Source organism: Oryza glaberrima, chromosome 8 (genome assembly GCF_000147395.1).
Source record: "Oryza glaberrima chromosome 8, OglaRS2, whole genome shotgun sequence".
Lineage (NCBI taxonomy): Eukaryota > Viridiplantae > Streptophyta > Magnoliopsida > Poales > Poaceae > Oryza > Oryza glaberrima.
The window spans coordinates 13906286-13976842 of NC_068333.1; the positions used below are offsets into that span (position 1 = coordinate 13906286).

The 70557-nt window shown below is 40.1% G+C and overlaps 8 protein-coding genes across 14 annotated transcripts in view; 3 read left to right on the forward strand and 5 right to left on the reverse strand.

The window, feature by feature from the left end:
- Positions 1-11733: 11733 nt before the first annotated feature.
- LOC127783264 (uncharacterized) lies at positions 11734-14523 on the forward strand. Its single transcript, XM_052310501.1, has 3 exons — positions 11734-12193; positions 12271-12383; positions 14317-14523. Exons 1-3 carry the CDS (start codon positions 11895-11897, stop codon positions 14406-14408), a joined length of 504 nt encoding a protein of 167 aa, XP_052166461.1. The 5' UTR covers positions 11734-11894; the 3' UTR covers positions 14409-14523.
- A 9760-nt stretch (positions 14524-24283) lies between these two features.
- On the forward strand, positions 24284-25082 carry LOC127781192 (two-component response regulator ORR13). The gene is made up of 5 exons (XM_052308112.1): positions 24284-24371; positions 24496-24542; positions 24629-24706; positions 24821-24891; positions 25001-25082. The coding sequence occupies exons 1-5, from the start codon at positions 24284-24286 to the stop codon at positions 25080-25082; spliced, it is 366 nt and encodes a 121-aa protein (XP_052164072.1).
- An 8648-nt stretch (positions 25083-33730) lies between these two features.
- Positions 33731-37881, forward strand: LOC127781290 (uncharacterized). The gene is made up of 9 exons (XM_052308229.1): positions 33731-34134; positions 34259-34305; positions 34396-34498; positions 34835-34921; positions 35214-35297; positions 35462-35515; positions 36891-36971; positions 37372-37417; positions 37511-37881. The coding sequence occupies exons 1-9, from the start codon at positions 33874-33876 to the stop codon at positions 37561-37563; spliced, it is 816 nt and encodes a 271-aa protein (XP_052164189.1). The 5' UTR covers positions 33731-33873; the 3' UTR covers positions 37564-37881.
- A 3485-nt stretch (positions 37882-41366) lies between these two features.
- Positions 41367-45535, reverse strand: LOC127781760 (lipid phosphate phosphatase 2-like). Its single transcript, XM_052308782.1, has 9 exons — positions 45349-45535; positions 45105-45179; positions 43733-43954; positions 43539-43626; positions 43346-43455; positions 42960-43053; positions 42017-42205; positions 41867-41926; positions 41367-41780 (listed from the first exon to the last, which is right to left on the reverse strand). The coding sequence occupies exons 3-9, from the start codon at positions 43946-43948 to the stop codon at positions 41605-41607; spliced, it is 933 nt and encodes a 310-aa protein (XP_052164742.1). The 5' UTR covers positions 43949-43954; positions 45105-45179; positions 45349-45535; the 3' UTR covers positions 41367-41604.
- Positions 45536-47099: 1564 nt separating this feature from the next.
- Positions 47100-51527, reverse strand: LOC127781758 (lipid phosphate phosphatase 2-like). Of its 7 annotated transcripts, XM_052308777.1 has the most exons (10): positions 51353-51527; positions 51123-51195; positions 50769-50830; positions 49496-49717; positions 49327-49414; positions 49128-49237; positions 48942-49035; positions 47915-48103; positions 47757-47816; positions 47100-47672 (listed from the first exon to the last, which is right to left on the reverse strand). In XM_052308777.1, the coding sequence occupies exons 4-10, from the start codon at positions 49709-49711 to the stop codon at positions 47497-47499; spliced, it is 933 nt and encodes a 310-aa protein (XP_052164737.1). In that variant the 5' UTR covers positions 49712-49717; positions 50769-50830; positions 51123-51195; positions 51353-51527; the 3' UTR covers positions 47100-47496. The 7 variants fall into 7 exon arrangements, with proteins under 7 accessions (XP_052164737.1, XP_052164738.1, XP_052164741.1 ...); XM_052308778.1 differs by lacking the exon at positions 50769-50830 and having other exon boundaries at positions 51131-51195; XM_052308781.1 differs by lacking the exon at positions 50769-50830 and having other exon boundaries at positions 48942-49032.
- A 1497-nt stretch (positions 51528-53024) lies between these two features.
- On the reverse strand, positions 53025-58873 carry LOC127783388 (uncharacterized). Its single transcript, XM_052310655.1, has 9 exons — positions 58494-58873; positions 58331-58408; positions 55332-55865; positions 55057-55159; positions 54597-54697; positions 54308-54482; positions 53840-54010; positions 53651-53751; positions 53025-53536 (listed from the first exon to the last, which is right to left on the reverse strand). Exons 1-9 carry the CDS (start codon positions 58776-58778, stop codon positions 53480-53482), a joined length of 1605 nt encoding a protein of 534 aa, XP_052166615.1. The 5' UTR covers positions 58779-58873; the 3' UTR covers positions 53025-53479.
- A 3585-nt stretch (positions 58874-62458) lies between these two features.
- On the reverse strand, positions 62459-66691 carry LOC127782754 (uncharacterized protein Os08g0359500). Its single transcript, XM_052310020.1, has 6 exons — positions 66591-66691; positions 64761-64947; positions 64513-64663; positions 63998-64032; positions 63716-63893; positions 62459-62781 (listed from the first exon to the last, which is right to left on the reverse strand). Exons 1-6 carry the CDS (start codon positions 66593-66595, stop codon positions 62696-62698), a joined length of 642 nt encoding a protein of 213 aa, XP_052165980.1. The 5' UTR covers positions 66596-66691; the 3' UTR covers positions 62459-62695.
- Positions 66692-70332: 3641 nt separating this feature from the next.
- Positions 70333-70557, reverse strand: part of LOC127781156 (uncharacterized) — a 4208-nt gene continuing 3983 nt past the window's right edge. Inside the window, exon 2 of the mRNA XM_052308069.1 lies at positions 70333-70557. This exon is cut by the window's right edge and continues 214 nt beyond it. The gene's annotated coding sequence lies outside the window, so the exon portion shown is untranslated.

The window sequence follows — 70557 nt, forward strand, 5'->3', positions numbered from 1 at the left end:
ACTACTATTAATTATGGCATCGTGATGCATAAAGATTATGGTATAGCGGTATTTAGTGATTCAAAATATTACAAGCTTTCAATTACATAAATAAGCATTCATGGTGATCCAACCATACATATGCCACTTGCCACCTCCTCTTCCGTGTGCTCATCTAGTTGTAACCATCCTCATCAACGATGTTGTCAACCCCAGCATATCTTCTTTTTCCCTCCCTAATGATTTGCAATGTTTTGTTTACCGGGTCTTTAATTTAGAATATTTGCACAACTTGTTTTGCAAGAACAAATGGTTCATCCATGTATCTGACCTTGCTTAGATCATCATTTTTTAAACCTTTCTTATCAACCTTAACTCCGCATAGATTGACCCATCAGCAAAGAAACGACACTTTGCACTTAACATAGTTCAGCTCCTAGATCTGCTTTATGTGGCTGTAGTATGAGTTGATGCCAAGTTGGTCCTGAAATGCCTCTATATGGACCCGTTGTTCCGTACTATGCTCTTGCCATCTTGCTTGATGGTGTAAAATATGTATCCATTGATAGCATATCCATGTGAAGTGTCAATATCCCATAGCGGTCCTGCCACTAAGGCGCTAACCATGTAAGTGTTTGCAAGTGCTATTAGTCTATGTACTTATACGATGCTTAGACCATTCATTAAAACAACAGATATGCTCTTTGTTGATCTAGATATCCTGTTGACTCTTGTTTTCATGTCCAACCCTTGCTAAATTATCTTCAAAGTATGGCGCAACTTCTATCATATGATAGAGGATAGTAAAATGGGCCTGGCCATACTCGTCTTGATCTGATACAGTTCTTTTTCTGACTAATGTGGCAATACCGGATAGCCTACTACATGATGAGATCAACAAACTCTGATTGGATTGGTCTCAGACATGTAATCGATATAGATGTCAATAAACTCCTTAGTTGTGTGACCCGTGTGACCCTCAATAATGCTCCCTTCCCGTTTGGATCTATTCCAAACATAGGGGTTCAAAATTCCCATGTATCTTTCTAATGGGTACATCTCCCTAAGGAAAGCTAGCCCACATACTTTATTTTTCTCCACAAGATGGACATGAAAATAAACCATGATATCAAAGAACGGCGGGAAAAATGCATCTCAAGAAGATAGATAGTTTGATAATATTTGAGTGCAGGACATTAATTTTTCTATATTAACAACTTTTTTACCAATGGCATTGAAGAAGGCACAAGAACGCATAATCGTGTGATGGATCTTGATTGGCAAAATACTTCTAATAGCAATTGATAGGACCTATGTAATTAGTACATGGCAATCATGGAACTTCATTCCAACTAGTTTTAGATCATCAATGGAAATAAACATCCTTGATGAATAACTCGAAGCCATTTTAATATCTTTGAAGCAAGATTACATCCAAATCTTCTCATCCATTGACAAAGTGTGGCATGTTAGAGAGAGGTACACTCTGCCTGTGTTGGAATTAGTTATTGGCGGGAGTTTATTTCGAATATTCATGTCATGTTGTTGATGAGAAATCCGCGCTTGGCTGATAGTGCCAGAACTGTTTGCGTGAACTAAGTCGACGGACACAATGGCCTGGGAGATTGTTGGCGGTCGTTAGCGATCAGTTTCGACCATCAATATTACCAAAATAGAGGAGAACTAGTTATGCTTGCAATGCATATTCATGTTAGAATAATAATATTCCACTAGTATTAGGATTACTAACCTTTTGCAGACAATAACCATAAAGTGGAGAAGAATCGACATCAAATCAGACGATCGATCAATCGGACAATGTCGAGAATCAGACTTATCAATGAACGGGCCAAGAACTCAGAAAATGACACGACTAATTGGGCCAAAGTTCAGAAGTCTGCGGAGAGGAGAAGTCCAGAAGGCTACCAGCCAAATTATGGGCTAGTTGGGCCGGCCCACCTCTCCACCGTTGGATGTGGGGTTTGGCAGGGACGCTCCAGATCCTCTCCTGATGACGATTGCGGGGTACTTCAGACATTTCGCAGCAGTTACAACTGTCATACCTGCCTATTTAAGAGCTTCACTTCATTCATTCTCACACACACTCTAAGCAAAGCTCTCTCATATTCTCTCAAGTTTAATTTAGTAGTCTTAAGCTAGTGGAGTAGGAAAAGAATAGAAATCGGAGTCCGGAAGAGTTTGTGTATGGCTCTAGTAGCTCTCCTTTCCTCTTTTGTAAACTTTGTACTTTACTTAGAATACTCTTCTTTATACATTTCTGATATTGAAATACTTTCCGAGTATATGAATACCAACTTTACTTTATGTTCATGTTATACAGATTATACTGCTAGCTTATCTGGGAGATGCATAGGTACGGGTATAATGTTTACTTATGCAATTACTCTATGTCATGACGATGATATTAGAGTAGTATCTGGTAGTTTAGGCGTGGTGTCTAGATTACGGGATATCATTATTTGGAGTTATATGCTGCGGATGAGAGGTGGGCCACTGATGGTGACAGCTCAGTACGGGTATTCCTCTGCGCGTGTATATAGTCTTAAGTTAATTTCCTAGGGAGGGTACTCCGTATTAAGCCCCAGTTTTATGATTATGACGGCTGTCGTAAGGAACTCGGCAGTTAGGGGTGACTTCTCGAAGTACCATGAGGGCATCGGATAGAGGGTATTAGCTAGTTAATCATATAACTAAAATGTATGTATACTATGTATACTAGAAGTATAGGAACAGATTATTTTCTATTTTCTTTCCACTTAGCTTAGATAATTTAGTATGAGAATGAGTAGCTCCATGCTTATCTGTCACTCTACCCTTTGGATTATATTAACCCCTGCTTACACTATGATTATTACAAGTAACATATAAATTATTAGTACGGTTCTCTCTACTATGATCTTCCCATGGGATTAAATAAATACGATACCCTTGGAATACTCTCGGATGAAATGCTACAATGGTATATCCATGCGCTTGTGGATGAACTCTGTAACCATAATATACCAAGAGTATTTCTGCGCCATTGCTAGGAATTATATTTCTTGTAATGCCGTTAAGAAATACCAACAGAGATATGCTTAGCTCTAGTGCAGGTCCAAAGGTTGATGAGACGCGGGCGTGCCAGTCAGTTTGATCCTGCAACTGACAAGATATACAAATAGCAGATCAATGAGCCGATCGGCTGACAAGCCGATGGAGTAATTCCAGATGATGCAGATACCAGCCGATAACGATAGGATTTTGAGCTATCGGCTATATGGTTGATCTAGAATCTAACACTTGATGTAAATAAAGACAATCGGCTAATGATAATATAACAAAACAACAATAAAACTAGTAGAAACCAATCGACTAACAATATGATAGAATAAGCATTAATCCGAAGGTTAAAGCATCAGCTGATGGTCCGATGTCATTAAATCCATAAGATTAGATAAACAGTGAAACCTTTGTTGCGATTGGCTAAATCCAACTTGTATGTAATCCTTATAAGCCGATGCAACGTCTAAACTCATCGGCTGAAACCCCAATGAAACCCTTATTGGCAATCAAAAAGCAGGCTAGAGGTTATGGTTCTAAGCACGACTAGGGCTGATGCATCGCAAAATATGAAATGAAACATAATATCTAGATAATCAAGCCTTTGACTGATTTTCAGGGTGATAGATACCTAAGCTAATCTAATCTGGTAAAGCAATTTAGTCGATACCAGCATAAACCCTAAAATGGATCTTAGCCGATACAAGTAGATTGAATTACCAAACTAGATTAACTAAGATATATGATAGAGAAGTGCTTACATTGACAAGATCAGAGTGTCGAAACTCTAGCCCCGCCGATGCAAACAGCCATGACAAGTATAAACTCATCGAAAAAGTAGAAAAGTAAAAAGGGTGGCGATGCGCCGAATATGTATTGATCGTGAGATAGATTACAATGACCCTGGGTATACACATTTATACCCATGGGTAGATACTAGTCCTTGTTAGACAAGAAAGAAACTTTCCTAAGGATAAAAGGAAAACATAAAGTCCTGTTGATGTGAAAACACGACGGCCTGAGAGATCTGCTTAACTCTAGTGTAGGTCCAAGGCTAGCCTTGAGTGTGTCAAGCGAGTGCTAGCTGATTTGATCATGCAATCAGTAAGGTTTGAATAAAAGCAGAATCAGTTAACCGATAGCCAATCGGCCGATAGTATATCGTTGATGGTCACAGCCGATGGAGTTAGACCAAATCGGCTATGGATTGGATATATCAAAGAATAATAAACCCTAAATAGGCCCAATCGACTGTAATACTGTCTATGGAGTTTTAATAGATTGATTTAAGACAACATTATAAAAGTAGCCGATATGACCGTATTTAGAGTAAGGAAGAAAATGTACTAGCTAATACTCCAGTACAAACTTATATAAACAGATTAATCCATATAAACATATCAAACAGAAATCAAGTATGAAGGTATAGGGATCTAGTCGATACTGACTAAAGTTTGATATGCTTCTATAGAACGATCTATCTATATAAGTGGCGAATATACATGAAATGGGGGGTGAAACATGCATATTAGGTAAGATCGGCTGAAACCACGATACTATCCTTATTATGCCTAATTGCAGGCTAGTTTGCATGGTTCTAAGCATGACTAGGGATGATGCATCTCAAAGTATGAAAAGAAAAATAATATCTAGATAATCAAGCAATAAGACACTTTTTAGGATGGTAGATGCCTTAGCTAATCTAATCTAGCAAGACAATTTAACCGAAACCAGCATAAACCCTAAAGTGAGTAGCAGCCGATAAAGCTAAATTGAGAAGCTAAGAATAAATTAACTAAGACATATGATAGCAATGACTCGCGATATCGAGCCTAACACGTCTAAAGCAACATGTAAGCCCCAATAGCGCGGGCCATTGAGATGGGTTACCTCTTGCGAAGAACTCACCGGAAAACGAGAAAAGTAAAAGGGTAGCAATGTGCTAAAGTTGTGTTGGATTTGCTCTCGTATTACAATGCTATGGGGTTCATATTTATACCCCGAGTACAAACTTAGTCCATTATGGACACGACTCGAACCTTTCTAAAGTTAAGATACAAACAAGACCATATACGGCGGTCACTTGCCAAATCTCTAACAAACCGACTCAATATCCTAATTAATAGATACAATTGTCTTAATCGAGCTCTATCTCTAATTGGCAATGACGGTTATCCCAATCTAGGCCCACGCCGAGCCCAAATCATGTTATATCGGTTGTTTCGGCCATCAGCCTTATCAACCTTGATCAACTCATACTCTGTTTTCAGCCGATATGACATCCAGCCGATGCGCAGTCCGACTTGCAGATCAACTCGATTTCACACCAAATCTGCTTCAATCTTCTTCCTCCTTTTCCGAATATGATACCAAATTCCGATGTTAACAAATCCTTATCGGACACTAAACACACTTTCCTAAAGATAAAAGGGAACTAACAGACTATTCCTAATTAATAGATAAACTACCATGCCGCAACCTCCTTGAACTCGGTCACTTTTGGATAAACTTCCTTTAGTAGATTAATTTCTTTAACCGAATCTACTAGGAATCCGACAATTGGTGACTTGATAATTCCCATCGGCCGATTTTAGGACTCTGAAGCTGATACTGACTCTAGGTTGATGATAACTTTGGTGTTTAACAAATTTCACTGTTAACACATGTAAATCTTGATGTAAATTCAATCCATCCATTGTCTTCCTAGGAATATTTAGCAGTAATCTGGTCAAACTCCCACATATGTTCTGCTCTACATTCATCAGATGAATCATGATGGACCTCAAGATTCTACCAGTATAGTAGTCGCCAGAATATAGAATTTTTTTTCTTCGACATACTATTGTCCTTTATCTTAGTATGTTTTGTAGGATCGAACACAAGTAACCAAGCCTACTAGAGAGGGGGTGAATGGTACATTACATCAGCGGAAATCAAAAAATCGAACCTTCATAGATCAAAACGCACCCGAACCTCAAAAAAACAAATAGAACAGACGTCCGACGGTCTATCCGATCTACTAGGGTCGGTCTGACCGAAGCCTGGCCGGTCTGACTGTAGGTCACTCGGCAGTCTGACCATCAGCCCTAAAAACAGCTTGACAATGCTTCTATAAAAACACGATTTCTCTTAAACCAACTGTTGGATCGAGTTGCAAACTTGACAAAATAAACTAGACAAAAAAAACAGGAACAACTCCACCGGAGGGATTTGCAAAATAATAAACGGTTTAAAAGAAAACACCCTTGAAATTCAGCTGTCTCAGAATTTCAGCAAATCTGAACTAAACCTAAAACTTAAGCAAATTCGATCTATGAAGTATTAGAAAGGTTTTGGATGTATTAACTTGAACAAAATCATAGTAAAACGAACAATCATAAGTTAATGCTAAAACCAAACATAATCATAAAACTTATGAAACCGGAATAGATCGTCGATGCCTTGATGATTGAACGTGATCTTTATTGCTTAAGTATATCGTTCACAAGGTTCTTACGAAACCTTCTCTAATCTCTTAAATCTGGCTTACCCTCAAAGCATAGCCTCTCTCTCTATTTATACCGAAAATCTCCTACTCAAAGTAGGAGTATAACTCCTACTCTCCTAGTCACACTAGGATTCTATCCATAATTTTCAAATCAATTACAATTTTCAAAGCCAACTAAACCGGAATCCTAATCTCAGCAGACTCCATCCGACGCAAGCAAATCGTCTCCAGCTCCGACTGCCTCTCCCAGCCGACCTGACACCGAGCCGTTCTGCATCAATACCAAACAGGCCAACAGCCTTGCTGCTGCCCGAGTCCTGCACACATGCATACATGCATGCACCACACATGCATGCATGCCAGCCACCAGTGGCAGAGCCAGAAGTTACTAAAGAGTAGGGCTAAAGTAGGGTTTAACTAGTGAGTTATTTATTTTTTCCTAAATTTACATGGTGATTTAACATAATTTGGCCATGATTTTGGAGGCAGGCCTAGGGCCCAAGCCCTAGCTGCCCTAGGCCTGCCTCCGCCCCTGCCAGCCACGACATAGTTGACACACATATACCATATACCCTTCGTCAATTTCTCACCCCAATCTCTTTCGCGAACACCGGCACTTGCACACACACCTTGTGAAGCCCGTTACGAAGATCTCTCCCACACGGTGTCCATCCACCGTATGCCATCTCGTATCCAACTTCGTCACCCGGTATCCTTGATCGTCTGGACCTCAACCCCTCCCTGAGTCTAGTCCCGATCTCACCGTTGACCGAAGTTGACCTCCAAGAATCCTGACTCTAGTCACCTTCTCACATGGTATCCCGACCGCACTAGACCTCTGCTCCTCTCTGAGCATAGTTCCGGTCCTCACCAATGACCAAGGCTGACCTCAAGTCACATGCACACAATCAGACAAAACAATTCACACGCACTCACACCAACATCCACACATCTTTTCATTGATTAAATCATTTACAAAACCAATTGTTCATCACAAATCTTAATCATGACAATGATTTCACATGTTTTCTTTCCAAACTCATTGCATATGTCCTTCACCATGTCATTCACCCCCTCTCTAGTTAAATTTGCTGGAGCAGGGAGAAGATCTCTCTTACTATTGAAACTTTTCTTCAATATTCTATATAGGTCATCAAGGGGGAGCAATCTCCTATGACACATATAAACCATCTTTTGTGAGTTCTTTAGCCACTTATATGTATTTTCCTTACAGTCCGACCAAACCTTCTTTCCTTTTACAGTTTATCTCGAAAGGCTACCAAGTGTTAGGTGGTCGATAATGGTGCAGAAAATAATTGGGTATGTAGATTGATTCTCCTGGCCATATTCTTGTAGTCGGCGTATTTCTTGTAGTACAGTATGTAGTCATTTGGACATGCGTGAAAAGAACCTCCAACCCTAAAGGGCACAAAACCTGTTTTGCTTCACATTTCGTCTTGGGCAATATGTTCTCCTTTGAAAGCAAGTCCCAGCAGACCCAACAGTTTTGTGAAACTCTTATATGTCCATCCACTACTTGCCTATAGCTTCATAAGATCTAAGGTAACAGATAAGTTCTTGTGTTTTGCCTTGCATCTGACATACAAAGGAGTCTCCAAATCACTCACCAACCTGGTGAGCTTCACATAATCTCTCTCAATGTAAGCTTGCTCCTAAACATCATGCAGCATTGCTTTCAGAGTATCATTGCTTACATCAACCATTTCGCCGCCTAATGGAGAAGGAACAAAGATGTCATCTTCATATTGTTCCTCATTCGGTCCACCGCTCTCTTCATTTGCAATATTGAGCGGCTCTCACCATCTGGTCCAACATGTGTAACACTTCATGAATCCTCGACATATCAGATGAGAGTGTATTTGTACTCTTCCGGAAAACATTTTCTCATTTTTGCAATCAACACATGGACAAGTCATATAATCATTTGTTCCTTCTTTTCTTCTCCTCCACGGCGCTTATGAAATCTGCAACGCCACTTATATAATCATTAATACATCAGTCAACTCCATACATCCAACTTCTATCCATTTGCAAATGTGAATAAATATTAAATATAATATCTCATGCAATATGCATTAGGAAATTTGTAGCCATGCTTTATTTATTATTGCCCAGAGAGCTGTTTTTTAATTCTTTTTTCTTCAAAAAAGGAGAAAAGTTTCACCCCTTTATCCCTCTCACCCGAAATGTGAATAGTATACTAATTAAGTTGCGATAACTATTTCACCAAGTTTGGGGTTATATATAGGGACTCTAGATACATGTAGCAGGCTGTTAATTGGAGCCCACGAAAGATGATGGTAACCTCGGACCCATCACTAATGAGTGATGACCCCTCATCGTTGATGGGGTTTTCTTGTGGACGGTCATAAATGACATGTGTCAGGCCGAAAATGAAGCCCGTCGCCCGATGAGGGGTCATCGATGACAGGTGCGTCCATGAATCCCAGTCTTCAATAGGGATTTTTTTGTCGGCCTGATACAGATGACTACCTCTATGATGGGCTGCTGGCGTCTATCACAGATTGCCGTTCACGATGCCTGGTTTTGTATTAGTGTTTGTTATTGTACCTTAGATCAGATATGGGCCATTCATTGCTCTTGATCAAATGGATCGGATCCAACATTTCAATTCTAGATGGCGTGGGTAATTTCAAGATTAACCATGCATTTTTTCCATACCCACATAGGTACAATACATTCTTTTTGTAACATCCCGGCCTAGGGCTTAATAGAATTAATAGAATACGCATATCAACAAGTTGCAACTTCTTTTCCGGAAGCCGATTCCCGGGTGCACACGAGTGAGGACAGTGTGCAGAAAAGACATGCGTTGGTCTGTGAGGGCAGTCAATGACCTGTGAAAGCTGCCAGATGTAAGTAAGTGGGCCCGGCCTGGGAGAGGCGGGTCGTTACACTTTTAGAGCTAAACATAGTTACACTTTCGGAAAAAAGCCAAAATTTTGTTACAATCATGCTTTCAAACCATCAAAATTTCATGAATTTTGGGATTTTTGGAACTTCTTTGCATGAAATTATTTGAAACGCAAGTGGTTGTAAGATGGGTTGGAGGACCTGCCAAATACCCATGGGTTAGGGAGGGAAAATTTCATGCATTGAAAGCCACCAAACTACCTTAATTAACACAGGAATAAATTAATAAGTCCACAAGAGATAGACAAGTAGCTTTTTTTTCACCCTCTTACCACAATTCTAGTTAAATTTATGCTACCAAGTGAGAAATGAACTATGAAGCGGGCTTTTATGTAGGTAACATGATTCCCCACTTGCATCCCTAAACTTAATGCAACCACATGCATGTTCTTCTCACTACCAAAGAACAATCATCAATTGTGGTTTATTTAAAATTGTCACTAAAAATAATATCGCTGCCAGTTCACAGTAAAACCGGGAATGATAAAATCACAATCATTGCCAGTTTTATTTCTGAACCAACAGTTAAACTAGTGAAGCTACCCAACATGTTAAGTATTGAATCCTAACTTGCCAGCCTCCTCCATTCCATTATCTCCTGCTCTCACATGCATCTCTCTCCCTCCCTGTACGTCTACCGCTACCATCTACATCATCCTCCTCTCTCCCCCATCATCACTGCATGCTTCTCCATCTCTATCCCAAAAGCCACCACCAGCATGTCGCTCTAGATCTTCCTCTCATCCCTCCACACCATCGCACTCGAGGAGGCTGGGGTAGATCCCATAACCTCTCTCTCACACACTCTTTCTCACCGTGCACAACCGTCCTCTCCTTCTCTACCCTATCGCCACCATCTCTCTCTCTCTCTCTCTCTCTCGTCCCACCACCACCCTATCTCTCCTCAACCCTGCCCCCCTCCCCCCCCCCCCCCCCCCCCGCCACAACCACCACTAACAAGCGCAGACGATGGCAATGGAGGAAAGGCACAAGAGGGCCATATCCAGCCAGCATAGGATCGTGGCTACCCAATCTAGCCACTCCAAGCAGGGGCACAAGGTCAACAAGAAGAAGTGAGATTGATGTGAAAAATTAAGGTCATGGGATGATGTAACATACCCGAATTCTAGGATTAAGGAATTTCCATAAAAAATAGTTGAAAGGAAAAGTTCAATTTTGTGGACCAAAAATTTCCATTTTTTAAAACCTAGGTGAAGTTGATCCATCTCTTGCATGAATAAAATTTGATGGCAAATTAAAAATTTTTCATTTATAACCTAGGACAAAAATGCAAACACAAGTGTAGAAATGCATACACACATATGGCATGGTTCAACTTGAGTCTTCTTTGTGCATTTGGATATTTGGTTGGCATTGCATATTAGAACTCATGAGCATAAATAGAAGATAAAGTTTCACTAAGCAAACCCATAACCACACTTGAGCAATAATTGTAAAGACATGAGAATGAGGTTAAATAGTATCACTTTACGTCAAGAGTAGTCTAAATAAATTTCTTACAACTATTTAGATGCATCTAAGATTTGGATATGTCCATATAAAGAAAAGACCTTGCTAATTATCTAAAATAATTCGTGCAAGATAAAATTATGGAAAAATTCATGTAGGCTCTACTTAATACATGCAACTCACTGTAATTTTGGTATAGTTTAATAACTAGTTTGATACCTCAAATAAATCAGTCAAACCTGTCACATAGTATGTTAATTATAATCCTTAATCGGCTAAAACCTACCCTCACCAAATGTGCATTAAATTGCATGAAAGTGTATAGGGGAAATAATTTATTCAAATACTAGATTAATTATGATGAACAAATATAAGTTTTCCAGAATTTATCTTATCTGTTTAGGTCTCCTAAAAATTCAAACTATTTTCCAATGAGCCCATCTTCTTCTAATTTCTGTGAGCAATCTATCCATAATTTTTGAGTGGAACAAAAGAAAATGGAAACTAGATATATTCACCTACCTCCAGTAAAATCCACACGGATTTATCTACACCACAAATTAATCTATGAACTAACAAAGATGGGGAAGAGAAATAATCCTGGAAATAACTGAAAATCGATTTTCACTCAAGATCCTACCCATCCTTCATACCCACACCTAGTCCACACCGCCCTGGACGCACATGACAGTCTCACTGGCTTGTCCTCACTTGTTCACCTCCCTCAGCCGACAAGAAAACAGAGACGGTGAGAAAGCGAAGGGAAACAGAGCCGGCCGAGCTCTGGGCGTGCTCGACGCGTGGCCTCGACGCAACCGAGGAGGAGGCTCTCAACTTCTCCGTCGCCCTCATCTCCATCGCCGGCCACTGAGAAGACGAAGGTCGCCAACGCCATGGAGCCACGGTCGTTTCCTCTTCTTTTGCGTTCCTCAATTCACTCTTGATGCCGTTCCCGTTCCATCTAATTTCGTCCCATTCCATGCAGCGGTTAAACGGAAACGCGACCGCGCACTCCGACGCTCTGGAGCACGCACCGAGTGCCACCGCTGCATCATCATCGTCGCGCCGGCCTCCGTGGACCAAATCCGGCCAAGCCATCGCCCCAACATCATCACCACGACCTCCTCTTCAAAATCCCTCAAGAATCCCAGGCTCCCAGCCAATGCCGCAACGTGGAGGGAGATCGGCGTCGTCTACCTTAAGTCCGGCCGCCGGCCATCGTCGCCCATTCCTCACTCTCGGGTGAGCTTCGGCGCGATTCCTCACTGATAGAGCATCTCTAGGTTCCCTCTAAGCCGTTTCCCTCCTGTCCTTGGCAGCTCGAAGACCGAAGGAACGTCGACGCCGTCGCCATGCCGATTTCCGTCGCTGCCGGGTCGTCTTCTCCACTGTCACCGATGTTCAGACCAATCCAAGCTGCGGTCAAGCTTCAGTGAGTACCCAAGAACCCAGTAGACACGCATGCATGCACCCATTCGTATAGAAACGAGCCGGAGCTCGACATGCCTTAGCATGCCGAGAACCACCTCCGCTCGCACCAACGCCGTCATAGATTATGGCCACCGTAGCTAGCAAGATTACCACCATTGTCTTCGCAATGATCTGCTGCATGTTTTCGCTTTTGGTCACACTGCGTAAATCGCAGTCGATCGCCGCCGGCGATCTCGGCCAAGCCGCTGCTCTGTATTGCTTCCTGTGCAGGAATAAGCAAGGGATCACTTTCACGAATTCGATAAACTGTAAGTACTAAAGTGTGAGACACTTCTCTCACTGACATGTGGGAAAAGAACTAAATCGAAAATACAAGAGAAATATGGGGACTTTTTATAAACTGTGGCATAGACACATGTTGGACTGCGGGTTCTATTCCTCGGAACCATAGAGGCCTTTTTGTATATTGGCAGAGGATGACATGTGGACCCCATGAGCTTAAAATCTGAAAATATAAGGGAAAATCACTAAAGCTTTACATTTTCTGCAGAAAAATGCTCAAACTTGTAAAATCCATATTAAATGAAAAGTAGCTCATTTTGAGATGATTCCAGTTGCTACAGATTCACAAAGTTATGAACTTTATTTTATTGACACACACTGTACAAGGTTTGCCACTAAAATTTATCCAAGATAAATCATACACAAAACATACCCAAACTTATAAAATGCAACCAAAATTCATCTCAACTTATTTTTGAACAAACTTAAGTTCTACAGATTCACCAACATGCACACTATATATAGGGGAAATAAAAGCATATACTTACTTTACGCCAAATGCCTCTAAAACTATTATCTTTAAAAATATTGAGATTTAGATAAGCTGAACTTTAGAGGTTTATATAAAATTCATTTCAACTCATTTTTGAGTAAACTCAAGTTCTATAGGATCACCAAGATATGTACTTCCAAGTTGTAAAATTAAAATATAAGCTTACTGTATAATAATAGCTCCTAAATATTTATGTAAAGAATAACCAACCTAGGGCAACCTTTAATTTGTAAAATTTGTAGAATTTGTAGAAAATTCATCTTTAGTCCATTTGGAGTGAACTAAGTTTCTGTAGAACCAGAAAGTAATGAACTTAAAAAAAATAGGTAAAATAAAATCTGGCAACTCATATACTGAATGTGTCAAAAACTTTAAATAGATAACTTAGGTGCTAATCACAATAAAAATAGTTAAACACTACATATGTATAAATGTATATATAAATGCACTCTAGCTCTAAGTAAATCAAAGTCAAACTTGTTGGACCAGAGAAAACATAAGTTCCATCCCTAACCACTAAAACTTGGCACACTTAGCTCATATATCAATTTCTAGGTTGATATGTTAAGTGACTAACATAGAACACTCCATAGCTTATAAAATATGTAATAAGAGTAATATAAACTCTAAAATTTTGAACTAAGATTAGATTGGTTAGCTAAATTATTAATTTTTATGCATCACTAGCAAATAGAACATGTTCTGGACATAAAACTTCTAAAGCCATGTATACATAGAGATTATGTGCCTAGAACACGTTATAAATTGTAAAACATATAAGGAATTCATAGTAACTCTAGAAAAATGTGAAACCAACTTTTTTGAACTCCTGTGAACATCCCCTTTACTGCAGCAAGCCATCATTTCACAAAAACTTGACCCTAAAGTGCACCTAAGGACTAATAAAGCTTAATTAATCTTAGTGCTAGTATTAAACTTTGAAAATTAATAACTTTCAGATGCAAAATGATAAAATAAAAATTCTTTCACCTAAATTCATCTTAGATCAGTACCTAACCACACTAGTAAACTCATGCATTTAAGAGCATTTTAGATTTTTACATGATTTGGCATTTATCGTTACTGTTATTTCTTTTAGATGGCGAAATCGTTATCGGTGAGGTGATTGGACTTATAGCTGATCTCAGGGAGGTATTATATCAACCAACGCAAGTATTGCCCTTCCTTTGAACACATTGAATCACATGTTTTCTAGCTAAATGTTTTGATTGTAAAGTTGCACGCGTATTTCTAACTATCGGTACTTTTAAAACTATAGATTGTAGTTGTTCCTTTAAAAGATGCATGAAACCCCTTTTGAAAATCATCCCTTGCTGTTTTGAACCTTAGGATTAATTAGAGTACTTTAATTGTGCTCATATGACTATACTATGCTTTTATAAAGTGCAAATGCTTAGCCTTGCTTAGTGATAAATAAAACATGGTTATGAGTCACTTGATATACTATTTGGAACTCCTTATTAAACATTATGTTCAGAGGTGATTCTCTGATTATTTGTGAAATAAAATATGATTTTAGACTTGGGCGGCAAGTGGTATGCATATGGTAGTAGTTGCATATCGATAGGGGGAGTGTTCGCCTAAGTCGATTAAGGACCGAACATCATATCACCCATTATGTTTACCGTACATCCACATGTGTCTTTATGGGGGGACCTTGGCCTATTAAGTTAAGCACTTGTCTGACCTTGCATTCGGGAGGCCGTTGTAATATAGGTAGGGGCCACGAGTGTACTGTGGACTACCTAGAGGAACTACCCATGTGTGTGTTGAACCTTAGGACGAGTGTACTGTTCCTAAGTGTACGATCGTAGGATGATAAATTCCCTATGTGTGTGATTTCCGTGAGGGGACGAGTGTACTGTTCCGATTCATGGCATGGGCGTCTAAGTGTGTCCAATACAACGATATTGTGCCACGTTGGTGGGTTCCCATTGTGTCCGTTACCACGGCGTTAAGTTTAAGGCGTGGGCCGGCCACTTAATGGTTCTAGGTCATATAACGTGTATGGCCTAGGATGGAGGAACACGTATCGTGCTCATGCAAGGTTAGACAATACTTAATGTAAAAGCCTTGTCGTGACCTCTAGACCATACTCAATGTGTAGAGTATGGTGGTACCGACGGGTACCGGACAAACTAGAGTGATTCACATCATGTGGGTAAAGCTGTACAAACTCTGCAGAGTTCTAAAAACTAATCGATTAGCCGTGCTCATGGTCATGAGCGACATGATGATGTGCTATGGGTATAATCTTGTGATGTCTAAATGCTTTTGGAACTAAATGTTTTGAGATAATGATGAGATTGGTATATGTGATACATTGCCTTACTTCCCGTTGTGTTGTAAGGGAATGATGTCTATCTTTTTATGTTGTGTTGTAAGGGAATGATGTCTATTTATGTTGATATCATGCCATGATTAATATGCTTTACATATTGCTTAAATTACGTTGTAAATGGTTTGCGAAGTAAAATTTGCTTTATGCTGAAAATAGAGACCACAAATAGCCTTCCTTTGACTTAGAGCTTTCATGTATGTAGGTTTGAGAGTGCTCTTGCCAGTACATTAATTTGATTAATGTACTGAGTCTTGCCATGTTTTGTCTAATTTATGTTTTGTAGGAATAGACTTAGTTTAATTTGAGTGATGCGGGTTTTGACTGCTTCTTCTAGGATTTGAACTTAATGGGGTAAACTCCTAGTCGGTGTGCTTGAGGATTGGGTAGTCAAGCTTCCGCTGTTCTCTAATATAGTTATATTTGGCCAGTCGGCCTATGTATCTATTAAGTAGTTGTAATCTGAATTTTATTTGCTTTAGATGTATTTTGCTATGTATGTCCATGCTTAAGATGAAAGTGTGAATCTAGTGCACATCCTGGGAACTAGATTCACATGAGTATGAGTTAAGAATATTTGAGATGTTGTAGATCTTTAGCCATTTTTGTCAAGTCTCTTGAATATGTAACACATCTGGTCGCCGCCTTCGAGTGGTTTGACGGGCACATCTCAGGCTGAAGTTGACTGGCAGGCTAAAGGTCTAGCAATGTCTCTAATATTCTTCTCTCGAGGCATCGGATATTTCATCATGTTTGTTTGATGACTTAAATTATTCCCTTCATCTCTCAAATATAATGGAAAGTCCGGAGAGCCTACGACATATGACCATGGCAATAGGCAACCGATGTAAGACATGGCTGAGCTAGGTATTGTACCCTAATATCAGTGACAATGGATATCTAGCTTATCCAGTAGGAACTAGGTCGGTGGCAATGGCAACAATAGATGGCACTTCATCACCACATGGTGGTGTCGTGCACACAAGGAATCAGCAGGGAAGCCAGTAGTGGGGCAGAGCTAGAGCTAGCCTATTCTATTTTCTTTTTCTAGAAGCAATATCATTGCCAGTTCTTAGGTCGATTGTAATAGTGCTCAACCAAAACTTTTGATTGCCACATCTAGTATAAACCGGCTAAAATGATACCATTTGGAACCAGCAACAATTGATGTTACTTTTTAAGAGAACAATTGATGTTTCTTACTAGTGTAGCTGGATGGAAATTTTACACTATGCAAATACTCACATAGGCTAGTTTTCTCTGCCTTCCTGAGTCTATCGGGTAATGTTGGCCTGGTTGTTTTTCTACATGATGTAGCTCCTTCCTAACGTTCATATCTCTGTGTTTTTAGTGTGTCATAAATAGGACTACTATCAAGTTGTCACATCAATTCTTCTCCACGTGAATTACATTCATACTATGATGAAACTGTAAAATAGATTTAGCCTTCTATTACGGATTCACTGTGACGTATAGGGTCCATTGTAAAGTTCAAGAAATCATTATAAAGTTCAGGCAACTTGAGTTTGTGGTCACAAAAAATGTCATGGTGGCAAACATGGTCACCACAAATGTTGCGCAATTTTTCATTAGAAGTTTAGGCTGGCACATCGTGACAAAGTATTTCGTCATAGAAATTGGTAGCCTTGGTCCTCATGGGTCCACGTAGCCAGTCCCATTTGTAAGTATGAGATTCTATGACAAAATCGTCATAAATGAGGCATTATTCGTCACAAGAGTCGAGCCAGCACACAGAAGCAAAGTATTTTTGTCATAGAACTCCAGCATAGTTGTCAGGAAGTCCCACATGTAAGTATCAAAAAACATAAAGGAGACAATTTGTCCAGTGTTCACATGAACTGTTTCCATTTGCCCAGCATTTGTTTATCCAAATCAGTATGCTTACGTATACCCTAGTTTCTTATTATTTACATCCGACACTTTGTCCAATGACTGCATCCTAAAGCCCGGTGTGGTTATCTCATCTAAAAACATGTTGATATTCTCGAGAGTTGAGGAGGCGCCATTGATCACCATCGTTCCCGAGTGAAGGAATGTTCCCAATGGTTTATTCATCTGTAAACATCATGATTTAGCCAGACAATGGTTCATCATCCATCCTTGATTCCATTCCAAAACACCCAAGTAAAGAAGGAGCACGCGATGGGAGCCTAGGAGAACAATTGTAGACCCCCGATTTTGGAAATCGGAAATCTTCTGTGTTTATCTGTACCAATCCCTGGATCAGTAGTTGGTACACACATACATAGTTGGATCACAACATATCACGAATGAATTCGGGCTAAAAGAGTTAAATACTTACATTAGGGCCAGGTAGGCCAACAACTATCAGAGAACAACAGCGGAAGACAAAATAATATAAGGGCCCGGTTAACATGCCACAGGCAGTCGACTGGGGAACGAGACCTAGAACAAGACTGCACTCCGATCATCTTGTTGGATACGCAAGCGTACCGACAAGGGCTTCTCTTCAACACTCTCCTAAAAGATGTATAAATAGCAAGGGTGAGTACCAACCGTACTCAGCAAGCCACCACAACAACAATGCGTATGATAAAAGGTATTTCAAGGAAAGGCTTCAGGTTCTTTTGCATAAAGCTAGTTTTGCAATTCTTTTCACAAGCCTAAGACCTAGCATAGACTGATCAAGTTTTAATACCAGTGTTCACATTTAAACAACGACGGTTCTGTCCACCATCCATTGTAATCCCAAGGATAGCTTCCCGCCATTGCGTCGTCATGGTTTTCTGAGGACGTCCACCTTCCCTCCTCTCAGGAAGTGGCTCCATCAGCATAAAATTCATCATGCAATATCCCATCCCACACAAGTTAAGAATTTAGAGTCTAGCCAAGTGTAATACATGTCCCGGTGCTCAATAACCGCGAGCACGGCTATTCGAATAGATTTGGTTTACTCACACTGCAGTGGATGTACACTTTACCCGCACTCCGCGACTGCCCAACACATGAGCCTCGTCCCAACACATGAGACGCGTCACGGCAAAGCTTTTCGATAACCTCGCATTGGCAGTACCCGCTCCATGAACTTAAATCCTCATGCACTCTAGGCGTCCATGTTTCTAGCAGTGAGAGGAGTTCTGGCGCTCCCGGGAAAGAGAAGTCTCACACACATATTAAATTATGGTTCAAGTTAAGTTCTCTCTCTCACACACTCATGGCAGTCCTACCAATGGCGACACCGATGTAGGGCACGCCTCTCGGCCCTACCTCAACGGCTGTCCCATCGTAGCGCACCTGCCTCACTCAGGGGTGAACCATCTATGCAGGGATACTGCCTCCGCTCGGCTATCTAATCCGCTAGGTCTATACCCATTCGAGAAGTACGGTTGTACGGGGGTCGTTTCATGCTTAACTTCATGGCTCGGTCCTTAATTGACCGGGGACGGTACTAGCCTTTTCCAGATACCACCCAAATCCTCCGTCCGCCCCAGTCGAAAACAGTTGTTTAGTTTTATTTCTCCTTTCACAAATCATGTCATCAATATCATGGCAATGTGGTGCTCATGTCTCCACATGCCACATCTCAATTACCTTCCCCAAGGTAATTGCCCAAGCATATAGTATTTGATAAATATGAGTATGCATGATTCTAGAATAGCATTTCTAAGCATTTGTCATAGTTGACTAGGGACTCATACGTAAACATGGTTACGAAGGAATAAGGGGTAAACAATAATCAAGGCATGGCATAATCGCAAGTAGGATGTTCATCATTGCATGCAATTTTTATTTGTAAACAAAACAATTTCGCAATTGGGATCAACGTGATCAAGGAATAGTGATGACTTGCCTGCTCAGGATAGTCCTTATTCTTAATACAATCGTGATCAACCTTCACCTCCTGGAAGCTGCATACGTTGCCTCACGACTAACCGATATACAAATTCTATAATACGCGAGAAAAACCAATATTCAAACAACAATCAAATATGTACAAACAAAATATATTTGTTGAGGTCGAACCTAAGGTTGCTCATATTATTCGCGCTTGCTAATGGATTCCAACATGCTAAGGGCTAAAGTTTCTTAATCTTTCTGTTGTCATGGTGGTCTATTCAGGAGCTAGCCAATGTAGTATAAATGAGATACGTATCTGGCTAATATGTGGTGTAGTCTAGCTAATGGCTATGGAAGGATTATGGCTACACATGCATCTATCTAAATAAAATGGTCGTATACTAGAGGTTCTGTTGTCGGATGGATTTAGGATCAGTCAAATAATTACTATGAATCATTTCTATTATTATGAACATATTTTATTTGTCACCATAAACTATGAAAGGTTAATAATTATCCATGCTCTATATGTTACACTTGTGAGGCTAATAATATTATAGTTACAGATTATCTCATCACATAATTTTACAATGAATAATCTTAATTTACAATTGAACTTAGGTTATATTAGGTCAAGGTCTATAATTAGGATTTATCTACCATACATGTTCATCATATACTCTCTTTAATTTTAATACGTGCAATCAAGCAATTTAATACTACACCGTATAGCTATAATGGGTTGTGCAGTATATGTGTGTGCACAATATCTTAATATTGAATCATTTACTGAATAGTTGCTATTTACTATAGGCTATATAGTACATGTGATTTTAAGTGGATTTATGAGTGAGTTACCGTCTATACAACTTAAGGGTTGATTCCCAATCTAAACATATACTATTGTATAGGAAATGCCGTTTAATTAATTTTGGTGTGGGTGATTTTAGTCACACTAGCTCTGTTATTACCTCTCATAAATAAGTTAAAGACTCTTCTATGTGTGTTTATATTTTAGTCACGAAATATGAGGCTAAACATTATTTATATACTTTGGACGCATGCGTATAATTATATAGGGACATATATTAATAAATGGCACTAGCATTTCCTATGCTTTAATTAATTTGAAACAATGCTTCTAATTAGTTTACATGGGTTTTACAGTGAGAAAGCATGTTAAAGACAATTATTTGACATCTACTTTACAGTATATTTTCAATTTTATTTATTAGCACATTTTTAAGTTAACTATTATGCATCATCTTGATATTAATTAACTTTTAATTATAAACATATTTTATTAAATAGTGAACTATATACCATTGGAAAGCTTATGAATTTAGATGAATTTAGGTTCAAGTTTCACTCAAATCCGAGTTAAAATGAATAAGTTATGCTAGTGTAAAGATTCAAATTTGAATAATTGCGAACAGTACTGTTCACATCCGATTTATTTTAATCCGAAACCTATCTACAGCTCAGAGTCACTGACGGGTGGGGTCAGGGGTCTTATTATCTTTTCTACCGAATTATTTTTGTTAGAGAAAAATGGGGAGTTGGGCCGGCTTGTCAGTGGCTCGGCTGCTCTCTCTCTCTCGTTCTTTTCCTATCGTCTTCTACCTCCAGACCGTGTGGGACCAGCAGGGGCGGCGCAGCGCGCGCGGCAAGGCCGGCGGAGGGCGACCCGACGGCGACCAGGGGAGGGAGCGGCAAGGCTCCGGCGTCCACCTGCCGGCGGTCACGGCGTAGGACGGCGCGGGGGCGAGCGGCGCCGCACGGCCGCCATGGCCGGGCACGGGTAGCTAGGTGCTAGGGCGATACGGAGGGTTTCCGACCAAATTGGTGCGGGCGTGAGCATCTATGACGTGTGAGGGTTCCATTTTACTTATTAGATGGCTAGGAAGAGCTCCGGGATGGCTTGTCCACGGCAAGCTCGCCGGCGGCATAATGGTGGCCGGGCCAGCACGGCTACGGGCGCTAGTCGCCAAAATTGAAGGAGGCTCGAGTTTCTACGGAACCAGGAGAGACCTGAGGAGCGTGGACTTACCGATAGACGGCGGGACGACGAAGATCGGGTGCAGTGGTGGAGCGGAGAAGAGGGTGCAGCACGCCCACAAGGTGTTCGACGAAATGTGTACAAGGAAGAAGCAGAGAGGGATGGGGTTTTATGGGGGCTTGGCCTTGTGATGGCAGCCAAGATGGTGTGGAGAGGAAGGGAGACGGTGGGGGAGGCTTTTATAGGAGAGGCGGAGAGGATAAGCTTGCCAACCCATTGCCAACCGGGCTAGATGCTGGGCTAGGGCGGTTAGGGCATAGGCGCACATGGCATGGCGCCTTGACAGGACGTTAGCGCGGCAACGGGACGTGGCACGGGGCTCATCCTTGTGTGACGCGACGGACGACGGCGCAGCAGCGGCACATGGAATGGCGGCGCGGGGTGCGGGGCGCGACGAGACGGCGCGCGACGCGGCAGCGAAGCCGATGCGACGGCGATGGCGACGGCGCGCGGCGCGGCGATGATGTCGATGCGACGGCGACGACGACGGCACGCGCGGAGGAGTGGGGCTCGAGAGGATGCGACCGTTGACGGCGACGGCGCGCGGCGGGATGGAGACGGCGCGGCGACGGCGACATGACGCGGCAGGGCGACGGCGGTGACAAGACGGCGCGCGGCGGCGCGGGGCGCAAGGCAGCGGCGCAGCAGAGGGCGGCAGCGGCGCGGCGCGCGCAGGGGCGGCGCGGGGCTCGAGGGGGAGCGCGGCAGAGGAGGGGTGGTGGCTAGGGAACCAAATCAAACACCTAGAGGGCTAATGAACAGTGCTAGCCAACTATTTTTGATTTTATAGGGTATTTTGCAATTAGGAAAAATATACTATTGCCACTAATTTTGTCACAATGTAAAATACACCAAGCCTAAGTTAATCCATCGAAATTTGTATTCAAATTTAATATTGAACATATTTTTATTTTTATTATATATTTTCTAAGTATTCCTATTTTTAGGGCTTTGGTTTATTTATAAATTGAGAAAAGTTGCAAATTAAATTTGTATTTTACTCCTAAGCAGTTGAGTGACCATATTAAGTGCTCAAATGTGAATTTTCCCAAAATTTAATATTGTCCAATATTTAATATATATCCTAGATTTTTATAATTTCCTATATTTGGGATTTTGGTATTTATCTGTTTTCACACATATTGGTTTATCTTTTTGGATTGGTTTTACCACCACATGGATTTCTATAATTTAGCATTTGTGATTCAATTCAAATTATATAATATCTAATTAATTTTTCCCAGTAAAACTATTCTATAGATAGAGTTCCATTTATTTGAATGATTATCATTTCCTAAGTGTTTATACTTCATGGCACGCATCACATGGTTCAAGTATTTAATATTTGATCCAGGGATTGTTACTTAAATTAAATTGATATTTAATATTTAGTATTTAAATTAAATAGATAATTAACCTTTCCTTTGTCTGGCTTTGTTTTCTCGTGCGTAAATATTTATAGAGTTCATAATAAATATCTTATTTTTATAATTGTTACTCAGTTGTATAGCTTTAGCTTAATTTTCAGTAGTGACAATTTATAGTTTGGCAAGCAATAGCAACCATAACATCCAGCATGATGCAGAAGTTTTAAAAAGTTCGAAATTTTAGTGATTTTTATTGTCGGGAATTTTCAGGATGTTACAACAATGGATGATGAAACGCTGTTGTGAGTCACAAAGAGGAAACACTCTGTCGTGTGGCCATATATCTCTTCGAGCTGGTGGGGCTTGAGGAGAAGATTTGAGTTGATGCCGTTGCCCTGAGGAAGATGATCGAGATCATTGATTTGAGCCAATACCTTGGCCCTGAGCTGGACAAGAAGAAGGCCAAACTTGAGAAGGCCAAGTCCAAGCTTCTTGAGCTGGAGAAGAAGGCCGACATAGAGGAGAACTCTAGGGGTTGGCTTGATTAATATTGTAATATGTTATACTAATAATATTGTACTAACCATTTTGATATGTATCTACTAGACTTTTGATTCAATAAATTGTTTGTTCAAGTATTATAATATTTATAACTTCAATATGCAACATTTATAACTTCAATATATCAGTAGCGTTAGGGATTTAAACATTAAAATCTATAGTTTTGCGATAATTTTAATATTAAATAAGTAGTTATTGTTATACATTGCCTTAAATCTATGGTGACTACAGCATTGTGGTCAATCGCGTGTAAATAGTACGTTACTAAGGATGGCCTACCTGATAAATGGCACGAAAACAAGACCACGAGATGGGTCTTACGAAATAAGGTCTTGTAAAAACCATAGAGGGGAAGTACAAGCTTTAAAAGGTGGGCCTTTTGGACCAATGGGCCACAACATGCCCATGTACGGTACTATTCACTTGCTTTCTTTCATTTAGTACCATACCGTCTATCAAACCAGAAGGTGACCAATTAATTAATTTACACAAGCCTCTTTATTGTATTGAACATTTCAATATGAACAAATTAAATAGTGCAACGACATTTATCATTATAGATATATCAAATATTAGCTCATTCATTAGACTGTATTTTTCCTCCTAGCTTGATACAATTGTTGCAAGGTTACTATAATTAATTTGTGCAAAATGAACACCTTTATAGGTACGAAAGAGGACAAAGTCATTTATCATTATACATTGTATAATATATCAAAATTATCAAATATACGATCATTGGTGATATTGTGAGATATGACAGCTAACATTCATGCCAGTGAATTGATATTATATCTTTGCAATATCTCCACGATTTGAGAATTTTGCACTATAAATAAGTGCATTATAGGTCCATTTTCCTCAACTAAAATTCAAAGTAACTCTACACTGAAACCTTGCAATGTCATCCCCCCATGTGCTTGTTGTGGATGATACCCATGTTGATCGACATGTTATTTCCATGGCCTTAATGCGCCATAACGTCCGAGGTTCTTTGTTGTGCAAGTTTCCATGTTTTCTTACTGTTGTTAACTATGTGTTTCCATGTTTAATATCTTCTGCCATTCTTTTAGACTGTTGTTAACTAAGTGTTTCCATGTTTGATATATGCAGTGACTGCAGTAGAAAGTGTCATGCAAGCATTAGTGTTTTTGGACTCGGTAAATTAAAAGTTTTCTACTTGTTTATTAGGTAATGTTATTTACATATCATACAACAAACATGTTTTTATCTCTGATGGACACAGGAACATGATGTGAACATGATTGTTAGTGACTATTGTATGCCACAGATGACCGGCTATGACTTACTCATGGAAGTGAAGGTGCGTACAATAGTGTCATGGATCGGAGTATAGTGTTAATTTTCATCATATATATATTACAATGTTTCTAGCAAATATTTTACATGTTAAAATTTGACTTGTTTTTACTTTTAGAAATCACCTAGACTGGCACATCTCCCGGTGATAATTGCTTCCTCTGATAACATCCCAGAAAGGATCAGAAAGTAAGTATGAAAACTTATACCTTGATTTCTTTAGTTGATAAATTCTCATCTGAGCTTGTGGATCCTAATATGTGCTCCTTTTTTCTTCTTTTTTTTTTCCTCATTGGAGGTGCTTCGATGGAGGAGCAAAGGATTATATTCTAAAGCCAGTCAAGATTGCTGATGTGCCTCGTATTCTAAACTACATATGATTGGCAAGATGAAGAAAGAATGATCAAGATGGAATAAAATTTTGTGTTAAGATTACCTAGCTATTTATGTACTTTGTTTGCTATATGAGAAAGCAAAATTTGTTTGTTACCAAATAGAAATGAATGACAATTATCTGGGATTAAGAAATCAAACTCAAATACTTCCGGTGCCTTCTCTCGAAGAATATGGTTCTATGATATGGTTTTTCTTTTTACTGGAATTTATCACATGGTATTGTGTTGTTTTAACCAATCAATCACTTTAAGAGGTGTGTTAAACAATTAGACATATAAAGAGGGGATGAAAATTAACAATACATCTCTCTACAGATTGACATCAAACATAATCAGGATATGATTCATTCATGATGTCCTCGTACAACTGTCCATGCAACGTATGCATAATTAAAAAGAGTGGACTTTCCTCATAGAGTGGACTTGATATATGTGCAATACAAAAATATTATAAGAAATAGTTTGTTTGAAGAATGGAAATACATTTGAATTATGTTCACCTCCATAATGTGATGTGGACTAGGGTTCCCGATCTTCCGAAAGGTTCAGTCGATTTGGGCGGAGTCACGATACAACTCGATCCGGCTTCTGAATGAACACGCTCTTGAGCCCCACAATCGTAGCACCACGTCTCCTCTGGTTAGCGCCCATGTCGAAACATGGATGACCTGCCGAGAAGGCTAATCCCTGTTTATGAATCGAAGAACACAAACAAGAACAAGGAAGAATATAGCCAAAATTGCAGATGAATGATTAAACTCACAAGTTGGGGTCTTACAAACCGATCTAGCGGCGAAACTGTTCTTGACAGAATAATCTAAGCAAAACCCCAAACCCTAAAGGTGACGGGGGGTACTAATATATAGAGTTTAGGGTCGTGCAAACAACCCTTGACTTAACCCTAATGAGTTCCAACACGATACACGGCCCAAAGGCCCAAATACGGTGACGCGCCATCGGAACAGATTCTGGACGTCAACTTGTTAGATCGATTACTATTGACTCGGAAAGAATTTGGACATGGAACCATAACCATTGGAAAGGTTATCTTCTTAGCTTTACATCCATATAAAGAACGCCCCAATCCGAGCACGTATGCGACCTGGGCACTCGTTTTAGTGCAGACTGGTCCTGAACTCCGAATCGTACTCGAAGTCGACTTGTTTTGGGCCTCCACCTTAACTTGGACGTCCTTGATGATCATCCATGCCTCTAAGTCCCTCTCCAAGTATCTCCTTGTCATCTTCATTGTTCCTAATCACAATATAATCATTAGGTAGCAATCTATTCTCAAAATCATATAAAGGAGAACATAGGAACGAGCTCAGCTCTAAATTCAATTGTCGCGCACGAACTCTTGTTATTGGTCCTTGAATGACTGATGGAGGATTGTTGTTGTTGTGTGTATCCGAAAAAGTGATGTCCTTATCATAATGTGTCCAAACAATTACATGATAAAATGGGGCTAGAAGGATGCATAGTGCTTTCATCATTTCTCATTTTCTATGAAATGCTTGATGAAAGGTTTTTTTTTTTTTGGGAGTAACTACTACTAAGGACCATTCTATTGGACATCATTCTATCCAAAAATGGTACCAGCATACCCTGCCTATGACCCTACGGTACACCCCTCTGTATTTTTCCCACACATCACTCGTGTGAACCCTCCCAATCACCATGTGCCCATGGTCCCTCAAATCCCCCTTCCACATGCGTGATGTTCTAGCAAGCCCCTACAACCCATGAAAGCAGGCTTTGGGTCTACGTCCAGATTGGTTGTGATCAATAGCATGGGCTGTAAGACCTAGCTGGGTTGCACATTGGCCTAGCTAGGCGATGCATGGCCTCATGTCCAGGCTATCCACTAAGGTCCAATATTGCTTTATGAATTTAATGATGTTATGGATTGATTGCTAACATCCATCTCTTGAGTACTTCCTCAGTTCCTTATGATAAGATGTTTTGGGTTTGTCCAAAATCAAACTTATTCAGTTTGACCAAGTTTTTATAGAAAAGTGTAGCAACATTTGTAACCCAAAACAAATATACTACAAAAATATATTAAATGGTGAATTTAATAAAACTCATTTAGATTTTTTAGAGGTTGCTATGTTTTTCTATATATAAACTTGGTCAATAATAAAGAAGTTTGACTTAGAACAATCCCAAAACATATTATAATATGGAATTGAGGGAGTATTTGTTAAAGGGGGCATACTTACAAGTATGTGTGTTTGGTGCGTGTTCACATATACGTGTCCAGGCAATCATAAAACAAAGGACAATTTCTACCGTGTCATATCATAAAAAAAAACATACAAAAGGAGAGAACAATCCCTTTTATAGTGGGGAGCATGGGAAAATTCACGATTTGCTACCCAATTCACGGGGCTTTGATAAAATGGCTTCTCCCCCGGTGCTAGTGAGCTCCTAGAGCCTCGAACATAGGGAGAGGGGAGAGAGCTCTAGGGGAGGGGCATAATATGTAGGATCGAACACAAGAACCAAACCTACTAGAGAGGGTGAATGGTAAGAACACCAAAAACCAAATCTTTTTGTGGAATTAAAAGAACCCTGAAACCTAATGGAGATGTATCAATCAAACTATCAGATCAAAGCTGGTCAAACCGAACCCTAGCTGCTGGTCAGACCGCCCCGATGCTGCTAGTCAGACCAACGTCTTGCCACCGGTCAGACCACCCATCGATCTCCTCGCCAGCTTGTTGTTGTTATCGCCGCTGTCGGTCTAACAACTCCTATATCGTTGATTAGACCATCGGGATCTAGAGAGAAACATACCGAAGATGCTCTTGAAGAGAGGATTAGAGAAGGAAGTGAGCTAGAAAAGTTTTCCAAACACTGTGCGTTTGTTCTTGACGTGTTCTTTCACATAGTGCGTGTGTGTTTTCTTTGTGACTGCAGATCTTCTACTTGTGGCCAGCACCCTATACATGTACTTATCTCGATAGACCCACTATATACCAAGTCATGTTGGAAAACAAGTCTCATGCATATGACAAAAATCCTGAGTAAATAAGAAAGGAGTTCCAAATCAGAAAAGAGAAACAGAGTCCTATTTCGACCCAGTTAGGATTACTCAGATCGTATTCATACTTACATCCCTAGTTCTACTTGGACCAGGTAAGCAATTGAGGATATAAATACAAGCCATAGAAGCCTAATACAAGCAACCCTCGATCTTATCGAGTCACTACTTGAGGAAGCTAACAACAACTAGTCGTCGACCTCCATGCCTGAGCTTTACACCGATACACACGCACATGCACGCGCGCACACACATATATATACATATATAGCAAAACCGGCCTCCAGCCAACAGGAATAGACATATTACCAATAATCAGGGGACCCAAACCTATATAAAAATCCATATCTCCTTTCCTCTTCTTCACAGATTCATTTGCATCCTCATATCAGTCAATCCCTACGTCCTCCAAATAAACCATATATGTACGGAAATTGTGATCGGGGTATAACCCGTCAACAAAAAGTATATGTCATGATGAATAATAACGTAAATCTTATGATATAAAACTATATTGATGTCAAAAAAATTAATGGTCAAAGATACAAATGTTTAACTTATGACAAACATAAAGTAAGATGAAATGAATGGTTTCTCTTTTCTGGTTTTGTGAGGCCATTGTCAACTTGTGCTAACACGTACTCTCTCCGTCAACCCAACATTGAATGGGACACATCCTAATACGACCAATCTGGACAGGCTCCTGTCCAGATTTATTGTATTAGGTTGTGTCCCATCCAATTATAGGTTGCAATATTTTGGAACAAAGGGAGTATGTTTGTGTGGTGACTGGTGTTAGATACATGTGGGTACGTTTTTAGTAGGATTAGGTTAGATTATGTATTTATACTGACTCTAACATGTATATGTTAGAGTGTGTTAGAGCGTTGATAGTCATGTACATTGTACCTTTGATATAATCATATCATAAAAAAACAAAAAAATATGTCCGAACTGTAGCTTTAAAAGTAAAATTTAGAAAATCGCATTTTTATGGACAAAGTTGTAGAAAACCACGTGTATTATGACAAGTGGCATATATCCACAAGTTTTATGATATAAGTGTTTCATAAAACACAACATCTATCTATCTATCTTCTATCTATTATATACTAAAAGTTCATGAAACTTCCTACAAACGCTCCTAAACCGCCAAGTGGCGTTCTAGTAAATTAGAGAAATTTCTAGAAATTCTAATAAAAAACAAATCATCTAGCCTTCGGTTTTCACTTAAACTGTTGGACCCATTATTTTACACCGTTGGATCATATTTATGAAAAAGAAACAGTAATCCCTCCGTGATATGTTGTCCCTGATAATCGCTTAGATTTATATATAGAAAAAAGAACGTGCTACGTGAGCCTTACGTTCTGCACGCGCGACGAAACAACGACTACATATACTTCGACCTCTTTCACTGGTGATCTCCCTGCACCAGAAGATCTGCGCCACAAAAACAGCCGTGAGTGCCATGAGTCCATCGATGTGGATCCATCCAAACTCTTGAGTCCCCAAACATATACTGCTCCGGTGCAATTTATCAATTAAGATTTGGTTCAAACTTTGATCTGCAAACTACTTTTGCTGTTTTTTTTTAAGAAAAATCCCGTTCAAACTTCCAAGTTGTTTCGTTTCTGATATGAAACGACATCAACTAATTAAGGGCTCAGCTAAGCCATCGGATGACCCCTAAGTTCACTTGCACGAAGGTAGAACCAGTAACTTTTGTTCAGAACGCAAGCAACCAATATGATTTAGCATGGCACTCTATAAACACTCATAAGTCGAGGAATCCTATAGTATCAATATTATAGCCCGTGAAATGTAAATTTGAGGAATCGTCTAGCCAAAAAATAAATATATTATTATATATTATATACTAAAGGTCCATTAAACTTTCTACAAACGCTCTCAAACCGCCACGTGGGATTCCTACAAAAGCTTCTAAACCACCACGTGACGCTCTAATAATTTCTGAGAAAAAAAGAAAAATATCTAACCATTTATTTTTAAGTTTAAACAGTTGACCCGGTAATACTAACCATTACATTAAATCCACCGATCCGATCACCCTTTTCTCTTGGAGCTACAGGTACGTATAATAAGTACGAACCACCGCATCTGCTCCTCCCACTCAGTATTCTCTTTCTTTTTTATTTTTTTATTAAGGTTATGCACCATAATTTGTTACTATAAAAATTATTAGATCTATTTTTACGTGGAACTTTAATTTATATATGAATGATCTTGGTGACATAAATAAATAATTACTTTTTTAAGCCAATCTACACATTCAATTTATGATACGCATAAGCGAAGCCATCCTTGACAAATCATTTATGATAGGTCTCGTACTAACGAACGGATCAAAACGTAGAATGTTTGAGATATGTCTGTAGGGATAATCCATCAAAGAAGTAAGATCATCTATGACAGGTGTAGTTTTGATGAATTACGCATATGACCTAACAGATGACAAGTCTCCGCTTTCCTCACTTCCTCTCTCTCAGTTTTCTAGCTAAAGAGTTAAAAAAATCAATAATTAGATGGCTAAATATTTTTTAACATATTTGATTTTTTTTGTTTGATCCATATTGACCATGTTTTGGTACATAATATTATACATTAAAAGTCCATGAAACTTTATACGAACGCTTCTAAGCTACCACGTTTACCCTATAAATGCTCCTAAGCCACCACGTGGCACTCTGATAAATTAGAGAAATTCTTAAAATCTCTTAGAAAAAGGCAAAAACTATTGAATTTCATTTAATCCGGTGGACCCAATATTTTTAACCATTAGATCAATCTCTAAAAGAGACGTGGGGCCTCTTCTGCTCGATGCACCACATGGGTTGCTGCCGGATGGGCACCACAGTGGGCAATGGCACCGTCGACGCCCATGGCGAGAGCTGGGAGGTGGAGCAGCTGTATGTGTGCAATGACAGGGTGCTGCCCACCGCAGTGGGCATCAACCCCATGATCACCGTACAGTCCGTGGCGTATTGCGTTGCCAATGGCATTGCTGACTCCCTGTCCGGTAAAACGACTTAATTAGCTCTACTGTTGTTGCAAATTCTATCAGTATACGCATATGATTGTTATGAGCACCAGAATAATGTGCACGCGCCTTTGTCGTGCAAAGTTGTGGATTATTTGTAATTATCTCCATGAAAAAGAAAAAAAACACCGCATCTTTCTGCATGGTGGTAGAATTCATCGCTCTTGGTAGTCTAGAATTCATCGCTCTCGAACATATCTTTTCATCACATTAGATATGCACAATACTCATAATAAGTACATATCTTTTCATGTAATTAAAAATTTTAGTGCGCATGGAGTCGTAAGTACGGTATGTTATCCGCAGTCCCTCTTTTTCTCTTTATCTGTTCCCTCTCTTATTCCTATTTTTATGCAATGTTGGTTAGAAACCACAAATCTAAATTGATATTTTTTATCTGTTTATATCGTTAGATAATTTATGACTAAATATATGGTTAAAGATCATATTCATTATATTTCAACTTTCAAAAAAGTCACATTTTGGTTATAATTTCTGACTTTTATATGTGTCATTTAGATAAATATAAAAAAATATGAAAAAATAATCATATATATTTTTATCAACGTATTCACAATAATTAAATTAGATCAACAACGGTAAAAGTAAAATAAACTTAACTATGAGTGGTGTTAAAAAAATTATTCCCCGCATTCTAAAACTATGGTAAGTCAAAATAATATAATTATATTTATCTATTTTATACTAAAAGTCCATTAAACCTCCTAAAAGAACTCTCAAGCCACCACGTGAACATCCTAGAAACGCTTAAGACTCCTGATCGGTCACAGTTTTGCCCCCATCGACATCAATGGGAACACCATCGGCATGGGGGCCAAGTTAGCTTGGGACTACATGTGTGATAGGGGCCAAATTAGCTTTGGAGTACAGGTGTATATCACAGATAACCGAGCTAAGAGCTTTATCTACCAATTATTTTAGATACTTAAAAGATAAAAACTATTTAGTATTCAAACTACCATGATTGTATAAATGGCTAATTCTTTCAAACAAAAAAGATAAAATAGGGTAAGCATGGTAGGCTTCACATTTAAGATTATGCAATATAAATATTGTCACTAAATGCCCAATGCACGTTAGCTAACATAAAATCACAAACAGTGATCGTTTGGATCACGTAAATTTCTAATGTTTAATCATAAATTTTAGAGCAAAAATATTTAAATCATGACAACAATCATACCACAGTGCACGGAACAAATGAATTGTTTCCCACACTGCGAAATCAATTTAGACCCGAGAAGGCTTTTTTGTTTGAAATATATATAGTGTCACATGCACCCAAGGTATCGATTAATAACAATGAAACAATCTAGCCAACATATAGAAAAAAATAGCAGGTGCATCTCACCAAAGATACAGTAAGTTGTAAAATATGTAGCCAATTTGCTACATACTAAAAGGAACACCGAAAGTAACTATTAAGTTCTATTGATCGTTGGCAAATAGTTATACGGGCACAAAGATTTGTATGTACCATTACTTTCATAATCAATCAATGTAAAATGTCAACTTTAAGCCACTTATCCAACTTTTTAATTGAATGAACAATTGTGTTCATCGCACTCATAAACAAATGATCTCCACGGGCATTCTTCTCACATGTTCCTCAAATGTGCACCCTCCTATGTGACGAGCTTGGCTCAGACTCATGGGCCACCTTTAGAAACAACTTTTGTAATGTTTTTACACAACTATTTTAGTGGAGTACTTAACCCACAAGATAGCATTGAAACTTTTATAGAGAGAACTATTTTAGTGAAGCACTTAATCTGCAAAGGTAGTATTGAATCAATCTACTCCCTTGGCTATAGGGGAAAAAACTCATTTTATGTCCTAACGATATTTTATTCTTTTTTAATTTTTTATGCTTCTCTACATACAAGCCATATTTCGCTTTGACACATCAATAAATGAATGTCAATGATAATTAAACGAATTTACTAAATTCCACAACTTGCATGTATAAGCTTCTAAGGTATCAATACAAAATCAATAAATTAAAGACAGCAGGATGGTAGAAAACTATATTTATGAGCAATTAAAGTTTCTTAAGATTTTTTTAAGAAAAAATAAACAATGAGCATTCAATTAAGAAGGGAAATACCTAACTTTAATTTAAATTCATTTTGTTAGACCTGTTTTCGAAAAGAAATAACAAGCATGCCCGTGCGAATGCACGGGCTATCTTCCTAGTTTATTTAAATTGTGATTAGTTTTAGCATATATGAAATACTATCAAGGAACTCACAGTTTAAAAATTTATATCCACCATGTTTTAAAATTTGAAGTATAGTCATACTCAATATATATAGGAGTAGAGTTTTGTGAAACTTGATAATTATAATAATATCTGAGAAAAGGTTATGTATCACCAGTTAAAATAACTAGGTTTTATGATACTTTGTTTTTTTTAAAAAAAAAAAAAGAAGTAGGAGCTCAAGTGGCCGTTCCCAAATTGATTTCTCGCCTCCACTCGTTTGTGGGGGTGATCCAGTCGCGCGCTCCTCCTTCCACGCGCCAAAACCGCAGCCACCACCACCATCTCCCGTCCCGTTCCCACCAAAATCTCCCCCTCCGATTTCGCGCGGCTGCGGTGGTGGTGCGTGTGCTGCTGCCACTGACGTTGCGGCGGGAGAGCGCGATCGATGTCTGTGCAGTGCGCGGTCCGGCCGCTCGCGGCGCTCCCGGCGGCGGCGGGCACGTCGCGCTCGCGCCGCGTTGGCGGGGCGAACCATGTCGCTGTTGCTGCCGTGCCGTCTTCGGCCCGCCGGCCGAGGCGCGCTGCCGCCGTCGCGCCGGTCAGGGCGGCCGAGTCGTCCCCGCCGGCCGCGGCGCCCGCGCCGCCGTCGTCCGGGGCCGCGGCCGGGAAGGCCGTCGTCCCCGACGAGGAGTTCACCCTCGCCAAGGTGAGCCACCGGGGGCGCGTTCTTTAATTCTTGCGGTAGCAGCAGCAGCAGCAGCGACAGCAGGTGTTGAAATGTAGCGGCGGCGACGAGTTTCTGACGGCGAATGGAATCTCACTTCATGCAGGTTTCGTTCGGTGTGATTGGGCTAGGTGTCGGTGGCACCCTCTTGTCGTAAGTTGGGATTGCACAATTGTGCTTGGCATTATTCAGAATGATGAAGTAGCTTGGAAGGCTTGATTTGGTGCGTTCTTGTGATTTCAGGTATGGATTCGGGGCGTATTTCAACCTGCTTCCTGGTTCGGAGTGGTCTGCACTTATGCTAACATATGGTTTTCCACTCACCATCATCGGCATGGCATTGAAGGCAAGAACTATCCCCCATGTGACATGTACAAGAGGAGAGGCAATGAGGCATATGACATGTTGAGACATATCAATTGTATTTGTTTAGATTGTTTGACCATACTGGTCAACTTAAGACCTTCCTCAGGAAGGTGCCTTTTGGCAATTAGCAGTCATTGGCCTTTCATTGAGTTTGCACCTTCATATTACATACTTGAAAATAACTCTGCAGCAATAGAATGCAGTTTATTGTGTTGGAGTTTCAGATGAGCAGCTGTCCTTAGTTTGGAGTTTAGGTTGAAGGTTGTCAGCTTCTTTGTTGCAGTGTGCACTGATTCTTAAATTTTTCTACATGCAGTATGCTGAACTGAAACCGGTGCCTTGCACAACCTACGCCGATGCTTTTGCTCTAAGAGAAAAGTGTGCTACCCCTATCCTCAATCAGGTACTATTCAATTTCCATTATCTAGGACATATGCTCCACTTCCACTGCTCAAATTTAACTATTTATTCATGGTGTACTTGAGCTGTTTATAATCTGTTTTCTTCTTATTTGGAGAAAAATAAGGCTACATGATGAGTACAATCCTCTTAGTGGATTTCTTACCATTGGTGCCAGGGGGGATTTAAGTGTTGAAAATTGTAGGAAGAGGCGTGAGTAGACATTAGCGAATTTGTGGATTTTGGAAAGATAACACCGGCAATAGTATTGATCTTCCAGCTTTACTTACCTCTAGGTCAGGAGTGATGTTACACGTTACAGATACGGTGATGAGCAGCACCTGGATGAAGCACTGAAGAGGATCTTTCAATATGGTTTGGTAATTCCTTTTTTTGCCCTTTTTTACTAACTGGACATTGTTTTGGCTCATCTATTTTTTATCAATAATTCCATGTTCTGTTATTAGAAGTTTTGCAAGGCAAGAACTTCCTTGCTTTATCCTACTTATTGATCTGCCTTCCTTTTGCACAATCCAACTGACAGGGTGGTGGAATTCCAAGGCGTAGTGCACCTATTTTACAAAACATTCGGGAAGAAGTAAGTTCCCAATACATTTATTTTTTTCTGTGAAGTAGTCTTTCCAAAATATTGCATAATGTAAATCACACATATCATTTTCATAGTTTATATTTCATACTCGTTGGAAGAGTTTAATTACAAAATGGACCCCTCAAGTTTCACAAAAGGTTACTTTGGTCCATCAAGTTTAAAAGAAGCCACTTTAGACCCTGCTTGGGTGAGCTTCAGATTTATATGAAGCTGATATCAAACAAACCCAACTAATCCTGTAAGGATGATTTACTTAACATGCCATCCAAGACTGGTCCAAATTGTTCACACAATATCTGCCGCATGTGAATTGGCATTTGGCACCTGTTACTTCAATGTGGACTGTAGGATGTTACTGAAACAATTCCTACAGTAACATCAAGCAAAGTTGATGATTCAAAATATTTGCCTGTAAAAGAATATAAATGGGCAAAGTAGCGATTTTTAATGGCCTAGACCCTTTTACTCTAACCAGACTACTAAAAGGATTAGTGCAGTGATTAGCATGTCAAATGTCAACTTGTTACATAATGGCCAATTTGTGGTGTTCTTGAACTATAGATACATGAAAAGGAGGCAGGAAATTTAAATATGAATATCATAAATATGTATTTTTCTTGTGGGAAATAATTCCTCATTGATGTTTCTGTGTCCACCATGCATCTAAAAATCCTGCATCCCTCCATTTCTAATGGAAGTTTTGTCCCAATCGATTGTATCATCATTAAAGTCATGACAGATGAACTCAAATGATATTAAGTCAAATTAATAGCAGATTTTTCAGCTAGCATCAAATGCTATTTCTAGATCTCCGTAGTTTTCCTTGGTCATTGTTTCCTTTGTTTAATGGCTTCAATTAGTACACTGTTAGCACTGATCTCAGGGCAAAGGCACAGCCAATGTTGGTAAGAGTGGTGCCAAAGATCCTTTGGCTTGATTTTATTTTTATTGAAATTATTGTCAACTTTTGTTCATTGGACAAGGTAGTACTAGGCCTTAGAGGGCTCGGCCCCTTCTTTTCTCTTCGAGACAAGCCTTAGGCCCTGTAGTTGATTCTACTTTACCCAGTTAATGAACATGGCCCAGTTATATGTTAATGTTTCCTAGTTGTTCTTCATCTGATATTCCTCAAGTGTAAATGATATAGCTTTTGGCTGAACTCATGATGAAGGAATTGCACAAAAATAATTCAGACAATCTTTGAAACTGTCCAAATGCCTTGTGGAGATTCCAATGGGTTATATTTGTTTATTGATATCTCCAGTTTTACCCCAAAAAACATCTTCATGGGTTACAGAAAGAATTTGGCTTGTTCACTGGGTGCGATTCTTGGTTAAAGGACTCAGTAGTTTTCCCCTTGTAGGTAACTGATGATGGGAAGTACAGTTTAGTACTTGTATTTGAAGCCAAAGCATTGGAGATATCCGATTTTGAGAAGAGACAGGTGAATCCCCTCTCCTAATTTCTAAATATAATACAGCACGGCTTCCATTGTGGACTGAGATGCATGTGGTATGCCTTTGTGGTCAGATCTAGATACATGTACTAGTCTTAAGCTCTATACTAAACTAATCTCATGGTACAAATACATGAATTTTTAGCAGCTTTGGGTTGTGGAAAAGATGAGGTTCAAAAATTAGCAGTAGAGGAAAGTGTAACCCAAAACTTGATGCTCAAAAATGACAAAATTCTGTGCCTAGATAGCTCCCGTAAACTATTTCTTTGATGTACTGTGTACTTGGGCGAGCTGTTCGAGAACAATACATACTGTCGTCATGCTTATGATCCAAAATAGAATTAAATATTAACATTACTGATTCCTTGCAAACATTTTTCCCACGCAGGCCAAATTCACATCCTTTTTTGGTCCTGGGATTAAGGCAGAAATTGGTGAGTTGTATTATTTTTTCTTTAGCTCCATTAGATTTTGAAGCTTGGTTTGTCTATATCATCCATTGTCAATTTATGTTTCTGATGATACAGGAAAAGGTGGTGATGATCTATATGAAGTTCGTCTTATCTCAGAAACTACTTAGGAAACACACAGGACTCGCAGTTTCCTTTTCTGCTAATATACCAGAAAAATGTTTTTTTCCCTTGTTCCACTAATTTGTGTATATGATGTTAGTATTCTCAGAGTTCTGCCATTATATGCATCATGGCTGCTTTTCTGTCTACTGGTTATAGTCTGTGTGACGGAGAAATAGCATTTTTCATGTGCTTTTGTGCACATGCACAAATGAAAATGTGGCTGTAATATGCATGTAAATTGACTGGATTCACAGAGTTCTCCATACGTAGTAAAATAGTAGCTGACATTATTTTGGAAATCTTGGAGCAGTAGAATTATCCTGGTTTCTTACATTCATAAATTGTCACAATTTCTGAAATATCGTTTACCAGGGTTAATTGAAGATAGTTTATGGCTGAACTTATGTTCACATGCAAACAAGTGAACTTTTCAGTGAAGGACTGGAACATCTGTAGAAGATGTAGAAAATATTCCTTCCTATGACAGATCTGAGGACCACAGAAGATGAACAATAACACAAACCATCTCTTTTTAGGATCTGATCTGGATCTGGACATAACTGACTGCTGGCAATGGTATATCCTTCTTATATGAGCATAATTAATTACAATCTCAACAGGACCAGAACCTGGACCAGAAGATAAATTTTTACCAGATGGCAGGGCAGCAAACTGAATGTTGCAGAAGTCAATTGTTTTGAATCCAATTCCATCTACAGAAGCTTCAGGTGAATCCAGAGTAGATTTCAAAATGACAGATCCCCTGACCAATGAAATCAGAATGGTTGTTAACAGCACAATACACAGACTGACAATAGCAGTTTCATCTGTAAACAGGCTGCACATGCAAAAAGAGAAGCTACTTTTTGAGGGTAGAAATCAGTGCATGGGGCATGTGACATATGGATGTATTTGTGCAATTTCCACTCAGGTGATGCAAGTCATATGCCTCTATGAGGAACACATGTTTCTTTTCTCTAATTTAGGCCTAAAAAGGGGCGTTTAGACTGTGATCACTCACTAAGTCGCTACTGAAGAAAATGGTTAGTAGGAATGTAGGGTGATGCTGATGCATGTCATGGTCAAATAAGGAATCTTATGACCAGCCAACTATGTTATTGTCCTTTGAAGAATAACTAACAATTTCGTGATCCCATCACTAATTGAGCTCTGCTTGATCCATACAAGATTTGCAATGCTGATGTGTCCTAGATCTCCATGGCTGTGTGCGTCCTTGATGCAAATACCAAAGGTGTTCTGCACTTCATTTAACTAAGTAAAAATGTGGATCTAGATCTTCCATGAACCAGGTTGGAAAAGCTGAAAGAACGAAAAAAAGAATCATACAAGAAAGTTTTTCATTGACAACGTCTTTTGGCGTCGCAAAGAAAGTTTTTCATCGACAGCGTCTTTTGGCGTCGCAACCTTCATGAAGGCGTTGTTTTTGGAATTTCCGCTCTGTGGTGTTGTTGCAAGCCCGGTGGCGACCGGCCTCGCATAGCAGCGGCCGGTTCGGTGTTCGGCTCTCCTCTCTGTAGCTTGTGTTAGTGCGGTTGGCATGTGGTGTCGGGGCGTGTGTTTTGGTGCACATCTTTCCTTGACAGCGAAAAACTTTCTTGTAACCTTTTTTTTCCCTCTATCTTAATAACATTTGGATGACCTCCTTCGGTCATCCCGGCAAAAGAAAAAAAAGAATCAATACAGCCATTAAGATAGGGATCGATTTTTTCAAGGAAAAAGAACGGCTACTCTAAGCCAACGCCATATCAATATAATGAACAGAAATACAAAACCAAAATGCAATGAAACTTAAACATTTTCACCCCCCACATTTCTTCAGGTTTGGCATTACATTTTCTTCACAAGCTCAACCGTTCGTCTTCCCATAAAACAAATCACACTCACAATGCTGAAATGCTGAATCAGCTGTCACGATGCAGGCAGCTGCAGCCAAAAATCTACGAGCAAATTGAGAAAAAGCAATGCATGTTCTTCCTCCACGCCGTCACGTGCATCGGACTCCGTGCACGGCGCGGCATTCAGATCTTCCTCCCGCCGGCGCACGCGCTGACACGCCGGCGGGGGGGGGGGGGGGGGGGGGGGGGGGTTGGGTTGGTGAGCTAACCAGCCTCGCTGGTGCTCATTGCATTGCATGTGGGTACAATTTGCCATGCTGTTTTGTTGTTCAGACCTCTCATGTGGAAGCATGCCTCCCTCCCTCCTCCTCTGCATGCCTGCAGACTGCTACTGCTAAGATGCAGGTTTTCTCAATTAGGCTTTAGATTAATCTTTAATCTTCCTTCCCCCCAAGTGTCACATTACCCTTTACAACTATCTTCTAGTTGTCTCTAATGCACTTTTGATCTCACTTAACCTGTGGACTACTACTAGGAAAGATTGTTAACCAGATCAGCCTTTTGACAAAAACCAGGGCCAGCAGGCCATCACTTTAACTGAAAGTGTGTTTACATTTAACAACTCAATGAGTACCCAACTTCTAGCTAATCATATAAGGAGGAATAACTTTATTGTGGATTTCATTATTTTTCCAACCTTGATATGGTACATTAATTTTCTTTGTGTGTACTTGATGGTCAAGGCACACATATGAAGTTCACATGACATCAATGAGATTGATGCTATAAATATGTTGTCCAAGGTCCATACACAATATTCCAAACTCCCTTTCTTCTCCATTTCTCAAAGGAACCATGAGGAGTAGTACTACCTTTGCCAAGCCAGCTGCGGCTATCCTCTCTGCTCTGCTTCTCCTCTTCTTCCTTCTTTGCAACTCTTCAACATCATCACCCCATGAACAACCTTCTGTTCTAAGGAGTAGAAGGTTGTTGTCGCAATGCGATGGCGCGGGTTCATGCTCGACACGTGTGGACGGGCTTGGAAGGTTCGAGAAGACTCCGAAGGCGGTGTTTGAGAGCTTGAAGAGAGTTCCCTCAAGCAAATCAAATCCATCACATAATTAGTTCACCTCTTGTAAGTAGCAAATGCTTTGAGTTAGTTTTCTTCAGTTTTTGTCCTCACTTCTTGGGTCCTTTTTTTGTAGTGGATGCCTTCAGGTGATCCATTCAGTTTTTAGATTTCTAGTGTAGGTGTCTGGTTATGTAATTTGTATTTTGATGGCAAACTCTAGCTACCTCAATTGCAGCCAGTCATGTACAGTTTCCAACTAAATTAATTTGTTGACCCTTTTGTAGACTGCTTAATATTACAGGAAAAAGGCATAACAAAATGTAGTGAATTTGTTCTTCTTGCACCAGATTCTGAATATTTCTGTGCATCAAATCGATATGATTGCTTAGTGTCAACGCTTCATTTCTCTCAGCCTTCATGCTAAATTGCAATAATTTTTGTTGCTAATAGCAAAAACATTTGGGTGAAATGTTAAACAATTTGCTTCCCAAAACAAAATCTGGAAAAGTGGGGAAAACTTGGAGCTGTAATAAGTTCCCAAATGGCAGTGACTCTTGTGTTTAGATTTATACACTTCGCAAGGTTCAGGAAGGGTTTACAGAGGCAGACGAGCTGTTAGATGATGAAGTGTCAGAACTAAAATGGTAGTCTCATCTGCCACGATAATCAACCACTCGTGGTAAATTCTAGATGACAACACCGACAAAACAGGTTCAACACAAGGAATGCCAATGGATGAAGCACAAACCCAATTGCCTCATTCTGATGTGATACTGAATTTGTAGTTGCTACCCACCCTGAAAACCTCAGCTGTTTGAGAATGATAGTGCGTTACTGTTTATAAATCTATTATTCAGTATCATCGTGCTTCAGCAGAAACTACAAAAATCCTTTTTATATATATATCATGCTTCTGCATAAACTAAAACAATGGCATACTGCATTACAGAAAGGTGAATAAAAACAATAGTGAGTTCCAAATACTCTGAATAATGATAGTACTCTACCTGCACTTCAGTTTCACCATGTACATACCACATTAACTAATCACGTCAGAGTTTCAACTCTGATGAAGACAGAACAATGAACATCTTCAATATACTTCCCTTTCACATGTTTCAAAACCTCCTGCCAGACTCCATCGAGTCTAGAACCAGGCTTGTGTCTCTCAGCGCAACAGCACCAGTGCCTTCATGGAAAGCGTCGGTCTCTGTCCATCCCATGTTGTGTGAGTTTTCATTACCGTTGCTTCGTGACTCGGCTAGCTGTTGGAAGTGAGCATGAGGCCATATAGCTGCAGATGAAGAGAAACATAACACTTTAGTAAAATGTTGTCGATCAACGTCTAAATCATCATCGATATATAGGAGGGGAATGTACCATCAGCATCAAATGGATATGGGAAAAATTGCAGGTAACAAAACGAAGCAACTGTGAGACCTGAATAAGGTAGAGAATGAGATGAATTACATGTACTTATCTTGAGAGCAAGAATGTTTAAAGTGGTACAGAAGCGTTGAAACTACAGACCTATAATGCCGCCTGCAAATACATCTTGCCAGTGATGCCAGTAATCGTCAACCCGAGAGACTGCCACAAGTGATGCAACAAGTAGAGGCAGAAAGACTAGGCATAGTTTTGCAATATGCCCTTCACGATTAAAAGCTTTAAGTTTGCCTGCTAAGTACCACGCAAGAAAACCCAGACCAGCAAAAGCCCCTAAAGTAATGAAGAAAGTATCGAAACAGATACATCAGATTATCTACCAACACATAGGGAAGGATAACATGTTATGGGTATGGCCATGAAATAGCAATCTCCAAACCATTACTTTATAGAGAACAAACTGCTGATATGGGGATGCATGATAGAACAAAAAAACCAAAATACAAACAATTTGGAAGAAAACAAGAATGAGATTAAAAAAATTAATCTGCTGGCTCCTGGCACCTGAACTCGCAAATACAACCTATATGCATTAAGAGATGCATTCAAATACAATTTCAATTGTTAAAAAAAAAAACTAACTGCTCAATAGCATGGGATTTAAACTAGTAGAGAAACAGTTCATAGTTAAACCTTCTTCCCAGCTTTCCTACATAGTTCCCAGGAAGCCAGGAGCACATATATACATGAGATATTAATATTGCAAGAGCAGTATCAAATAATGCTCAGGTATAAAACCTGAAACAACCACTAGACTAAACAGCAGTGATGCAAAATAACCATTGGAGAAAATCCGTGGAAACGTACATGATGTAGAGAGTGTGGGATAAACTGATGTAAATAAATGCATGTCACAACTCACAAGTACTCAAAAATAATGAGGAGCACCACAAAAACATAAGGCATAAATCATAATGAAATTTGAACCAATGAGAAAATTACTTACAGTTAAGTTACAACTTCAAAAAAAAAAAAACCTAAAGCATAAGACATCATATCTAGAGTACAACTGTGCACTGTTTATTACCTGAAGAATGCCCACTTGGGAAGCTCTTGTAGCCTTCCTTGATGACACTCCTTTCTCCATGGCATATGACATCACCAGTGACATTATTGAAATTCTACAAAAACAAAAATAATTGATTACTTTTAATAAGGTAAAGGATGTTTACCTTGTTTCTGTACAATGTGCTTAATCTATGGCACAAAACATAATTCTTTAAGCAAGTAAATCATAGAAGTAAATGGAATCCCTGTACAGGTCATATTAATCTGCATGTCCTTAACATAAAAGGTTTTATTTACCATAACTTCTGTAAAAAAAAAAAGAAATAAACAGAACTAAACCAAGTACATGTCGATAGGAATGAAATTGCTTAAGGAGAGAAATCAGAATTTACAACAGGATATTACAGGCTTTCCATCAGGGAAACAACGCCAAAAGAAATCTGGGCGTGGGCGACCAACACCATTCTTAATTGCATCAGTAATCACAGCAGTTATAAGCACCGAATATAGAATCCCTGTACAAACTGTCCAGTTCAGCATGAACTAAAAAAGTGAAAGTGTAATTTGATAGATATCTACATATGAGAGTACCATATACCCAGAATGCCATGGTGCAAATCATAGACATTTTTCTTTTTGAAGTAAATTCCACCAAAGATGGCCCAGGGCAGCACAATTGCAATCAGCTGGAAATCAAGAAAAACCAAACTTCCTCAGAGACATGTCATGCACCACAGACAAGTCAATAGATGATCTTATAAGAAAATTAAATCTCACAAAGCAAGAACATACTGGAACAGCCCAAAATGGAACTGTATTGCCCTTCAGCGGATATCTCAAGTCTGTCAGCATGTCACTTCCAACGAAGCGGTGAAAAGGCTCAATTATGTTGAACAGCCCATAAACAACAGCTAGAAAGATAAGTATCATCCAATCATACAAATGGAATTTTGCCACTTTAATGCCATGAGATCCTATAGTATGGCAACCTAACCGGGTATCAGCCATTATCCCCTAAAATTGAAAATAAACAGAAATGAGTTCATAGTCAGAGAAGGAAAATTGTAAATAACATGAAGGTGATGGATGTAATCCAGTGGTGTTAGGAACATGGAAATGAATAAGGAACAACAAAGGATGTCATGATAGATCATAATCATAAATGTGTTCCGAGTTGCTATTTTCTGTCTTGACAAAGCAATAAAACTTTTCAGTTGGGGTTCTCTAGAATATATAGAACGTAGATGCTGTTTGATCAAAAGTATAAAGTATTGAAAAAAAATGAAAACTACATGTTTGCAGCAATCAGAAAACAGTTAATGAAATTGCAGTATAGGGTGGAAAAAAGTGGCATCAGAACTCATGTAAATTCTAACGTATAACTGTATTTACAAAAGGCATACACCACACAAGTGAGATCATCTTATTCTGTAGGATCCAATTTACTTGGCACTTCGAAGGGCATGAACTATTTGAAAATTCAGAATAATACAAACAATTTACGATATCGATAGCCTACAAAAGGTAGAAGTTCCAAGGCTGTGGTCAAACACTTCAATGTAGCCAGCAATTCACAATAATCACCCATTTCAGTAGCAACAATTCATTCAATCTAAGCTGAAGTCCTGAACCAGCCACCTGATTGAGTACTGAAGTATGAGTGTTTTATTGATAAGATTATACTCATGGCCCGATATTAAAATTTCATCACTGTCATGTGGCCACTTTGGACTTTGCTTGGAAACAATATTCATGCAATCCCTGAGTCCAGTATTTACAGAGTATGAAGTATTCAGTATGACAATACTTAACATGACAATTAATATTCAAACTTTCACCATCAGTAATTTTTTAAATTGTCTGATTATAATTCGTTTGGTTGTACTTGTTGTTAAACTTCCATAATACTAATAGAGTTGACCACCCCACATAAGTCCAAACCTCATATCACTAAAAAATGATAACAGATCTAAACAAAAGCCTTATCATGTTATTAATAAAACAAAAGTAACAACATAATGAAGTACAAACTACCCCTAAAGCACCTTAACAATCTTTGGAAAGGGAAAAACTAAGAAAAAAATCTCAAATTATCGAGAACTCCACACGGAGAGCACAACAGGTTCTTTCTAATGAATTTCACAGGAAGAAAAGAATAACTGACAGGCTCACTGCCCCGCTGGCGAGATACCAATGGCTCCTCCTCCTCCAGCTCGCACCGACGAGATATGTTACAGTTCTGCCAGATAAAGAAAAATAAAATCAAGAAGTAAAGAACACGGTCACCCCCCCAACCCAAGTGGTCGGCAGGAGAATCTAATCTGAGAATCCATACATGAAATAGATTGGAAATGAGAATGTAAAAAAGAAGAAGAAAATGCGTGCTGCAGACTGCACAGGGTGCTCACCTGGGATCTCGGCGCCGGAGTCGCCCGCAGCGTCGCATTCCCCGGCTTGCCGCGCGGCCGCGAAAGCGAATGGATGGATGGAGACGATGCTGAGTAGCAGCAGGAGTGCAGGAGAGAGGAGGCAACGCGGAAGCAGCATCCCGCAGCAGAAGATGAGGGGAGAAAAGTCCTTCTCTTCTCTGATGGACACGTGTCCACCGCGAATCTGATAAAAGCCACTCTCTTCTTAAAAGGCCTTGTTCGGACAGGACTTCTAGTCGGGAGTGGATTTTTTTAAAAAGTTCGATATAAATATTATCTCCGTACCAAAATAAGTGCAGCTGTGGATATCTGTGCCCAACGTTTGACCATCCGTCTTATTTAAAAAATTTGTGAAAAAATTGAAAATATTTAGTCACACATAAAGTATTATTCATGTTTTATCATCTAATAGCAATAAAAATACTAATCATAAAAAAAATTTAAATAAGACGAACGATCAAACGTTAAACGTGAATAGTGCAAAACTGCACTTATTTTGGGACGGAGGGAGTAGTTGTAAAGAATTACGAAAAAAATTGAAAATGTTGAGATTCGTGATATCTATCTGAAATCAAGTTTAAATTCGACTAACACATCGAGAAACAAAAATGACAAATTTAGATGTAAATAGAACGTTACTATTCCTGCGCTAAATTTGTCCTTTTTATATCTCAACGTGTGATTTGAGTTTGGACCTAATTTTTTCAGAATTTTTCATAACTTTTTTTAACAAAACAAGGAGGCATCCCCTCGAGGGATCGAAATAGTTTCCCCTTCCAGTGTAATGGATTCGCTGGTACTAAGAGTGAAGAAGATTCTAAGCAATAGGAGTAAGGCTTATTCGGTTTTAATAATTTTTATAGGGTTATAGTATAATTTAAATCTTAGAATTTTTTTCATATATGCATCCTTTGTTTTATAGGAATAGATCGTATTGAATTTCGGTAGTCTTAAAACAACTTTAGGCCGTGTTCTTTAGTGGGAGTTGGCAACTCAAATATATAAAATAAAGCTGTTCATTAGCGTGTAATTAATTAAGTATCAGTTTTTTTAAAAAAATTGATCTATATGATTTTATAAAGCAACTTTTGTATAGAAATTTTTTAAAAAAAATCACATCGTTGAGCAGTTTAGAAAGCGTGTGGACAGTTAACGAGAGAAGTGAGTTGGGAAAGCTAACCAAAGACCTCAGTCTTGCACTCCAAAAGTTTTGTAACAAATACTCCCTCCGTCCCAAAAACCTAGGTTGGATGTAATTCCACTTAGAACAACGAATCTAGATAAAAGGTTATCCAAATTCGTCGTCCTAGGTAAAATCACGTCCCCACCTAGGTTAGCATTTTTTGGGACAGAGATTTTACCTCCCCACCTAGGTTAGCATTATTTCGGACGGAGGGAGTAACATTTTTTGGGACGGAGGGAGTATAGTGCATATGGCATTATAATTCTTTACTTTTTCTATTTCTATGATTTGGAAAACCTATGATGGCTCAATTTTCTTCCTCGTATAACTACTACATTGTTATGGAAATGTGGAAGTCAGGTATCACATTCTCAGATTTCAAGGAAACCAATATGCTCATGTAAAAATCAAGACAAATTGACCCTCCAAACCGCACCTCATTTGTTCTGTTTGTAACCAATATCTTGCTTCAATACAAACAATAACTATGAGCAGCCTTCAAAAACAAAACAAAAAATAACTATGAGCATTTACACAATGGAGCAACTAAAACTGCAATAAACTGGATCAGACAAATCAGCAACATTTGTAATTTACATTGGGACCAATTTCAGCACAACCAGAGCGTAGGATAGGTACATCAGCAGGGTAACAAAGAGGACTGTGGAATATGATTAGAGTGCAAACTCCCACTGTAATTTACAGCCAACACCCACAACGAGTTTAAGTCAGCATATAACGGCCAGCACCGAGTTGCAAGGAACTCTCAATGATGAGACGATCACCTGAGATGACAAGCACAATTCTACCTGGCAAAACTCTACCTATTCTTGCGCAATGTACATGGAAATGGGGGAACCGTACGAACTAGTCATGTTGTAGAACTTAAAACTCAGAAAGGCCGAAGAATCCACACAACATCAAGATACTTGTCGCCGCATGTTTCAGCCTCTCCTACCAGACTCCATCGTGTCTAAAATAGGACTGGTGTCTCTCAGGGAAATGGCACCATGGCCTTCGTCAGCAATCTCAATGTCTGTTGGTCCCATGTTGTATGAGTTTGCAATGCCGTTGCTTTGTGTGTCAGCTAGCTGTTGGAAGTATGCATGGGGCCATACAGCTGCAAATGCAAAGGAACATGAATATACTGTAAAATATGTCGATCAAGGTCCAACATATCATCTATATCAGAAGGGAAACGTACCATCAGCATCAAATGGATATGGGAAGAACTGCAGATAACAAAACGAAGAAACCGTAAGACCTGAAAAAGGGGAAAGAAGAATGAGACGAGATCCATGCATACTTTCTGACAACGAGAGTGTTCTAAATGGTTGAGAGAAAGGCTTCAAAATAACAAACCTATAATGCCACCTGCAAATACGTCTTGCCAGTGATGCCAGTAATCATCAACTCGAGAGACTGCCACAAGGGACGCAACAAGTAGAGGCAGAAATACTATGCATAACTTTGCAATGTGGCCTTTGCGATCAAAAGCCTTAAGTTTACCAGCCAAGTACCACGCAAGAAAACCTAGACCAGCAAAAGACCCTGCAGAAGGTGAGTGAGAACCACAACACATACGTCAGATTACAGACAACAGATCCACCAAGTAATGAAATTCGAAAATATATGGAGAACAAACTGTATATGGTGCTACATGCCAGGAAAAAATTATATACTCCCTCTCCTCTGGTCATGAAAAGCTATTGTTTTGAACACCCCTCTAGCAAAACTTTCAAAACTTCAACATCAAATCTCTTTAATTATTATTAGATAAATGAAAACTATATTCATAGATTTGTTTGACAATTTTATAGCACTATACTTTAATCTGATTATACAAATAATTTACTATAAAATCAGTGGTCAAAGTTGTATGTCAGATATCATGAGGATGTCCAGAAACACATTTTTCTGTACAGGAGGAAGTATAAACAATTATAAGAAAAAGATGAGCTACACCATTTATTTGATAGCCTCGGAGTCTTAATCATAGATACAACATATAGGTGTTAAGGGTACCAACATGAATAAATTCAATTTTTCAATAAATGTCCTACATAGTTACCAAGAGAATATAGCATTGAATTTAAACTAGTCAAGAATTTCATTTATTCATAAATGTCCTGCATAGTTACCAGGAGCACATCAGATTGGAGAGCAGTACTCCGAACAATGCCCTACATGAAGGCTGAGGCAACTACTAAAATACTCAGAACTGTTGCAAAAGAAAAAATTGGAGAAAAATCCTTGGAAATGTATGTAGAGAATGTGGAGAAACAGATGTTAAAAATGCATGTTGCAAGGCATGTAAAGCTCGATATCAACTCAGAAACATACAACGGTACTTCAAAACTTAAAAGTACCGATGCGTTGCATATCTTACATGAAGAATGCCCACTTGGAAAGCTCTTGTGGCCTTCCTTGATAACACTCTTTTCTCCATGGCATATGACATTTGTAGTGACATTATCAAACTTCTGAAAAATGAAACGATTTGTTACTTCAATATAACCTGCAGACTACATGAAGTTTAATATCTGAGATCAGGACACTAGCACAAGGAGATTACAGGTATTCCATCAGGGAAACAACGCCAAAAGAAATCTGGGCGAGGACGACCAACACCATCCTTAATTGCATCAGTAATCACAGCAGTTATAAGTACCGAATATAGAATCCCTGCACAAACTCTATGGTTAAATTATATGGTTCAGCATGAACCAAAGATGTAACTTCAATAGATATCTACAAATGAGAGCATCGTATACCCAGTATGCCATGGTGTAAATCATAGACATTTTTCTTTTTGAAGTAAATTCCACCAAACACAACCCAGGGCAGCACAATTGCAATAAGCTGCAAGTCAAGAAAGAATTGCATGCCTCAAACGATAGATGAAACCATAAGAAAATTTTATCTGGCATAACGAGAACATACTGGAACGGCCCAAAATGGAATTGTGTTGCCCTTTAGTGGATATCTCAAGTCTGTCATCATGTCACGTCCAACAAAGCGGTGAAAAGGCTCAATTATGTTTAGCAGCCCATCAACAACAGCAAGAAAGAGAAGTATTATCCAGTCATACATGTGGAGTCTTGCCACACTGGTTCCATGGGACCTTATAGTGTGGCACCCTAACTGGATATCAGGCATTTTTCCCTGTAAAATCAAAAAGGAAGCTTGGAATCAGCAGGGCAAATATAACTAACATGAACGTGGTCAATATGAACTAGTGATCATATGAGTGTGCAAACAGAAAGGATGAGAAAGGTTTCTTGATAGGCTGAAATCATGCATTGGTCACATTTTACCTGTCTTCAGACAGCAATAATATTTTGACTCTATAAAGCCCAGTAGTCTAGAATACCTACATCTTTGAAGCCCTTCAAGCATATTTTATCATTTATAAAAAAATTTAATGGAAAACTTCCTGTTAGATTAAATACAGTTAAATAGTACATTGTTGTTTAGAAAACGAAAGGGAGATGCAGAATTAATACAAAGTCAAACCCAGTCCTAGAAAAGAAACACAAAAAATGAGATAGAACTTTTGTGCAGGAGACCAAGTCTTGAAGTTTGAATATCCATGTCAAATCATGTATCGCTAAAAACTGAGAAGATGTTCTGCAAGTATTGGCAAGCCGCAACCCTTTTTATATGCCTCACGCCTTGACCTTGCTGTATATCCCTCACAACTTGAAAGGGCAAAGGGTATTTGAAAAAGTTTGAACAAACAAGAACATGAAAGAAGGTTCAGGATTGTAATGCCTAATAACTGGACCTGTTGTGATATCCAAAACACGACAACAAACTAGAAATTCCAGGAAGTTGATGATAACCATCCATTTCATTTCAAACCCAATTACAAAGCTAGAAAACCTATCACATTCACAAAAGCTCATTCAACCTAAACTAAACAGCATGTGATTGAGTAGTAATCTGATTTTTTTCTTCTTTTTTTTTATTGATGCCATGGTGTGCATTTCTAGGTAGAATTTCCCCCTTGTATGAAACAGTAATAAGCAGCAGTTTATCATTATTAATATGTGCCATTCATTTTTTTACTTTAGTGAACAGTAAAGACTAGGGGAATAAAAACAATTCAACGGATCCATAAATCAGTTGCAGGTTATATGAGCTTATGAGCTGTTAAAAATCCAAGACAGAAGAATCAGCAGCAAATTTATAGAAAGGGGCGTAATCTGTTTACTGATGAGTCGACAAAAGATGTCTAGAGTTGACTGGATACGTCACCAGTCCAAACCACAGCCGCTGAAAAGGTAAACAACAAACTTAAACAACCTTATCCAGTTGAACCAAAAAAACCTAGCATTTCTAGCAATAACAACCTAGAAAACACCCAATAATCCTAAAAATAGGCACCCATAAACGAATGAGAATCACTGCAAAAACAACGAAATCACTAACGAGAATCACTGCAAAAACAACGAAATATTCCCAGGTAAGAGTGCCCTAAGAGATATGTGCATAAATCTCACAGGAAGAAAACGAGGATTTCTCTTTAGAACAATAATAAAAGCAACGAAAGAAATCAAGAACCAACAGCTTCACCGGTCCCTTGGTCGAGATGACTAACAACGAGCCCTACAGATCGGCGCCTCCTCCTCGTGCTCTTCCTACAAAAACAAAGGGGGGCAAAAAACAAAACAAAGAAAAAAAAATCCAACAATAAAGGTTACACCAAAGCAATCTGCAGTTGCAGGAGAATCTTCCACCCACGGAAGAAAATGAAACAAAAAAAGAAATAAAGAAAGAAAGAAAGAAAAGACGCACCTAGATAATCCCGGAGTGCCGCGCGCGAGGTCACATTACCGCGGCGGCGGCGCTGGAGACGCGGGGGAGTGTGGGGAGGGGAGTGGAGTGGAGGCGCTGGCCGGAGAGTGACGGGGACACGGGGTGAAGCCGCGGAGGGGAACGAAAAGGAAGCAACTGGAGAATTGGAGATGGGCCACGCACCGGTGGCTCTGATGCATCTGTGGCCGTCGGTTATAGACCCCACGGGCCACCGTAAACGGCAGAGGCTAAACCCCTCTCTTTTTTTTTTTGGCAGTCAAACGGTCAAACCCTTTTTTTAAAAACAGAAGGAAAATTCTCTTTTGCGATTAGGCATAATTAATGGTTTTTTGAGCGTACCCGTTCGAGCAATTATACTGTTTTTCACTTTGATCTTATTGATTTTATTGTAAATTTAAAATTTGCACTCTTATTTTTTTACTTGTCAAAAACACTGTTCTACGACTTAAATGTTGTGTTCAGCTGTTAGGGCTGGGAACTAATCCCTCGTGCATGCAAGACGGAATAACTCATTTGTGTATGATTAATTAAGTATTAGCTATTTTTTACATGAATTTTTAAAAAAACTTTCGTATAGAATTGTTTTTTTCTCAAAAAATACACCGTTTACCAATTTGAAAAGCATACGTGCGGAAAACGAAGAAAATGAATTAGAAAAATAGGGTAAAGAGCATAACCTAAGGGTGTGCTCTTTCCAGCTTACAGGATTAGATTCTCCTTGTTTTTCGTTAACACGCTTTTTAAACTGCTAAACAGTATATTTCGTGCAAAAACTTTCTATAAAGAAGTTGTTAAAAAAACCAACAAATTTATTCATAAAAAATTGTATATTAATACTTAATTAATCATATGCTAATCGTATTTCTCGTTTTGTGTGCGCCTAAGCTGTCCACCACCACCGCTGAAACGATCGCACCCTAAGTTAATGCTTAATAAATAAGTCGGAAATAGGATATAGCAAGCACATGTGTATAACCATATGTTAATTTACATCTGGGACATCCCAATTTCCCAAACACTTATTGTGGCATAGACTAATTTCTCAAGATTCCAAAGAAGACAAAAGCCAACGTTCACTCAATGGTGCTTATGATTGCAACAGCCAGCATGAGCTGTGCATTGCGCGTGACAAGCCATAGTCACGTTGCTTCCTTTTGTGTAGGCCACCGGGTAACTAGGATCCAATAAAAGCGGAGAAGAAGCCAAATTCTCAACCATGCCCTACCTCTCCAAGCTTTATGCCTGGACAGCATCATGCTTGGCACAAAAGAACAGAAACAAGAGCCTAAGCACAGTTATTAACTTATTATTAGTGGTGATCTTCCATCTCAAAAAAGAAAAGAGTGGTAGTATATCTTGTCCTAAGCTATGTCCAGCCATCCAGGATAGGGTGGTCCTGGCCCCCTTCTTCAATGGAAGACCATAAAGCATACAGCAATGTGCCTTGTTAGTTGTTAGAAAGCATACAGCAAGATCTAGTTGAGATGGATATAGTATTGGACAATGCTTTAGCTTGCTCATCTGAGAATCACTAAAGTCAAATTTCACAGATGAACAAAAATTATGACAGTATGTTTGGTCTCAACACCCACTTTGAACTTCTACAGCAAATGCATGTAAAATGTCAGTGTACCATATTACAGATTACATGCACAATGAAGCATTCCATTACCTCCAGAACTGTTCATTACAAATGCAGACAGCGCTACATGCCAACAGTATATCCCAGTACATATCAGTCCATTTCATTTTGTTACAACAACAGAAGCCAAGTATTTGAAGGATCAACATCAACTAAGGAAACAAGGTCAAAGAATGAGTTCAGCATACAATTTCTTTTGAATTTGTTATATTTCTAGGGGCACATGTAATATACATATATTTATAGGTTTTGTATAACAAGTGACTGACGCATGGCACACCTGTTTACAAGGATACATCCTACGAGTTCTGTGGGTTTACCTATATTTTGCGCAGCTGGCCATGTCACATGGCCAACCTTGGAAAGTTTGTTCAGCTCAACTCAAAAACCATCTGAGGTGAACATATATTGTATCATTGACTCAGCATCGTATTGAAATTTCAGGAGCTTCACTGTTACATAAACTACTGATCATGGTGAGAAAGGAACTCTATGATGCATGGGTAAACTTCATCCGTTGCCTGTACAAGGGACAAACATGTGTAAATCATGAGTAAGAGGATGACAAAAAGATTTGACTTTTCAGAATTGGAGCAGCAAATTTTATTTTATGTGAAGAGACTGAGAATATGTACCAGTCGACCTCCAACTAAGTCATAGTGTGCATAATGAGGGCCTTCTGGCTTTCCAAAAACCCCATATTTCACCATGTGCTGAGGTATGAGCTTGACAGTTTCTGACAAGATGGGAGTATGATGTACAAAAAGTTAGCAATCTTCATAGAAGCAACTGAGATAGCAGACAAGAAAAGCACCACATCTTACCATAAACGGCTTCAGGAGGACAGATGAGATCTTTATCTCCAGCTAGTGCTAGGACAGGGGTCTGACAATATCGCAAATGATCTTTGTATGAGAAAGTTTCAGTTCTATTGCATAGCCCCCCTTCCCGAAAAGCTGTTGTAAGTTGAAGGACAACCTTTGCAGGCACTGTACCTGCAAATTACATGATAACAACTTAAATGAACATATCCAACCCCATTGACAAAAGTTGCTGAAACAGACATCCCATATTTATATCATAGCATAAAAGGTTAATAATGCAGTGTATTATGAATTAATTCTGGAGTACAGAAATCCTATATATGGATACTATGGCATATATACAGTGCTGTGTGTTCTTGAACAATATTCTGGCAACACCCTTTAAAGTAACATTCTGGCAAAGCTGAAATCTTAAAATGCATGACATGCAGAATCCAGTGTGACAGTGTGTAATTAAAGAGTACTCACAGAAGTTGTTAAAAACAAGCTTGGACAACAACTCCGGGTGCATCATATCCTGTGCTGATATTTGATGATTAAGCCAGGAAAAAAGATAAGGTGGACCAGATGCCCAGGGATATGCTGCCGCTAATAATGTACCCAATGGAACAGCAGGGACATTAAGGGCTTGCGCAGGATGAACCTGAGAAGTGAACTCATTAGTTTTATTCATGACAATGAAGGAAGAAAAACTTTAAAAATGAAAAGTAATAAACATCTTTATCAAGTTGAAACTGTCAATCGACTACGAACTCACAAGTGGCAGTAACATCTTCAGTGATGAATTGGATGTCGTGTAGTCAACAGAGGAAGCCAAAGTAACAATAGCCGCTAAGTTTGATGGAACTCCTTCGAAACCTTTGAGATTAAGGGAAAAATAATAAGTCGTGATTTTAAAAATCCACAACCGAAAGATAGTAGGCTGAGCTGTAAACGATCATGATATTGCTTATCAGATGAACAATTTGACTGTGTTTCTAGAATAAATATAAAGGTAAAACTTGTAAGATGTCCAACAATCTACCGTTAACTCCAGAAAGCTGAGCAAAACAAGCGCAGTAGTTGTTGATTGCCTACAGCTAGAATGTTCCCTTTACATTGGATAATTGAATAGTGGCTCCAATTCTAGCAGCAGCAGTAGAATTATACTTCCATAGAAAAAGCAACAGTAAAGGACAGGCAAACAGTCATCAGCAAAATACAGTGTAATGTCTCACCATATTTTGACAGCATTGCATATAACAAAATTCCTCCCATTGAGTGTCCAATGGCAAGCAGCTTCCCATCTTTTACTCTACTATGTTGTCTAATATATTCCACCTGTAGTAACTGTGTGTCAAGCGATATTCCACAAAAACAATCTTATAGCACTAATGATGAAATTATCAAATGGAATAATTAAAAAACACTGTTACACTGTTAGCTCACTGAATATAACAACAGTGCCAACTATTCAACAATTATAGCTCACAAAAGGATGGTGACGCCTCACCGCAGTAGGTATATCCTCCTCCAAGTAATGGTCGAAGTCCCAATTATATTCAGAATTTAGATTCATCTGAGTTGCCACAAAGTGTTCCCATGAGTCAATCTGCTCTTGAAAGTTCTTCAGAAGACGCAGACTTTCTTCTCTCATTGGACCAATAACGGCAGAGCTTTCTACCATTTCAGATAGAACCGAAATCTTATCTGTGATCTCATGAAAATTTTTATTTAAACTAGCCTCTTCCAGAAGTTTTGAAATTCGATCAAAGAAACTAGTCATCTCCATCAGTAAAGGTGGGTCATCCAACGCAACTATTCCAAGGTCATCATAATCAATACCAGAGAAACCAGAACTTTGAACTGAAGCAACCTCCAATGTGCTTGATTTATCAAGAGCCAATGTGCCATTAGATATATCATCGAAAGCGCCTGATGGAGATGAAGCAGAATTATCATGATCACGTATGCTCAGACCAGAACCTCTCACTTCGACAATCCATGTATCAAATCCCTGGTTAGACATGTGACGGGCGAATGAGGCCTAAAAATAATGAGGGGCACCATTAGTATGAACGGCACAGATAGAAAAGAACTTGTTAGCAGAACACAAGACTGCCATCAGTTGTCACTATAGTTGAGGGAGAGCGAAAGATACAACTATTAAAAGAAAAAGATAATGAGATCCTTGATAATCAATAGTACTAAACTTGTAGATAAAACTGTAGCAAGAACACGAAAAATTGAGCGCTTCTTTATCACAACCGTTTTTTTGTGGCAGAAGTTTTTACTGGTTCTCCGGGAAAGTATGTTGGTCTTGCAGAAACTATTATGGGATTTCAACTAATCCTTTCCGGGGAATTAGACGCCCTACCTGAACAAGCTTTTTATTTGGTGGGTAACATCGATGAAGCTAGCACGAAAGCTATAAACTTAGAAGAGGAGAACAAATTGAAGAAATGAAATTAAATGTTTATGCACTAAGCGAATCATTTGGGATTGTGAAGTGAAAGAAATCATTTTATCTACTAGTAGTGGCCAAATTGCCATATTACCAAACCATACCCCCCCCCCCCCCCCTCCCCCCAATTAACACAGCTGTAGATATGGGTCCCTTGAGAATCGCCTCCTCAATGATCAATGGTTAACGGCGGTTCTGTGGAGCAGTTTTGCCAGAAAGTTAATAATGAGATCATCATTTTAGGGAATGATGTGGAACTGGGTAGTGACATTGATCAGGAAGAAGCTCAACAGGCACTTGAAATAGCCAAAGCTAACATGAGTAGAGCTGAGGGTACGAAAGAATTGGTTGAAGCGAAGCTAGTTCTTAGACAAGTTAGGATACGAGTCGAGGCTGTTAATTGGATTCCCCCGTCTAATTGAAGACAACCCACATTATCTAAAAAAATTGAAGACAACCCAACAGTTTAGTTGATAACCTATACTCCAAATACAAGACTACCATGACTTGTAACCTATAGTTCTTTTGCAACTTGAACCGCATTTTACTTTCAATAATATGAGTTAGATGCAACATAACTTCATTTATTTTTCTATAAAAAAATAGATTAACTTTATTACAGCTTATAAGAAAACAAATGAAGCTCAAGAAACTGAATATTCAGCATCCTCGGTTTTTTCCTCTTTGGAATGCATTTTTTTAGTTGTCTTGATGCTGTTAATCTTATAATATGAGTTAACCCTATCTTCCTTATTCATTGGAGATCATGTTAACAGGGAGTCAGGGACTGTTTCCTCGCATGTGTGAAACAAACAAGAAAATAGTGGGCAAAAGATTACAGTGCTTACAAAGAAGCAACTTTACATGTGATATGACGCACTAAAATTGAACCTGGACATATATGGAATTATGATATAGTAAGTTCAGTAGGTCATTCAACAGTGGCAGAAAAGATAGGAAATATTACATCCGTCACCAAGACCAAGTAGCATATACACTTCCTAAAAGGCGTTGCACCCAGCGTCAAAATATGTGCCAAGTGCACCGGGTGATTTATGAAAAAAAAATGAATTTTCCATTCGGACATGGCAGGCATCACCTGAAGCATGTTCAAGCTAGAAACAATATAACCAGGGCAACTGTGCACGCATGTCATCATGCCCATTTTTGCAACAGCACACGACACTATAACTGTAGCTACCATCATCCTCACCTTTGAGCTTGCCATCACCTCTTGCATCTCCCACTCAGGTGCTTTCTCACTTAGTTTGTCACCTCCAGGCTCTAGCCATCTAAGTATCTAGTCGTTCCTAAACTATAATCGAGGAAAAAAAATGTATTTGTTCAAGGAAAATTTTGCAGTATTTGTTTATGCTGATTCTTCTCATCATGCTTAAAAAGAAGAATTGGAACATAGAAATATGTGGCTTTCATGGTGTTGACCTAAAGCCACTAATATCTTGCTTGATAGCACCCTTCAAAAACATTCTTTTCTTCAAGACAAATAGTCAATAAATTTAAGGATCTAAAAACTATTGAAGGTCAAGATCCTACTATACTTATGCCTTTTTTAACAGAACCTCATGGATGTATGTTGATAATGTGATAGGCCTATGAAAGTATGTAACTCTGTATGTAACACATCACTTTTTGTAATTGTGTTCAAGAAAAATAACTTTGTAGTTGGATATATGCAACTAATGTTTACTTTGAAAAGACAATAAGTTCCAGATTTTTCAACAGAGTTAGATGTATTGCCCCCACTCCCCAGTATACATCATGCCTGTCAATGCCATATCCATCCAACTTGGCACATGGCAACCAAATTGACCCTCAACTTACAATTTGCAGGAAAATTCCAAACAAGAGTAGTTTCAGCAAACACCATCGCTCTCTCCCCATCCCAAATCACTCCAAAAACTTGAGCCATGCATTTACATGATTCCAAGACTCTGGCCACCACTTCCTACCATCTCAGTGTTTAGTTTCAGGCGAGGAAATTCTACATCAGCAGAAAAAGAGTTGCAGTGAGAGAAATCTCTGCTCACCCCGGGGGAGAGATCGAACCCGATGGCGTTCGTCCCGACTCCCGACAGAAGCATCAGCGGGTGGTTCCTCGCCGGCGCCTGCACGAACACGGGCGAGATCAAATCAAATCAAGCACGGCTCTGGAAATTGGAAAACAACGGGAAGAAGCACCACCGGTCGTACATGAGGCGGCGGCCTGTACCGCCAGAGCGCGAGACGCCACCCGGCGCCGGAGACGGGCGCGTGGTGGAGCTCGTCGGCGGTGCAGACGGGCGGCTTCGCCGGCCGCGAGGGGGCCGCCGCGGAGAGGTGGATCGGGGGCGGCGCGTCGGCGCGGATCGCGCAGAGGACGCGGCGGCGGAGGCGAGCGGTAGGAGGAGGGGAGAGTCCCTCGGCGGAGCTCCGGCGAGCGCCGGCGCCGGCGCCGGAGATGGGCTGGAGAAGCATCGGAGTTGCCGTTTTGGGCATTTTTTGGTTTTATTTGAAATAAATTTTTGGGTCGTTATAAACGGCGCTCTTTCTGCGCTTCTTTCAGCCATCAACCTGGCATAAACACTTTAAACAGTCTGTTAGCATTAATTATATACTACTAGTGGTAGTTGCAATTTTGGTAATGTCGGAAAAAAATCAGTTTACTTCCAAAAAAAATACACTTTATGTAGAATTAGGAGTTAACACCTTAACCTTTGCAATTAAGGTGACACATGATGTACGTGCCTTATGGTTTACAATATTGCACCGTTATCTTTCAATTTCCACGGTAACATTATACGGTAACTCTATCATTTTTTTCGTGCTAACCATGATAATATCGGGAAACGGTAACCCCTACCGGAACAGTAAGGGAAAACTTAGTATTAGGTGTAGCCCATAGCCATTTAATCAAAATACGAGATTTAAACTGTTTGTCGCAACAAAAGTATCGTGGTTTAAAACATACTAGTATATCGTATACTTCAGTACATAGACGATCTCAACTCCCAAGGTAAAAAAAAAAAAGAAGTTTTCTTGTTGTGTATATGCGACACCTATTGTGTTAATTGAAAAGATATATATCGTCCCCCGAAAAAAAAAGAAAAGAAAAGATATATATCGCCCATTTTATATTAAATTTTAAAAGCTTTAGTATTAGCATCTTTTTAGTATGATATATGCCAATCACATGTCAGATTTTATCACATTATAATTTTATTGGGGTAAAATAATTTAAAATAAAACTAGTGAATAAAATAATTTTAAAGACTATATAAACATAAAAAATGTCAAATTTTTAAATTGGATGGAGAATTAAGACATAAAAACAGCGGCTCTTTTTGAGTTATTGAATTGGAGAAAAAAATAGCAACCATTTTATATATTGTGTCACTAAGAGTACCTTGTATCGTTAGAATGGATATAAGGGCATGTTCAACTATTGAGACCGATTCAGGCTTATAAGTTATCCACGTCACACAAGATCTCTTAGTGCTCTCTAGTCATCTCTTGCAACTTGTTGTAGTTTACCAATGTTGCATTGTATATTATGTCTACAATATATGACGGAAGTCACTTGTCCTCTTTCCTCATCCTCATGCATAATAAGATAGTAAAGCCTCGTAGGGCTCTGTTTTTGTCCTTTTTTGAAATTTTTTTCTCCTCGATAGTTGTGGTATGTGGTTTGCAGATGCAGAAGCTCCTCGATTGGGTGAGCAGTGGAGCCGTTCCTTCTTTCTTTGTCCGGTTTCCCTCACCGGTTGTGCCGGTCTCACGCTGCATGCGCGCCACGCACTTCCTTATCATTTTTTTTTATCCTGAGAGTAAATGACGTGTGATGGTGTTTATGCAAAAAAAAGCTCCTCTTGTTTGAACGGAATAGCACGCACATCCTCCCACCGACCGACACCCTATTCCATTTTATACGAAAAACCACTCGTCTTTCAGAAAAAATACAACACGAAGAAGGGAAAATTCTGCCTACATGGATAGCGCTGTTAAAATGAAAAACACAAGGGTTTTTCCCAAAAACAACCGCATCTACCCTCTCCCATCCCATCCCCAAACTCTATCCTCCCCTACCCGTCCCATCTCCTCCCACGGCACTAGAGCGCCTCCGTTCCTCCCCCACCGTATGGCCGCCATGCGTGTCAAAGCCGGCAATTGCGCTCTGTTCTCCCCCTCCCCCTCCCCCCACCACCTGCCTCTCCAGCCGCCGGCAATGGGGCCGGCCGTGGCGGTGGACCTGGCCGTGAGCGCCAGCCGTCCCTCCCGCCGCACGGGCACCGGCGCCGCGGTGACCTTCGCACCACGCCGCACGGACATGGCGGCAATGGTGTGGTTTCGGCACAAAGGAGCCAGTAAATCTACATAACAAATGTATAGATCAACCAATTTAATACTTTGAGTCGTCGATAAAAATCTTGACAACAAAAAATCTATACATCTAGTTATGTTTACGTGTGATCTCTTATGAGGGATGCCAGCTAAACTCGGGAGAATTTGTATACATGTTTAGACCATACTCAAAGTAATAACCCTATGTTTTCAGCGCCATGTGATCTTTATTGATATATAGATAATATGAGTATAAAAGGAGGGTATGTGTTCCTAGCCCTATCTTGTAGTCTCGAAAGTTCCGATGAGATAGTGGTTAGACGATCACAAGTCAAATTTCTCGGGCTCCTAGTGGATCTAGGGCTTGATCTTGGCTGGACGGGTTGTGGCTTGTCTTTCAATGTTTACTGTACAGCTGTATCCTAGAAGAACTCACAAAGGTATTGTTGGAAATTTTCGGTATGGTCCTGGTAAAAGTCCAAGTAGGTCTCATGTAGTCTTTTCAAGGTGGGCATGATTTTCTTTTATGAATACATCAGTTCATCTAAAGAACTAGCACTGATGTGCAATCATTATTGCCAGGACATACACTTATCTAGTAGATGGAAAATCCCCTAGTAGTGATGATTTTTAATAAACCGGTACAGATAGAGCAGCACTGCTAATCTGTTTTAGTAATACTTCCTCCGTTCCAAAATGATTGGCGTATTCCACCATGGCAGTGAGACCAAGGAGCACTGACTCCCTTTCTCCTTTGATTCGTACTCCAAGCTGTGCATCGAGCAAGGTATGCTGCGCCGGCGCTTCATTATCCCGCGCATTACCCCATGCCGTCGTCGCTTCGTTGCCCCATGCATGGCTCCACGGCGCCATCGCTTCACGGATCGTGCTCGCGCCCACACGCCATCCAATTCCTTCGCTCCATCCGCACGAATCACATCGTGTCATCCCAGCCGCTCGACGACCCTGCGTGACATCCCGCTACGGCCACGATGTCGCTTCCCACTCCGGCCGCGAAGTCGTCTCTCGCTCTGGCCGTGGTGGCCGCGATCCCTGCGACGGCGCCTCCTGCTTTGTCTGCTGCGACCGACAAACCATCTCCTGCTTCGGCCATGTCTTCATCCATCGCCGCCTCCATGTCTTTCCAAAGGTGGGAGAAGAACAGAAAACACCACGGCTGGGTTTTGGCATACGAAACACCGAGAGGTTTTTGGCATACGAAGCGGCGAGGATAAGAAAACGAAGCGCATATGCGAGATGTGTCGGGTGCTGCCTTCGAAGTACGACGATGATAATTTTTGGTTTTCTACAATACGTCGATTATTTTTAATCGAAACAGAGGGAATAAACCAGTACTAATAGGGTGACACTCTTATCAACACTCCTAAATGTTGTGTTAGGCCCCTTTTTAGCATTACGTTTGAATTGAACAAGCACTAACAAGTTGGTTAATCTGAATTCAATTAAAAACGTTAGTTCACGTTCGCCTCAATCTGATGAATGCGGGCTTTTCCGGAAAAGCCCTGTTCCTGTTATTCTGTTAACAGCAGGAGTCAGGGACCTTACTTACATCCTGCCATGCACGTTGACCGTAAGACCACATGCAAACAGGTAGTAGTCGTTCTACGCTGGCCAAAAGGTCTCACGGTCAACCAATTAGCGCAGAACAGAGTTGTGAAACAAATAAATAGGGATTCACTATGCATCCTTTCAAAACAAGCTTGGGAACTAACAGTGCTACTGCCTCACTCGTCTAGCACAAGCATCGTCAGATCACATGAATTGTTGCATGCTCAGTGGACTCTAGCACGGGCACAGCAGTATCTCACAAAAGCAGATTAAAGCATCCAAAGCTTAATATATGATTGCAGAGCGATGAAGCATCAAAGCGCATTAAGAAAAACAATCCAAGAATGGTTTGCGTACTCAGTTGGAGCTCCAGTTTCATAGCATCGTTCTACAAGGGAGCACCCATCCCTACCGTCATAACGTAAAATGTTTTCTTCAGTTCACCAGATCCATAAAAGACGGGATGCAACAGAGAAAGGAATTATGTAGAGGGGCCTTCGATTGCTCTAACTTGTCTCGGCTTTAGCGTCCGACTCCTGGGATTTTCCGGCTTCAGCAGCCTTCTCTGCGTCTTGAGGTTTAGACACTTCTTCTAAACAAGGGAGCAACAAAGTCAAAAAAGATGGCATGAGGACTTTTAACAAGCAAGATTACAATTAAAAGGTACTAAGATATATAAAAAAACAAAGATAACTGGCACTCTTATATCAACTTAATTGACATAACATAGTTGTTTAAATTGCTTGTAATTGATGCCTAGATGTACTTCAAGTCTGCAATTTCTTGGAGGTACTTCAAATCTCTAGATTTATGTACAATATGATGAATACAAACTGATTTGCAATTTCTTGGGAATGTGCTTCAGTTCTCTAGACGTAAGTACAATATGATGAATACGAGTACACGCGACACTAACCTTAATCTGCACCTAGTGACACTAACTTTACATGCATCAAAAAGTTTCCTAACCAGTATGTAAGTATAATGGTTAAGAAACTTTTGATGCATGTGATTAAGGTTAGTATCATACCTATCACAAAATCAATGCAGGTAAGAAACATATCAGACTAATTACCACCATAATAGTTACAGCATGAACAACATAATTCGGGCCAAACTATTCCAAAATGTGCAGGAGAACCATTAAATAGCACTTTTACTTCTACAATCACAATATCAAGAAACAGTCCTGTATGATGAAAAAAATAGCTTTATCCTATTGAGTTGCATTTATATGTGCCAAGCATGAAAGGTGCAATATTTTGATCACTGCTGTTAAGAGTACGAATCACACAATTGCAGATTTTTCAAGAATTGGCCTTTCAATTAATGGCATTTGTCACGTGCATGAGTCAGATCACTCATCTGGTCAGGCAGTTCAAACTAAACCATACTAATCTTACCAAACTGCAAAAATAATGCTTCCTTAATTTATATTTTCACAGAATCATATTATGCTATCATATAGCTAATAGAAACAAGTGGATATTAATGAGAATCTGTGGACACAATAAAGGAAGACAAACCTTCATCGTCACTCTCGTCCTCGAACTCATCCATGCCACCCATGCCACCCATACCGCCCATACCACCCATGCCACCCATCATCTCAGCCATGCCACCCATGCCACCCATACCACCCATGCCACCCATCATATCACCCATTCCGCCCATTCCACCCATTCCACCCATGCCACCAAAATTCTATAAAAAAAGACATAAAGAAAAACATTAGTTTAAAAAACAATAGATGCATGAGCAAAAAGGAAATCTAGGAATAAACATGAAATCTGAAAAGAACTAATTACCGAAAAGTCCATTCCATCCACGTTGACATCAGCACCTAAAAAATAAAATATACGCATATCAAAACGTTGGATAAGGAACAAGGGCTTATTTACATTAATAAGGCCAGATTAAATTTCCTGGAATATCTATATAATTAAGTTAAAAAATAATATATTATAAGAGCAGATTAGGTCCCTAAACTGATATTAGTTTTGGGGCTTGAATGTGGAATCTAAATGAGTGAGACAATGTAGGTTTATATCCAACATAACGAGTAATAACAGTTTGTCCTGCGCATGATTTTTTTTTACCATGACCAGTTGAAAAACAAATGGAATGCCTTAAAGAGAAACATATATGGAACATTCTTCAAATTCAAACATGTCATTATGTGCTATGATCAAATGATACTCCATTCTAACATGTTAGGCGCACTTGCTTCATCTCACTTGTTCTCATTATGCTGCTACTAGTTGCGTCAAACATGAGAAAACAAGTCCACAGTTTATCACCGCAAAAGAAGTGCATAGCTTACCATCATCATCTTCATCAACCCATTTGTCCCAGTCAACTTTCACAAAGTGTGGTGCCTTTTGATCATCTCGAACAAGCTTCTTCCACCATTTGGCCTCAGCTTTTTCTACAATACAGAATATGGACCTAACACCTACACTTATTTTGCTCTCCTGTAGAATCAAAACAAATAAACACAGGATAAGGAACCACGCATTTTAATATAGAGGAAACTGCAAGTCATATAGCTATTGCACGAGCATGTATTACCTCAACATTTACTTTGTCGTTCAACTCTAGCTTTGATTCGTATAAGTTCCCATCAGTTCCAGCTGTAGCAGAGAAAGAGAATACACCTTCTGGTTCCAGATTGACCTTAGCATCCTTAGCATCAGCTAATTGTACAGTTATGTAAACCTTGTCAATCCTCTGAGCCCACTTCACTTCAGGGTGCCGACTACAGGAAACAAAAAGAAAACCATAAAAAAAATTCAATTCTGAGCACCTTACAAGAAGCAAAAGAATGAGGGTTAGATCCCTTTGAGGTTAAACTCCAATACAAATACATCAGCAGCCTACAAAAATCCACAAGTTTACTGTGTGCCAGTAATATCCATGCTATATGAACAAGTGACAAGTACTCCCTCCGTATCATATTTGACTTTTTTTCTAGTCAAATTTCTTTAGGTATGACCAAATTTATAGAAAAATTTAGCAACATCTACAGCACCAAATTAGTTTCACTAAAATGTAATGCTGAATATATTTTGGTAATATGTTTGTCTTGTGTTGGAAATATTGCCATATTTTTCTATAAACTTGGACGAACTTTAAAAAAAATTGACTGGAAAAGAAGTCAAAACGACTTATAATGTGAAACACAGGGAGTATTATACAAAATACTGATAAAAATGAAAGTTTTCTTAATGAATATAAAATGGTGGTGTCTGGTAATCCTATCATAAAGCAAAACCAACAAAGAATCCTTAGAGAATACCGAGACACAATTGCCATTGGCATCAGTATCAGAGTTACCTACAACTGAACATGAACTAACACTTACAATGAGAAAGCACTAATGCACAAATGTATTACAAACCAGATTTCAATCTCTTAAAAATATCACAATCGATAGACAAAACTACAAAGGCACAGAAATATCTACTAATAAGAGATATCTAGGAATAAGAGATAAACTAATTGCCTCCTAACAGTTATCAGAAGCTGCACGCACCATGGCATGAACCAACTTAGAGCAAGTTTAATAATAAAGCCAACTATGAACTTATAGCACATATTAGAGTTGACATGCATAGTAGATAAGCTATAAGCTTATCTATATTTTTCTTCTCCTCTCTATCTCATCTATACAATTAACGTATCCATCTTAAAGTATGTGAATGGTTAGCTCTTACATGAGACTGAGACCCAACCCTCTTCATTTTTCAAACTCTCTCTTCCACATAAGCTTACATTTGGCTACTTGGCTTATAGCCCACTATTAAACTTGAGCTTATTATTACTTTATTATTAAACTCCTGGTCGTCAGTGCGAAGTTATCCTCGTTAACTATAGGACTATACGAGCAGATGATCACCTCCAATTAACCAAATAAAACCCTGGCTAGCTCAATAAACCACACGAGCTACACCTAAACAGTAGCTGCCGCACAAGCATAACTAACCAACCCGACACAGTGGGAAACCAAAGCAGAGAGATCTACCAACACACCGATAGCTGGGGGCAACCCGCGCAAGTGCGCGGGGACATGGCCGTGAACTGAGGCGCACCACCAAAAACCATCTAAACTTCCTACGGCCAACCCCCAACCCCCCAACCCTAGCAACAAACAGATCCCACAGAAATCAAAACACGACGAACCCTAGCGTCAAGCCCACGCCCGCGGAAGGGACCCCACGGGCCCTCTCGCGCTGCCGGGGATCTTCCCCCCGCGTGCACAGCGGCTGCCCCCTCCAGATCTAACCGCTCCCGGCGCTGGACGGCGCGTGCGGGCGGCGCGGAGTATGGGTTTCTCCGCCGAATCGGGAGCCGAAGTGATGATGGGAGAGGAGGAGGAGGAGGAGGGGAGCAATCGCTCACCTCATGCTGCCGTTTACCGGTGGAGGCGACGGCGGCGGCGGCGGGTGAGGGCCGAGGGTTTTGCGAGGTTTTTTGGGGAATGGAAGATGGAGAATGAAGGAGTGGAGAGGAAGTGTCTTGAAGTAGGGAAACGGAGGCGGTGCTGCGAGGGGGATGGGCTGGGCTTGGCTGGGTTCTCGTGGGCCTTGACTTCGCTGCAACCGAAAGAAGGAAAAAGTCCACAAGGACTCCCTCGAATATAGGATGAATCTGATTCGTATCTCTTACCCATAATACCTGATATCTTGACCCTCTTAGCTATTAAAACTGATGCAATATGAATCCTTTGGTGGCTTTGAAGGTAGTTTTCGTTGATGTAGCATCTAAGTATCGCATTGACTTAGTCTTCGTCATCTACGTGTCATTAAAAAAATAAAACATAATGTGTGGGGCCCATGGGTCAGACGACGGCGTGAAACCAACGGGACCAAGGCGGCACCTAGCGAAAGAAGAGCATAAGGCGGCAGCTACCTCGTCAGCGGGGGAAGTGCTGGCCACGCACGGCCGGAATCATCTAGGCGTCGTTGGTCTTGCCTTGGCCACGGTGGGGAGGCGAGAGAGGACGACGGTAGGGAGGACTAACCGATGGTGGTTGGGGAGATGAGGATGATAGCAAGGAGGCCAAGGCAAGGGGTGAGAAGGGTATGCAACAGCAAGGAATGCTATGATTTCCCAGCGGCGTTTGCGGTGTTATCTTCTCCAGAGCCCATGGCCGCGGCTGCGGCGTGCTCAACAAAGGGCCACTTGGGCATCGACTGGAGAAGGAACAACGGAAGTTGTACCCAAGGGGGACAAAGGGCTCCGAGCGTCATCGTCGTCCGTGATTTGGCTCCCAGGGTGCTCGACATTGCGAATGGCAATGGCGTTCGCCGAGCTTGATATCTCTCCCACCACCGAACCCTTCCTCCTAGCACCAATGCTAATTCGGCAGGCGAGCGGGCGATCCCGTCCTTCCTGCTAGTCCTGGGGCCTCGCGGACCGCAGACAAGCTCACCACCACCTCCAATTTCTCTTCCACAGGGCACTGGTGCGGTGCCAACACTCCTCTACCTATCGTCGTCCTCTCCAGCCTCCCTGCTGCCTACTCGTCCTTCTTGCTCCTCCCAAGGGCTCTCCAACCACTGTAGCGTCCCTTTCTACCGATGAGGTCTGTCGGTGAAATGGGCCCAGGGGTACGCACAGTAAAGGGAAATATCTTTCCCATCTAGTCGCGTGGCCACGCGGCCTCGTTTCCCCCCGCCCCTCGGGTAGCGAGGTGGCTAGGGGGCCTCGGGGTGCGGTGGCCAGGGGGCCTTGGGGTGCCACGCCACACCCCTCGGGCTTTCGGGGCGTACTACCCCGGGGCCCTCGCCCGGCCACCACGTGGTGGGGAGAGGAGGCGGGGCGAAAGATGATGCTCCGCGCCTTTAATGCGCGGCGCCCCAACCGTCCTGCGCCGCATTCAATGCAGCGTGGGGGGACGTGCGGCGCCGCTCGATTGACCCATGTCAATCGAGCATGACCGGCTTGTGACCGGTCACAGGCGACGGGACGGGGGGCAGTGCCCCCACGTTCCGCTCTGTGTCAGGCGGAGTGGGGGCAGGTGTGCCCTGTCCCGTCGGCACGCTGCTAGGGGCGCCCCACGCGCGTGATGAACCGCCGAAGTCTTCATGCAATTAATAGGGAATGACAGGGATGTCCCCCGTGTCAGGCGGAGGACGGCGTTGGGTCCCACCTGAAGCTAGGCGACCATGTTGCTTCCGGTTGAAGCAAAGGATAGTGGTATGATTAGGACCATGTGGGTCCCCACTTTCCGTGGAGGGGTAAGTGCAAACGGTGCATGTGGTATCCCCTTGAACTATAAAAGGAGGACCGTTACCACTAGGAAAAAGGACGATTGGAGGAGAACTCAAGCTCGAAGGAAGAACAACTAGGTTCTCATCGGAGCTTGAAATCCCTTGTAAAAACTCACCATAATCTCACACACAGGAGTAGGGTATTACGCTCGGTAGCGGCCCGAACCTGTATAATCCTCGATCTCCCACACAGTCCCGACAGCGATCGAGCAACTAGACTGCAAGCGGAAGTAGGCTCCTGTCATCGCGCCATTTCCCCTGGCCGAACTCACAAGGGGGGGGGGGGGGGTCTCACGACCACCTGCTAGGGAGGATCACTCCTCGACAAGGTCGCTGCCGCCTCCGATTCCTCTTTCGTCAGGCATCGCGTGTGGCGCCACCACTCCCTCCCCTATCGTCATCCTCTCCAGCCTCCCCGCTACCTACCCATCCTTCCTGGTGCTCCAAGGGGCTCACCGGCCCCGCTGCATCCTTTCTCGTTTACGAGGTCACCACCACCTCCAGCCTCTTCTGCCGGGCATTGGTGCACTGCCCTTGGTCCCGCCAAGGCGCCAATCGTCGCCCTGACCACAAGAGAGTGGGAGGGAAAAAGAGGAAGAAAAACACAATCGTTGACCTATGAGTCCCATGGTTTTAATGTTTTTTTTTCTGATTATAACATGTCAATGCAACGCATGGACGTCATGTCAGCCAATACAACTCTCACTATTACCTTAGGAGTAATTTTGTACAGGTTTTAATAGCTGAGGGAGTCATTATACCTTGTTTGACGGTTGAGGGATATAAATCAAATTTGATATATATATATATATATATATATATATATATATATATATATATATATATATATATATATATATATATATATATATATATATATATATATATATATTTAATGTAGTCAAAGTGGACTTTTTCCGTGAAAGAATGGCATAGGCCTACTCGTGCTACACCAAGGCTCCGTTTAGTGGAAACATATAACACAAACTTCGCATGTATACTCCCTGCACACAAACTACTAAATGTCACTTAAGATTCTCGAAAAGTTTACGCATACAATTTCTAATAGGGTTACACCTATGTGTAACTCAAACTCATTATATTTTAGCCTAAAAAATCTGATGTTTTTAAGAATATAAATATTTAGAATTTCTCTCTCTATATATGATGAATTTAATAATAAAGTTTACACGTTGATGTAATAGTATTGAAAATACATGTGCATTTTTTTCTAGAGTTTTATGTGAACACGATATATACACGTGAAAACTTGTGTGCATATAACACATTTGCTATAATAAAATGGTAAAAGTTGAAAGTATAAGGGTGATATAATTACGTTTATACGAGTTTAACAGGCTAACTTGCGAGTAGAGACAAACTTAGTTCCTTAAGGTTAAAAGAGTTGAACCGAGCAGGCTCGTTTTGATTTTTTTATTTTAAGAATAAATTTCACTTCGGGCCACTTTTTGTTACTGATGTTTCACTTTGGACCACCCTTTAAGCAATATTTTCACTTTGGAGTGGGTAAACCTGCCTTTGTTTCACTTTGGACCACCCGACTCTACTCGGTCCAAAGTGAAATAAAGATAAAAATACCTGGTCCAAAGCGAAACATCGGTAATAAAAGGTGGTAAAATTAACTCTTTTATTTATTAAAATATTTACATAAATAATTTTCTATTTGAAAATTTTACAAAACTAGTCGCCCTCGCCGCCCTTTTACAAAACTTAGTCACCCACCGCCCATCGCTCGTTCCATGAGTTCAGATCACCTCACTCATGTATGCATAAATAAGTGAGTAGGCGATGACGAATGACCTTTAGATAACCTTATTCATGTATGCATAAATGTGTAGATGATGAAAGACTAATAAGCGCTTCATGCGTGCCTGCGATGTACACATTTATATGGATGAATACAATTCATAATAGAAGATTCCGTTCTACATATGGATATGGTCTGTTGCATCCATGAATTTCGAAGTATTTGAAGATGCACCCTCAGTGAGTTGATAACCACCATTCACATGGTTCAAAAACACGAGTGCATTTGAAGGGAGCCACAAAGATGATACTACAGTTACACAACA

Excerpts from the sequence above, each read along its gene's own strand:
- LOC127783264 (XM_052310501.1), top strand. The coding sequence starts at position 11,895 with ATGCCGTTCCCGTTCCATCTAATTTCGTCCCATTCCATGCAGCGGTTA. Across the intron at positions 12,194-12,270 it reads CGCCCATTCCTCACTCTCGG|CTCGAAGACCGAAGGAACGT; the intron begins GTGAGCTTCGGC and ends TGTCCTTGGCAG. Across the intron at positions 12,384-14,316 it reads CAAGCTGCGGTCAAGCTTCA|ATGGCGAAATCGTTATCGGT; the intron begins GTGAGTACCCAA and ends TATTTCTTTTAG.
- LOC127781192 (XM_052308112.1), top strand. The coding sequence starts at position 24,284 with ATGTCATCCCCCCATGTGCTTGTTGTGGATGATACCCATGTTGATCGA. Across the intron at positions 24,372-24,495 it reads AATGCGCCATAACGTCCGAG|TGACTGCAGTAGAAAGTGTC; the intron begins GTTCTTTGTTGT and ends TGATATATGCAG. Across the intron at positions 24,543-24,628 it reads CATTAGTGTTTTTGGACTCG|GAACATGATGTGAACATGAT; the intron begins GTAAATTAAAAG and ends TGATGGACACAG.
- LOC127781290 (XM_052308229.1), top strand. The coding sequence starts at position 33,874 with ATGTCTGTGCAGTGCGCGGTCCGGCCGCTCGCGGCGCTCCCGGCGGCG. Across the intron at positions 34,922-35,213 it reads CTACCCCTATCCTCAATCAG|GTCAGGAGTGATGTTACACG; the intron begins GTACTATTCAAT and ends ACTTACCTCTAG. Across the intron at positions 35,516-36,890 it reads TACAAAACATTCGGGAAGAA|GTAACTGATGATGGGAAGTA; the intron begins GTAAGTTCCCAA and ends TTCCCCTTGTAG.
- LOC127781760 (XM_052308782.1), bottom strand. The coding sequence starts at position 43,948 with ATGGCTGATACCCGGTTAGGTTGCCATACTATAGGATCTCATGGCATT. Across the intron at positions 43,627-43,732 it reads TTCCATTTTGGGCTGTTCCA|CTGATTGCAATTGTGCTGCC; the intron begins GTATGTTCTTGC and ends CTTGATTTCCAG. Across the intron at positions 43,054-43,345 it reads GTTTCCCTGATGGAAAGCCT|AATTTCAATAATGTCACTGG; the intron begins GTAATATCCTGT and ends TTGTTTTTGTAG.
- LOC127781758 (XM_052308778.1), bottom strand. The coding sequence starts at position 49,711 with ATGCCTGATATCCAGTTAGGGTGCCACACTATAAGGTCCCATGGAACC. Across the intron at positions 49,036-49,127 it reads GTTTCCCTGATGGAATACCT|AAGTTTGATAATGTCACTAC; the intron begins GTAATCTCCTTG and ends TTCATTTTTCAG. Across the intron at positions 47,673-47,756 it reads ATATCCATTTGATGCTGATG|CTGTATGGCCCCATGCATAC; the intron begins GTACGTTTCCCT and ends TTGCATTTGCAG.
- LOC127783388 (XM_052310655.1), bottom strand. The coding sequence starts at position 58,778 with ATGCCCAAAACGGCAACTCCGATGCTTCTCCAGCCCATCTCCGGCGCC. Across the intron at positions 54,698-55,056 it reads TGCAATGCTGTCAAAATATG|GTTTCGAAGGAGTTCCATCA; the intron begins GTGAGACATTAC and ends TTAATCTCAAAG. Across the intron at positions 54,483-54,596 it reads TGAAGATGTTACTGCCACTT|GTTCATCCTGCGCAAGCCCT; the intron begins GTGAGTTCGTAG and ends TTCACTTCTCAG.
- LOC127782754 (XM_052310020.1), bottom strand. Across the intron at positions 64,033-64,512 it reads GGTTGATGAAGATGATGATG|GTGCTGATGTCAACGTGGAT; the intron begins GTAAGCTATGCA and ends TTTATTTTTTAG. Across the intron at positions 63,894-63,997 it reads TGGATGGAATGGACTTTTCG|AATTTTGGTGGCATGGGTGG; the intron begins GTAATTAGTTCT and ends CTTTTTTTATAG.